At 42.7% G+C, this 72089-nt stretch overlaps 2 protein-coding genes across 4 annotated transcripts in view; one reads left to right on the top strand and one right to left on the bottom strand.

Annotated features, from left to right (window-relative positions):
- Positions 1–12306, top strand: part of stx1b (syntaxin 1B) — a 76170-nt gene extending 63864 nt beyond the window's left edge. The window contains exons 5-10 of the mRNA XM_070551552.1: positions 9102–9175; positions 9823–9931; positions 10176–10249; positions 10896–11033; positions 11126–11236; positions 12089–12306. Coding sequence (XP_070407653.1) covers positions 9102–9175; positions 9823–9931; positions 10176–10249; positions 10896–11033; positions 11126–11236; positions 12089–12169 — 587 coding nt within the window. The 3' untranslated portion in view covers positions 12170–12306. The remainder of the gene's footprint in view (positions 1–9101; positions 9176–9822; positions 9932–10175; positions 10250–10895; positions 11034–11125; positions 11237–12088) is intronic.
- An 18767-nt stretch (positions 12307–31073) lies between these two features.
- Positions 31074–39094, bottom strand: si:dkey-89b17.4 (zinc finger protein 646). 3 transcript variants are annotated; one of them, XM_015977169.3, is made up of 4 exons: positions 36346–39094; positions 32841–33953; positions 32665–32755; positions 31930–32068 (listed from the first exon to the last, which is right to left on the bottom strand). In XM_015977169.3, exons 1-3 carry the CDS (start codon positions 38892–38894, stop codon positions 32677–32679), a joined length of 3741 nt encoding a protein of 1246 aa, XP_015832655.3. In that variant the 5' UTR covers positions 38895–39094; the 3' UTR covers positions 31930–32068; positions 32665–32676. The 3 variants fall into 3 exon arrangements, with proteins under 3 accessions (XP_054590185.2, XP_015832655.3, XP_015832656.3); XM_015977170.3 differs by having other exon boundaries at positions 32903–33953; XM_054734210.2 differs by lacking the exon at positions 32665–32755 and having other exon boundaries at positions 31074–32066.
- Positions 39095–72089: the final 32995 nt, after the last annotated feature.

The following is a 72089-nucleotide window of genomic DNA, read 5'->3' as shown; positions in this document are numbered from 1 at the left end:
AAAGGTCCTACCCGAAGTGGAGGAGTTTAAGTATCTCGGGGTCTTGTTCACGAGTGAGGGTAGGAGGGATCGGGAGATTGACAGGCGGATTGGTTCAGCGTCTGCAGTAATGCGGACCAGCCGATCTGTCGTGGTGAAGAGGGAGCTGAGCCAGAAAGCCAGGCTCTCGATTTACCGGTCGATCTACGTCCCAATCCTCACCTATGGTCATGAGCTTTGGGTAATGACTGAAAGAACGAGATCGCGGATACAAGCGGACGAAATGAGTTTCCTCCGTAGGGTGGCCAGGCTCAGCCTTAGAGATAGGGTGAGGAGCTCAGACATTCGGGAGGGACTCGGAGTAGAACCGCTGCTCCTTCAGATCGAAAGGAGTCAGTTGAGGTGGTTTGGTCATCTGGTCAGGATGCCTCCTGGACGCCTCCCTGGGGAGGTGTTTCGGGCATATCCGGCCAGCAGGAGGCCCCCGGGTTGACCCAGGACACGTTGGAGAGGTTACATCTCCAATCTGGTCCGGGAACGCCTTGGGGTCCTGCCGGAGGAGCTGGTGGAGGTGGCTGGGGAGAGGACGGTCTGGAGCTCCCTAGCTGGAATGCTGCCCCCATGACCCGGACCCGGATAAGCGGAGAAAGACGACGACGACGACGTGAACAAGACCCCGAGATACTTAAACTCCTCCACTTGGGGCAGGACCTCATCTCTGGCCCGGAGAAGGCATTCTACCCTTTTCCGAATCAAGACCATGGTCTCAGATTTAGAGGAGCTGATTCTCATCCCAGCTGCTTCACACTCGGCTGCAAACCGCTCCAGCGAAAGCTGAAGATCACGTTCTGATGAAGCCAACAGGACCACATTATCTGCAAGAAGCAGAGACCTGATCCTCAGGCCACAAAAACGGATGCCCTCCACACCTTGGCTGCGCCTAGAAATCCTGTCCATAAAGGTTATGAACAGAATCGGTGTCAAAGGGCAGCCTTGGCGGAGTCCAACTCTCACTGGGAACGAGCCCGACTTCACTTCATAATCAATGATCTATTTTACACATACAGATTTTTCAGCAACATTTGGTTATCCTTTAAACCTTATTTTTACTGAAACGTTAGATTCTAGTTTTAGATGTATAGCTCATAAAAACTGACATGAAATGGTCGGATTAATGTCAACAGTTAGGCGAGGTCCTAAATGTGCACATCACCTTCCACACACAGTCTTGTGTGCCTTTTCAGTGAGAAACCAGAAAGTATGTCTTCACTTCAATTTCACTTATTTAGCATTTCTTGATTTTTCTGTTTTTACTGATTTGTTTTTATACTTCTTTTTTAACACTTTACTTTGTTATATTATTTGTTATTAGGAACTCTGAATATGTTAAGCAGAGATCATATAATGCTGGAACAGTTTTTTACATAAGAAAAAATTTAAACGTGTCTTCTTTTTTTTTTTTTTTGCTAAAGATGCTAAACATGTCCTCCAACAGACACATGAGGACACACAATCTGTTGCTTACTCACCCAGTTTTCATCTCACTGTCACACACATATACAAAACACACAGAAATACCGCACACTCCCACCATCAGTGCTGTGTGATACTGCTGATTCATCGTGGATCCAACGGCATGCGGCCAGGCCATGAGCTAGGAAGCGTGTACAAATGATTTAATTTGAAAAATCAAAGAGGACACGACTTTGACCTGCCCCTTGCTCTTTAATGTCTGCAAACCAAATCTTCCTGCAAATACCTAACAATTTGTGGACATCTACAGGAAAAGGTCCTCACAATGACAGAACACCCAATGTCCTCGAAATGTTAAACAAGAAAACACAACCAATGGAAAAATTCCTATATTTAAATTCTCACTTTGATTACATGCTGAAGACAATCGACATCAAGATCACATGACCATGACGGAGTTGCAGCAGTTTATTTCTCTCATTCAGGCACGCACACACGCACAAATACACACACACACACGCACGCACACACACACATTGTCTCAGCTGATGAAGTCATTATAATTAATTAAAATGAAGACGTGTCTGTCTGAACTCATGTGACCTCGCCTTTGCTGTCATGTTTTCAGCACCCCCTACCGATATCTAAACAGAATACCATAATATTATGGGGTGGCAGTGGCTCAAGAGGTAAAAAGGTAAAGAGGATTGTCCAGTAATCTGAGGGTTGCTGGTTTGATCCCAGCTCATTCCTAGTCATTCTGCTGTTGTGTCCTGGGGCAAGATACTATACCTACCTTGCTGCATCACCTCTGTCACTTTGGATAAAAGCATCTGCCAAATACATAATCATCTTCACTTCTTATTCAGGTTTGAGTGCATGTACACATGTACAGTAGGTTTACATGTGTTGGCGTAGGAGTGTTATTCCTTCACTGGATCTAACAAAAAAAAAGAAGTATTTAAGACTTTTAAATAGTTCCAGTCAGAGGACCTCTTCCTGTTGCATTTTTTGGCACTGGGAGTTTAGAAACAGCTATTTTAAAGCAGTCAATACACTTCTAACTTTACAAATGCCGGGTTTTTTTTTTGTGTGTGTGTCATCTTTCAAGATCATTTCCTGATTTGCAACCAATCATCAAGAGTTAACTACAAGTCCCATCCAGCGTTTCTACCGGTCCATTTCTGAGTACATACTCCAATGTAGGTACTTGGTTGGTCTGTGAATTGGCTCAGAAAATAGTTTTGTCAGGCCACCTTGTAAAATGGAGACATGTGCATTCTGTGCAGGTTTGGTAAAATGACCCAGATGTTCAGAAACCCGGAATGGGTCTAATGATAACAGACTTACTGTATGATAATAGAACTGACCAAACCAGTTCCACAGTATTGGTTGAGGAGCAAATTGAAGGATGAAGTCCTGTTTTTGGAATTTAACAGGAAGTGATCATGGTCCTGTGGGTTGACCCTACCTTAAATGGATACTAAGCCGTTTTGGCTTGCTTTTAGTATTCCCTGGTGTTTTGTTAGTGAAAGCAAAGTGTAACTTATCTCCTTGCTGTGCATTCGTCTTTTTAACACCTTAAAGAGACAATGTGTAGTTTTTACCTTTTTCTCTAGAAATATCCATCAAAATGTTGTTTAAAATAAATTAAATGATGCCCAGTTGTTGAAAAATATTGAAAAATAACCGTAAATATTGGGTCTAAAATACATGGGATAGGGTCCAAGTCTCTGGGCTACACCATATTAGACACCGTGTTTCCTTCTACGGGAGCCTGTGAGGACAAAACACATTTACTGATTTGTAACAAACAGTTACAAAGCTTTCACCATTCATAAACGTTGTTGTTTTACACATTTACCTCATCAGTCGTTGCCAGTGATGAAAGGGAGTCTGGTGTGCTGTCGTTTTGCTAGAGGTTGCGCTTCTAAGGATTTTTTTACCCTAAGGTCTTACTCCAACACAAAAATATAGCTTGCATACATTAATTTAGGTATGTTCTGCCTCCTATCGCCAGGGAAAATACACAGTTACTTTCATTTAACTGCTGAAATGTCTCACTAGCCTTCATTAGTTTCTACAGAAGCCGTTCATCACTAAATCAAACAACTCAACTGTATTCATGATTTAAAACAAGCAGCAAATGTGCTGGAAGCAGACTCCAGCACCAGGCATGTCAGCTCCACTTTACTAAGTACAACAGGGACTGGACTGGTGCTCTAAAGTTGCAAGTGCAATATTCTGGCCACAGAGGGCGGTGGGGTCTGAGGGACATTTCACAGCTCACACCAACTGGCCAGCTCATCATCAAATGCCAAACACACCAAGAACACAGACTACAAGTATGGAGTTGCTAGCTGTGGTCGCAAGGTGGTCGGTGCCAGTCGTGGTGGCAACCCCCGTACCCGCTAGTGGACACCAGAGGTTCGGGGAGCCGTTAGGCTGAAGAAGGAGGCCTACAGGGCGTGGCTGGTCTGTGCGTCTCTGGAGGCAGCAGACAGGTACCGGATAGCCAAGCGGGGTGCAGCAGTGGCAGTTGCCGAGGCAAAATCTCGGGCATGGGAGGAGTTTGGTGAGGCCATGGACAAAGACTATCGATCGGCTCCAAAGAGGTTCTGGCAAACTGTCCGGCGTCTCAGGAGAGGAAGGCAGCAACTCACTCACACTGTTTACAGTGGGGATGGGGAGATGCTGACGTCAACTGGGGCTATAGTCGGACGGTGGAAGGAATACTTTGAGGAGCTCCTCAATCCCACCTACGCACATTTCGAGGAGGAACCAGAGCCGGGAGACCAGGGGATGGACTGTCCAATCTCGGGGGCAGAAGTTGCTGAGGTAGTCAAACAACTACACAGGGGCGGAGCCGGGGACGGATGAGATTCGTCCTGAGTATCTCAAGACTATTGATGTTGTAGGGCTGTCGTGGTTGACACGTCTCTGCAACGTTGCGTGGTCATCGGGGGCAGTTCCTGTGGAGTGGCAGACCGGGGTGGTGGTCCCCGTCTTTAAGAAGGGTGACCTGAGGGTGTGTTCCAACTATAGGGGGATCACACTCCACAGCCTCCCTGGAAAGGTCTACTCCAAGGTACTGGAGAGGAGGCTCCGATCGATAGTTGAATCTCAGATTGAGGAGGAGCAATGTGGTTTTCGTCCTGGCTGTGGAACTGTGGACCAGCTCTATACCCTTGCAAGGGTGATGGAGAGGGCATGGGAGTTTGCCCAAGCAATCCACATGTGTTTTGTGGATTTGGAGAAGGCTTATGACCGTGTCCCCAGGGGCACCCTGTGGGGGACGCTCCAGGAGTATGGGGTGGGTGGCTTTCTGTTAAGGGCAATTCATTCCATTTACCAGAGGAGCATGAGTTTGGTCCGCATAGCCGGTAGTAAGTCGGACCTGTAAGTTGGACTCCGCCAGGGCTGCCCTTTGTCATCGGTTCTGTCCATTACCTTTATGGACAGACTTTCTAGGCGCAGCTGTGGTGTGGAGTGTGTCGAGTTTGGTGGCAGGAGAATCTTGTCTGCTTTTTGCGGATGATGTGGTCCTTCTAGCTTCATCCAGCTCTGACCTTCAGCTCTTGCTGGGTAGGTTCGCGGCTGAGTGTGAAGCGGCTGAGATGAGGATCAGCACCTCCAAATCTGAGACCATGGTTCTTGACCGGAAAAGGGTGGCTTGTCAACTCTGGGTCGGGGGAGAGGTCCTACCTCAAGTTGAGGAGTTTAAGTATCTCGGGGTCTCGTTCACGAGTGAGGGTAGGAGGGATCGGGAGATCGACAGGCGGATTGGTTTGGCGTCTGCAGTGATGCGGACGCTGAGCCGATCTGTCGTGGTGAAGAGAGAGCTGAGCCAGAAAGCCGTGCTCTTGATTTACCGGTCGATCTACGTCCCAATCCTCACCTATGGTCATGAGCTTTGGGTAATGACCGAAAGAACGAGATTGCGGATACAAGCGGCCGAAATGAGTTTCCTCCGTAGGGTGGCCGGGCTCAGCCTTAGAGATAGGGCGAGGAGCTTGGACATTTGGGAGGGACTCGGAGTAGAACCGCTGCTCCTCCGGATCGAAAGGAGTCAGTTGAGGTGGTTTGGGCATCTGGTCAGGATGCCTCCTGGACGCCTCCCTGGGGAGGTGTTTCGGGCATGTCCTGCCTGCAGGAGGCCCCCGGGTCGACCCAGGACACGTTGGAGAGGTTACATCTCCAATCTGGTCCGGGAACGCCTTGGGGTCCTGCCGGAGGAGCTGGTGGAGGTGGCCTGGGAGAGGACGGTCTGGAGCTCCATAGTTGGGATTCTGCCCCCGCGACCCGGACCTGGATAAGCGGAGGAAGACAACGATGATGACGACTGACCACTTATCTGTGTTCAGTCTGTATGATTGTAATTTTAAGAAAACTAATGATGCTACAGCAAAAGTTTATAAACGAATAATCACAGAGGAAAAAATCCTTGCCTTAAACACTAGTTTAGCACTCCAAGATGGGACTCCCACGTACAGAGCACCAAATGTGGACAGTGCTTATTGTAGTTTTTTAGAAATCTTCACTTCCTTACATAATAAACACTGCCCGATGAAAGAATATTTTATAAAGGAAAATCATAAGAATAGCCCCTGGATTTCAAAAGGAATAATTAATGCCTGTAAAAAGAAAAATAATCTTTACAAATTGTTTGTCAGGGTAAAAACAACAGAAGTCGAGCAAAAACATAAGAAGTACAAGAATAAATTTACTGATATCATAAGAACAAGTAAAAGGTTATATTATCAAAAAAACTGTGTGAAAATAAAAACAATATGAAGGAAACTTGGAACATTTTGAATAACCTACTTAAACACGGATCTTCTAAGTTGACATATCCTGATCACTTTATTGATGAACACGGTGACGAATATAATATGAGAAATGTTGTAAATAAGTTCAACAATTATTTAGCAAATGTTAGTTCTAAGTTGGCGGCTGATAATCCAGATAATGATGTTTAGAAATTGCAACACAATGTCTGAACAGAAAATAAGTATTAATGGTATCCAAATTGAAATAGTAAATGAAACTTAGTTTTTGGGAGTAAAAATTGATAGTAAATTGTCATGGAAACCCCATGTTAGACACATAAAGACAAAAATCTCCAAAAGCCTCTCAATTATAAACAAAGCAAAACTATACCTTGATGGAAACGCACTCCGTATTTTATACTGCACCTTGGTACTCCCATACCTTACGTATTGTGTTGAAGTGTGGGGTAATACTTACCAGAACACATTACATCCTTTGATCATATTACAGAAAAGCAGTGCGGATCATCCACAAGGCTGGTTTTTTGGAACATACCTATAATTTATTTACACAGTCAAAGCTGCTAAAATTTGCTGATCTCGTAAAATATAATACATTAATAGTTCTATATAAAGCATTCAATAAACTATTACCATCTAACCTACAATGACTTTCTATAACTCCAGAGCCAGTTTATACCTTGAGAGGATTTGGAGATTTTTCATTGCCAAGAGCCCAAACCACTCGGAAATGTTTGTGTGTGTGTGTGTGTGTGTGTGTGTGTGTGTGTGTGTGTGTGTGTGTGTGTGTGTGTGTGTGTGTGTGTGTGTGTGTGTGTGTGTGTGTGTGTGTGTGTGTGTGTGTGTTATGTAAACATCAGGTCTGGTCAAAATGTAGAGATGAGGGTCTTTAAATTAATCTGTCATTTTACTCTGTCTCAAAGCTTAAACATGTGCTTACGGTTCCTTACAATTGTTGCCATATTGTCTGTTAAAATTGTTGGTATTTGTCTTTTACCATTGTTGATATGAATTGTGGTCAACGGTAAAATTGTATAATGTAAAAATGTAAATTGTAAATTACCTGTTGCCTGTGGTAACGCTATCATGCTATAAAAATGTAAAAAGAAATAGTTAAACAAAGTAATAGCAAAACTCTTATTTGTTTTTTGACTGTATGGGGATTTGGGGGTGGGATTATATGTTTTCTTCTTCCCACTCCCTTTCGGGCAGAATAATATGGCCATGTATGTTTATTCCTTTGTATAATATGATTATATTTACCTTGTTTACTTAAATGTAACATTACCTGAAATAAAAAGAAAAATGAAATGAATGAATGAAAAAATTAACCCTTCAAAAGGTAATTTTAGCACATGCTGGCTCAAGAAAATAATTTTTTCAAAGTTGCATAGTATGCCTTTTATAGTCACCCACTCCAGCAGTTACTTTCTAAAGAAGGAAAGACCTTCAGAAACTCGTCCCTGGTCATAACTCCAAAGGAGGTGTTGTAGCATTGTGTAGGCCTCCTTCTACTGTTGGTTCTACTGGTGCTGATGGTCCTACGGGTGCCACTGCTTGTGCTCACATTGGTGGTCTAACAGGTGATCTTTCTAGTAATCATTCTTGTGGTGCTGCTGGTGTCTACTTCTGGCCCGACAGGATTCCTGCTGTTGATCTTACTAGTGAATCTTCTGGTTGTCCTAATGAGGGTTTGACATTGTCAGGTCCCACCCTTTTCATATCTGTACTCGTAACTCTGTTCACATAATTTTCTGTCCTGTATCATATGAGAACACCCTTCTTTTAGGGCAGCAGTAGCTCAGGAGGTATAGCAGGTCGTCCAGTCATTGGAAGATTGTAGGTGTGATCCAGGCTCCCAACAGAGAATGCTGTTGTTGTGTCCTTGGGCAAGACACCTAACCCGCCTTGCCTGTTGGTGATGGTCAGAGGGACCGGTGGTGCCAGTATTTGGCAATTTCGCTTCAGTCAGTGCACCCCAGGGCAGCTGTGGCTACACTGTAGCTCATCATCGCCATCATGTGAATATGTGTTATGTGAATGGTTGCATTGTGAAGTGCCTTGGGGGGTTACCCTAAGAAGGTGCTTTACAAATACAGGTCATTTATTATTATTTTACTCTATTGGTCTTAATAAAGGTGAGTCATATTCTCAGTCCTTTAATGATGACTTGTTCTTTCACTCCTACAACTGTAGATTTCCACTTTTGAGTTAGTCGTTACTTTGTGCCATGCAACATGTGGATCTGAAACTGAGATTCTTCTCTCTTTTGAAGTGGGCGGTCACGGCACAACCCCAACAGCCACTGGCTACTGACTGTTTGAATCAAATTCTTCAGTGTAGCTTATTTCAGTGAGTTTATTGGCACCAAGGTTAAAGTCAACAGATCAAACTGAACTTTCAAAATAAAAGCACATGAATTAGAATACAATAAAAGAAATTACAAAAGAATTAAATATGAAAGGAAAGTGGTAGAGCAGTGTCAGCTTAAATCCTAAGGAACTGAAAAACGCTTTAGAAACATTTAGTTCTGTGTTGCTTCATTTTTCTCTGAAAAATATTTCTTTGATGTAACTTAAAAAAAAGTATAAACATAATGGTTGTCTTCATGATAACAACCTGAACTTACTCTTTCTGCTGCAGCAAGTATTAGAAGCTAAGTCTCGAAATAAACTGTTGAAATTATTTAAAGTTTGATTAAAGAATAAAGGCAGTTTTTGTTATTGTCTGTAGGTTTGTTTTGAGTAAATCTCTCATTATGTAAAGGCATGTGTTGTATTTACTGCAACAGGAAACAGATCTTTCACAATAAGTGTACCAGCAGTTCTCAGTGCTGTTCCCGTGTTTGTGTTTTGGCAGCAATCGAACAGAGTATCGAGCAGGAGGAGGGTCTTAACAGATCATCAGCGGACCTTAGGATCCGTAAGACACAGGTGAGCCAAGTCCAGGTGAAGGACAAACTGAGCATCTTTACAAACCTTTCAAGTCAACTAATCAGACACTGAAGCTAATCGGATCGTTTGTGTTTAAATTTTCATTTGAGTTAAATTCAGAAACAGTTCTGGTGTGATGCCTGTTGACCCTTCCTGGATCAATAACAGGATTTTGCATCTGAACATTTTTACCTTTTCTTTCGGCTATTTACTGCTGTTTGTCTTGTCTAAGCATCAGCTAATTATCTGCAGTTGAAAGCATTCACACTGCAGTGTCCTGCTCTGTGATTGGCTGTAGCTTATTTCAGCTGTGCGCTTACTGCTGCCACTTGATGGACAGAAGAAGAGCTGCAGCAGCTTGCACAACCACAGAGATGTGTGCAGAAATAACACCTCTACACACACACACTAACACACACACACAGAGAGAGAGAGAGAGAGAGAGAGAGAGAGAGAGAGAGAGAGAGAGAGAGAGAGAGAGAGACTAAATAAGAAATTATTTGGTTAATACTAAATAATGAATATGAATTGCTATAGCCTCATTTCAACATGATAACTAGATATGATTCATGGTGGTGTGGTATTGGTTCCCAGTTAAACCAGTTTACACACACACAGTGAACACACACACATCTTTCTTCTTGCAGCACTCAACGCTGTCACGTAAGTTTGTGGAGGTGATGACTGAGTACAACACCACGCAGTCCAAGTACCGCGACCGCTGCAAGGACCGCATCCAGAGACAGCTGGAGATCAGTGAGTACATAAAAGAACAATAACAGCAGTACAAAAGCCACCACAACCTATTACACAAGACTTCTAAACTAGGAAACTGAAATGATGTTTGGTCTGTCTTTTTACTATCACATGTAAAAGAAATTAATTAACAGAGTAACAGACATGTAACCATCAGAAGAGAACATGTCCTGCTGTGGTCACTTGACCCGAAGGTGTTCCCATCTCTAAGTGAATTTTCTGTTTCTGTGTGTTCTGTCTGTAGCTGGAAGAACCACCACCAACGAGGAGCTGGAAGACATGTTGGAGAGTGGCAAACTGGCCATCTTCACTGATGATGTAAGCAGCTCACCTGAGCCCATCTGTTGCTATGGGTTACAGGCTCCATTCTGCATTCTGACCATAGTCTGGTGCAGCGTTCAGAATGGTGCTCAAGGTGTGCTGAAACATGTAGTGAATACGGCCTTTGTCACATTACAGGGAGAAGGGGGTGGGGTGCTTTTATTTTGAAGGAGTACCCTCAGATTGTTGCCTTCTCCTTCAAATTAAAAGCTTTTCCACATACAGAAAACAGTGGTATGTGACAAAACACTGAGCAGTAAATGAAAACTAAGCTCCTCTGATTCATCAGCCAATATGGGATGCCCCAGTGAGCAGACCAATGAGAGGGGCTCAGGTTACTTGCATGTACAGTAGTACCTGAGCAGGTAAGTCAGTCTAGTCTTTTTCTGGCCCAGTCTACAATGCAACAGAGAGGACAAACTATGATCAAATGTTTGATTTCTAATTTCTTTTTCTGAGTTTTTATTTTTGTGCATTTGAAAAAGAAAAATATAATTTTATTTTGAAAAATCTGACACGATGAACCTCTGTTGGGGTCTATAAATACTGTTAAAAAGATGAAACATATTGTACTTGAACTTTTGTTTCACTTCTCATGAGGTGGATTTTTTTAAAGAGTTTTTCTTCAAACGTCTCCCTTCAGATCAAAATGGATTCTCAGATGACCAAACAGGCTCTGAACGAGATCGAGACCCGGCACACCGAGATCATCAAGCTGGAAAACAGCATCCGTGAGCTCCATGACATGTTCGTGGACATGGCCATGCTGGTGGAGAGCCAGGTGGGTCACATGACCTCGTGGGAGTGGGGCGGGGTCACAAGAAATGTTGAGGTCTGTTTGTAGTGGAGGATTAATGCTGTTGTGTGCCTTAGGGTGAGATGATTGACAGAATTGAGTACAACGTAGAGCACTCTGTGGACTATGTGGAGCGAGCCGTCTCCGACACCAAGAAGGCCGTAAAATACCAGAGCCAGGCCCGCAAGGTGAGACCTGTTGTCAAGGACAGAGTTGATGATGTCACTCTAGTTTTCATCTGTCTAAAATCTTCAAATCTCTTATAAACCAACGTTTTTTTGTTTTACCAAGACAAAATTTTGAGTACAAATACGAATCATACATTAATCTTTTGGTATTTTAGTCTTCTCCCACCTGCTCTGTCTATCTCTGCTGTAGGACTCAAATCCCCTCTGAGCCCAGAGAGGGAACACCCAAACCTTCCTAGACTCCATTGATAACTGATCTCTCTCTATTCTCTGTCAAACAGGAAGGTGAAGGGTGTTTAATAATACTAAATAATACTAATACGTAATACTAAGTGCATTATTAAGCATTAATAAACTATTTAATAAAGTATTAACTGCTTAACCATATTGTGTCATGCATTACTAAGCAGATACACACACAACCCCATCCCTTTGTCCTAACTTAATGGACACTTAACAGTTAACAATACTGGAAAAATTAATTAGGGCACCCTTTGTTTATTAATGCTTAATAATGTACTAAATAATGTTAATAAAGGAACCGTTTTCACTCATCATATCTCCTCTGTAAAACCCAGTAGAAAATCAGGGAGTTAGACAGGTGGATGGTTTCCATGGTGACCACAATGAGCTGTTAGTGGTTGCCTTGGTGGTGTTACCACGGTGACTGTAATGAGCCACTATCATCAGCTTTAACATTTTAGTTGATAGTGGATACCGTTTACGCATCAGATCTAAACATTTTGTCTCAGCTCATTATTACAGAGTTAACGTTGGGACTCTTCAAAGATTCTTCTGTAACCTGTTATTTAGATGTTGTTTCAAACATTTCTCATTTCTGTTGCCCTGCAGAAGAAGATTATGATCATCATCTGCTGCATCATCCTCGGCGTGGTCCTGGCATCGACCATCGGTGGCACGCTGGGCTTCTAAAGACGTCCCCCTATCTGCTGCCATGACAACCGACGCCGACCAACCGACAGCCAGCAGAGAAAAGGAACAGCAATGACAAACACAAAAACTTGAAACACAAATGCAAGACAGAAAACCAATCAACTAGGAAGAAATAATTTAATCACAGATCAGAAGAATCACCACGGGTTTGGGTGGGGTACAGAAAACAAAGACATCACATTATAGCTGACCTATCTACACAACGTATAAAGGAGAGGGCACAAATATTTATTACCGATGTACATGTAAATGTATTAAACATATGAAGCAAAAGAAGGGTTGGCTACCTGTAAAAACAACAATCGATTGCATTTGCTTGTTTGTTTTTCTCTTAGTATTTTTTTTTTAACTTTTTTGTTTGTTTTATGTTTGTGGGTCTCTGAGGATAGTGCTAGCTGCTGGGTGGGAGCGCTCCGGGATGAATCAGTTGTTCAAGTCCTCACGTTCACTTCTGGAAACAAAAAAACCTTTACTGTAGAAAAAACCAAACCAAAACATTTTTAAGAGAGATAAAAGGTCAGCCCGCGGTTCTGTTCTGAAACATCACGCCTGACGTCTCAATAGTCAATCTCTCCTGTCTTTCACCGTGGTCAGCCTATTGATTCACCCAATCAGAGAGCAAGAGGAGGGCGGGCCAATGGTCATCTGACTAATCCGACTGGCCATCAGCAGAAAGGGTAGGGTTTGACTCACTTACGGGTTGATGGAGTGTTAAAAGTGTTAAAGGGGGGTGGGAGGAGCTAATCTATGCATTAAGATAAAAGGAAGGCGATTTGGACCACCTACCTGTAACAAGTTAACCAATGAGAATCAGGGATTAGCCTCATCACTGGTTGCTGTGGAAACAGAGGTCATCCTCAGGCTTCACAGCTGGAAGGTTCAACAGAAGCAGAGAGAACCCGTTAGAAGGTGGAAGCAGCGATCCGGTTTCTGACGGGAGCTTCTGATGCTTTGTGTTGCGCTGCTGCAGTGGTGATGTGTGACTCTGTATCAGCCCGATGTTGTGGTTGTGTCTCCGCAGACCTCTCTCTCTCTCTCTGTGTGTGTGTGTGTGTGTGTGTGTGTGTGTGTGTGTGTGTGTGTGTGTGTGTGTGTGTGTGTGTGTGTGTGTGTGTGTGTGTGTGTGTCACATAGATAAGGTGAAGGAGTGTTCAAGGCCTGTTTCAGGGATCTATATCTGCACTCAGCGTTAAAGTCTGCTCATTTATGAACCAGTGTAGTAGGCGCCTAAATCTGGTTTCCTGAAGAGTCCCACATCCTTTTTTTTTCCAGTTCTTTAAAAAGGAAGCTTTCAGCAAATTGTTGGTGGGACCATAGTCAAAGAAATTACATTTACCCCGAGTTTAGTGGTTAGCTTTAAATGATCGTGAGATCAGTAAGCGTGTGTCTAAGCGCTGGAGCAACACTAGCGTCACACTGTCTGATCTCCTCTGGAAGGTGAAGAACACACCTTCACATGATGAACGCTTGTTTGTGGACACACAACTGCCCCATCACACGACTTCATGCGTTAGCATTAGGCCTAGCTGCTTTGCATGCTGTAGCATTAGCTCGTGTTTTTGCAGCTTGAGTAGAAGCTTGTTGACAATATTATCACCTGTATTCTGATATTTTAACCTGAAAATCATCGTAAGTGAGTCTAGTCTGGTGTTTGGAAAAAGGTGTCTGAACGTTTAAGAAAAAGCTAGTGGTCTGTTGCTAGCTAGATAGCTAAAACACAATGAAAAGGAGAATTCTAGTTTTACAAATTTACAGACATTAAAATTAAGAATGTCCTTTAAAACTAATTTACAAGATTGTGTCAGCATTAGGTCATATTTGTGACTATGAGAATGGAACGCACTCGTCGGACACATAATGCTAAATTAAAAGCTAGCGTACTATTATCAGCAAGGCCATCTGGGACAGAAGACACATGTTACATTTCAGAATGTTCTAGGTTGTAGATGCATGTTTTGTTTTGATGTTGGTGACGTGATGTTTTAACAGAATGTGTGCGCTGCCCCAAACTGGACCCCAGGTGGTCATGTGACCGGATGGCGCTGTCTCGCAGCAGTGTGGAGGTTGTAATGCAGGAGCCTTTAAATAAAAACTAGAACAGCCAATAATTTCAGGTGAAACAACTGTAGGTTTAGTAAAACCCGTTTAAAGGAAGCTAAATCAAGTGGGAAGTAGTCCTGACTGAGCTACTGAATGAAAACTAACTGGTGAAGGTTACGAAACTTAAAACTTTATCTTTACTTAATGCTGGAAAGGTTTGAGTTCTACAATGAAAACCTGCTGCAGACACAAAACCAAGCAGCGCATTTCAAAGCTGTTCCACATAAATAAACGCCTGAGAAGGTCAATCCTCAGGTCTTTATCTTTTCTTTACTTGTCCCATAACCAGGTAACGGTTTTAAGGTGGAATACGCTAAGGCTCTATGATACAGAAGTGATGACCATCTGTTGAGGCCTATGCTGAAATAAATACCACCTTAAGCACACTCAGCACCTAGAGCAATAAGTTTAGTTTGTTAGAGATTAGGTGATAGTTGGGTGTATTTGGTAGGATGTATCTGCAACATAGAGGCTTTAGATATTCTCAGAGGTGATTTAGCTTCAGGTTTGGAGAGTCTTAGACTTGTTTTTATTTTTTGGCTTCCTAAAAGAAAAATGCTGTGTTCACCAACGTTTCCCACCCAGAGCCCGTCTCAGCAGCAAAACCCAAAACCATTTCTGACAGTTAGGCCATTTTTGTGTTGTTGGATTCTGTCATAGGTTAAATCCACTAGGTCATTTATCTGAGTTGCCCCAGATGCCTGATCTGATTTCCAAAGTTTGTCAGCGTGATGCTCCGGTTGGTCCGGTCAGAATCAGCTGTCCGGCTCAGCACCACGCTCTCAGCGATTGTCTAGGATGCGTCGTGGTATCGTGTTGGTGGTGGATGCAGATCAGCAGTGAGAGGATGTCGTTGTAGCACCAGCCATGTGTTTTCTCTGTTTCTCTTCCTTCATCATTAATGGAATGGCTCATCTGAGTGTTCAAACCCGTCCTCTGGTCCCGTCTTGTAGTGGTTAGGTTGTATAAAAGACTATGATGATGAAGGTCGAGGGTCAAACCTCGCCCATCCCGCTGTGTGTAAAAATTATGATATTATTAGAAAAGGCATGCAAATGCGTTGTGGAGTTTGCATGACGGTGTTTTTTGTACCCCACCCTCCTTACTGTGCACTTTACCATCGGACCTGTTTAATTAGCACATTAGCTCCTAGCTACAACTTTACCCCGCGCTTTTGTGTGAACACATGGGTACGTGTGTGTGTTTTTTTATGTGAACTGCTGCCCTTTGACCTCTTGTCGCATTTCCTCCATCAGAACTGCTTGTTTTTGTTTATGAACGATGAGTCCGGAGCTGTGGGATGATCTCCCACCACGCCTCCGCTGGCCTTGTGTATGTATGTGTGTGTGTGTGCGTGTCTGTGTGTGTGTGCGTGCATGTGTGTGTGTTGGCAGCACAAGTTTGTTCAGATGTGCAAAGCATTGGTTTGCAAGATTTCACAAACATCTGACAAGTTCTGATCAGACCTGTTAAGGTACGCCAAGATCCATTTGTTTGTTTTTATTCAGACCAAAGGGTTTCACCTCCCGTCACGTTCTCAAAACGTTTGCCACTAAAATCAAAGAGCACAACGCAAGTTGAGTTTACACTGAGACCTTCATCACAGAGCCCTGCCCCTTCCCCACCCACCATCAGCCTCACCGCATGTTGGTCTGTCGATCAGCTGATCCTCATCAGAACAAAGTCTGCCTCCGGCCCAGTTTTACCTGTAGTCGTTAGGTTGATCACCTCCCCTGTTCCGAGGTTCCTTCTGAGACGACGGTGGTGCTTTTCTTAGATTTATTAACCGCGGTTATTCTTGGTATTTTGGTGTTTGTTTTTCTTGTACAGCTTGTTAATTAGTCGTGTTTCAGGATCAATGCTCCTCTGCAGGTTTCTGTTTGTTTGTTTGTTTGTTTATAGTCTGAACCAGATAAAATTATTTGGGGTTATATTTTGACTTTTAGATTTTTTCTCCAGCTGATTTATTGCTTTAAAAGTCTTTTAAATCTATTCAAACAACAGGAAACCTGTTCAGTTGAAGACCAGCTTCCTGTTGTTTGCTGTCTGAAAGCTGCTGCCTGATGAAGGACAAGCCAGCAGAAGGCACATCTGGATCTTTTTTATGTGAGCTGAAACTCTGAAACATTCATGAGAAGCTGCAGATGTTTCCCAGATTTTTGTTTGTTTGTTTGTTTGTTTTGGGGGGTGCTTGTAAACATTATTGCTTCAGACTCTTTTCTGAAACATATTAGAGAATACAAATCACATACACATGGTAATTATTAAGGATCAAGCTTCTTCTTTGAGTTTTAACAGAAAGTTCACAAATTATAACCCATTTTCTTCAGTTTCAGGTCAGTTGTTAAATTCTTACAAATCTGCTGAGAATAAGATGTCAAATCCAGATGTTTTGCCAACAAAGAAACATCTGGACTTGATTGATCCACACAAGATTCTGTAACTTGTCTGTCACTGCGCAGCAGCTTCCATAAAGTTGTGACAGTCCAATAAAGTTTTACGTGAATCAACAATCAGCTGATTCACAATTCATTGAAGACAAATTCTGGTGTTTAGATCTTGCTTTGTCTGTTGGCTGATGCTCGAAAACCAGCGGAGCGCATTCTCCTGCGTGATGAATCAATATTTAATCCAGAATACATAGATATATAAATGTAAATCCTACACAACATACTGCTTTGTAAACCCGTCTGAACCGTCCTGTAGGTTCTGTACAGTTTCGGTCCGAGCGGGACACGAACAGCAGGAACAGAATCACGCAGAGTGGATGGGTGCCACTCAGAGACTCCAAAGATTGACTTTAGCTGTTAGCAGAAACGCAGTGTGTTGTTTTGAACACAACACGATGCGTTCAGGTTAGTCATATTTTCACTCATCGGCTGTTGGTTTGAGTCTTCCTGAGAGAATTTACAGAAACCAAAACCTGTTCCAGTCCCGCTCCGGACAACCACATTAAAACGTTTATTTGTGTTTGTTTGTTTGTTTGTTTGTTGCAGGAAAAGCTGCGACTCGTTCTGAATTGTTGATGCTCTATTTGAACGTTACTCTTTTCATCAAACAAGACAGTATTTGGTTTATATCAGTGTTTTATTTGCCTAGTGGGAGAAGTTAGGGGAGTGGTCACATAATAGACCACACCCACATAATCCCTACCATAATAAGTAAAGAATACACCTAGCATTATTATTATTACTATTATTATTATTATTGTTGTTGTTATTACTATTATAACCATAAATGAGGAATTAAATGCAGTCAAACATTGGCAAAAACCCAGAAGAACGAACAGCTTCACACAACGTGATGAACTGAAAACATCAAAGGGAGGTTGCAAAAATTCTATAATAGCAATGATTTAAAGACGTACAAAAGGAGTTTATGTTCTCATAAAAAAATAGTAGTAATATTGAATATTGAATGCTCGCAATTTTGTCAAACTGAAACTGGAACTTTGTGTTATGTAATTATTGTAAATAAGTTCAAAGAGAGAAAAATGACTTGCATGTCTATGTATAAATCTACTGAGATATCTATTCCTGTCAAAGTTGAAGAGCAGGTTGATCTCTGTCCTATTTTGCCACTTTAGTCCCCCTGACGTCACCTTGTCCTTAGCCCTGCCGTCTCTGGTCCTGGTATTCTGGCTGCGCGGCTGAAAGACAACAGCAGAGAGACAGAAACCCAAACCTTCCGGTGCCACCAGGCTCAGTTCTGATCACGTATTCATGCCCTGCAGCAGGAAGAATACAGAACGCGTTTTTAGTGGCAGAACTTTCACAGGTGTCAGCAGCATGATTACAACCACACCTCCATCCACAGCTCCAGCTCCAGAGGCCCCACCCACTGGCTCTTCTGATAAAAGTGCTTCCCTCCATATTAGGAAACCCTGCCTCCGGGGCTACAGAAGCAACACCCCTAACTACCTGGGAAGTCCCATTAGTTATCACGAACTCTCTTTGTCTCTCAGCCATTAACAAACAACTTCAACAGAACCCTTTTACTGCTCTTCCCCCAGTATTTAGTCTGCACCCAACCCTCTAAAACGGGTTTCTCTACCAGGTCACAGTCATATCCAAATCTAGAATATTTCAGTTAGCCACACCCCATGGTGCTGCTTCTACCACCCATTTTAGAGCCAAAGCACACATCCATTGATGCGACACATGTCTGGAACTTGTCCTAAAAATGGGCTTTGTGTTGACATCACCCAGACCTCCTCTTCAGGACTTTAGGTCCAGTTTTATATCCCAAGTTTCAGCAAGCAGTTGGTCCTCTTGATGTACCTCAGAACATCATCAGTCTTCCTCCTTCGTGGCGGGGCCATTGTTTTGTTCCTTGCAATTTTCCTGACAGAGATCTGAGCTCTAAAGCCTCAAAAGGCAGAAGAGAAAACTGGATCTGAAAATTCCTGTTTCAGAAACTCTGGAGAGCCCATTTATTCACTGGAGTTCATGGCTTTGATGAAGGTGGTTCTGTCTGAGTTGTCACCTTATTTAAGGCCCAATCTCTACCCTTGAGCTGGCCAATCAAAACACATGCAATATTCTGAGAAACAAGGGCTGATCTAAAGAGGTGACGGGCCAAGGGCAAGTGATCATTCCTTGAGGAACAGAACCAGGAATTCTGGAGAGTATGTTTTGAGGCAGACAGATGAGAGGAACTGGCAAATAGACATGTGGAAACCAGCAGACAGACGGGTGGAAACCAGCAGACGGATGGGACAATTGTCAAGCGGTGACGTCAGACAAACATTAAAAATGCAAAAACAGGACAGCAGCGTTGCTCTTCACATGCAACTTTGACTGGAAATGCAACTTGTGTCCCGTTTTTTTTGTGTGTGTGTATGTGTGCGTAGCGTAATGTAAAAGCGATCTGCCCCCCCTCCCCCTCCCAGTCTCACCCCTCCTCCCCCTCTCTCGTACTGCTGTTGGCTGTTCTGTTTAGTTCATGTGACGTGCCAGTACCCCCCCCCCCCCATTTATCTCCCTCACCCCTCCTCCTCCTCTTTCTCTCTCCCTTCTTCCTCAGCCTCCCCCTTTCTCTTCATGGATCTTTAAGATGACAACTCTATGCAGATGCTGTCTTTTATAAGTGTGTCAAATTTTAATTTAAAATAAAAAAAAACCCTGACAGACATATTGAAATGAAACAAAAAAATTAATAAAGAAAAGGATTGTTGAGTGTACCTTTTGAGTTCTTTAATGTCTCACACTGGTTTAATCTTCTCCGATCCCTAATAAAGACAAGAGTGAACCAACGTCATCATGTCCACTTTCATCAGAATCAACTACTGCTCTGTTGTTGTTCATTTATCCAACCAGGATCCTTCTAATAAACCTCCATGAAGACAGTCGAAATATCTAAAACTTTAATGGTTCCTTGGTGAATCCGATGTTTCATCACACAGCTCCTGGCTGTGGTCCATTAACCAGACCTAGCACTGGGACCAAACATGCTGGCTACTTCCAGTATGTGTTAGCCTCCTGGCACCTGAGCTTTTGTTTGAGATGCATTATTTGTCACTCAGTAATTTGGGTAAATGACTATATTAACATTCAATCAGTAAGCCGAAACAAAAACATTAGAAAAGTTAAAAATATATTCATCAAACGTTAGTGTGTGAAAAGATACATAAGATTTGAAATAAACAACGTAAGTGCAGGAAGCCAGTGTATCCTTGAGGATGCAGGGTCAGACCATCGACATATACATATATGGACAATGGGTTTCCATAGGCTCCAATAACACGTTTTTGAAGAAAAATGGGAGGTGGCCACCACCGCCATTTTGACCGTGTCACAGGTTCTGTCAAGCCCAGACAATTCCATAAAAGGGAAGAGAGGTGGAGCTGAGGGTGGGGCTGTAAGGCTGGGATCAATTGACGACACCCGGCCGAACTAGCTACAAGCTAACCTGAAGCTAACCCAAAGCTTACGCGGAGGTGGGAGCTAAGCTAACGGAGGTAGCAACCTAGCTACAACCGGAGTTAACTGTGCACAACACCAGAGCTTCTGAGTCAGAGGTACGCCGGGCTGACCGCTGGGTAAAACCGGGTGGAACTCAGAGGTCTCCCGAGAGCTCCACAAGCCAGCAGCCGCACAGCAGACAAGCACCGCTGCGATCTGAGATGCGCAGAGCTGCCGCTGGGGAGAAGCGGGTGGAAAACATCGGTCTCCCGAGAGCTCCACAAGCCGATAGTCGGAACCCATCTCCACCAACATGTTTTGTTTCAACCCATTTTCTAAAGTGCAGCATTATGTTAAATGCACTGGGTTTTACCCTATTACATTTAAATTTCATGGTTAAACAGTACATGTTAAAATCTAAGCTCAGCTCGGCAGTGACCTAAAATACATAAATATAATTTTACTTACCGAAAAAAATGAAGTGGAGACTCCTTGGACGCTCTATTAGTGCAATTAATGCCACAGCAAGTCATTTTGTCCAACAATTGCACAAATAATATCCAAAAAGAACGCACAAACGCTACAACTAATGGTCTAAGTTGAGAGACTGAAACTGACCGAACAGTTTTCAGGCGAGACCGAGGCTCTACTGAGGCCTTTCCACGGAGCTAGCTCTGTGGTCACGTGGGTCTGATGCTCATTAATTAAACAGAATTTTAGGCTTTTAATACACTTAAACAGAAGAGTGAGAAAAAATTCACCCCCCTCAGAGTTGTCATGAGTGTAAACTAGATCATTTAAACCAAAAACATGTTCTGGTACCAGGCTGTAAACATGTTTATTTCTGCTGTGAAATTGGTATTTTTAACATGGGAGTCAATGAGGATTTGCTCGCTTCTGACACCAGCCCCTAGTGGATGAGGGTGGAACTGCAATTTATTTCACTTCCGCGTTGGACTCAATTTCTGTCCCGCATTGTGGGGGCTTGGGCCAGACTGATGGTTAAGCCCCGCCCTCTCCCTTTAAACCAATGAGATGTTTCACTGGGTTAACATTTTCCTGATTAAATCCATCTCAGATCATTTCCAGGTGTTAACTCCTGTTCATCCAAGTAGGATGTTCTAATGTTCATGTATCTGACATGTTTAGCTGGAATCAGTCATTAGGTGATTACAAACACCTGAACGGTGCAGATGAAAAGGGGGGACTGCCAGTCACACATTGTAATCAAATTTTGGTTTGAAAACGTTAAAAGGGACATATCAGAACTTTTAAATCGGCAATGGCAAATCTGCAAACCAAGCTTAAATCAGTGTCAACTCGTCCACCAGTCTCACAGGAAGAACATAGGAATCACACAATATATTTAAAAAAACATGAAAATTAATCCAAACGATCTCTACGTCATACAGACTATCAGCATTTAAGTGTAGTTTAAAGATGTTATTTACACTTTTAACACTACCGAATCGTCCTGTGACGTGTTTCCTGTTACTTTTGGGTGCAGCAGTCGCTACCATAGACTTAAACGCTAACTGGCGAACACGCACTGGATGCCCTCTCCAATACAAAGAATAGGAGAGCCTTTGTGCGCAGGGGTACGGCGCCTGTGAAGACACGCGCAAGACCGGCAGGGCAGTGTCTCAGCTCAGGTCAGGGCAGAACCAGAAATTCTCCACAGTTCACCGTCCTTTGTTGTTGTTGTGGAGCAGCTGAGTACACCTCATGGAGTTTTGTTGTTATGAAGAACCAGAAAAGGATGGAATGTGGCATCAGAGACTTCTGAACACTCCTGCGTGTAAAAAGTGTAATTTTTCTTACTGTAACATGGATTGCTACAACAAAGGTATGACTGAGTTAATGCTTTTAACTTCAAGAAATTAGCTTTGTTTGTTTTTTATGCTGAATTTGCATATTACGCACGTTTTCAGAACAATTTTGCTCTTACTGGTCTGTTGGTGTGACATAAAAATGGTAACTTGGCATTCCCTGGTGGTGATATGTGGATAGCACATCTTAAATCAGCCCAGTTGTCACAACTGCAAATATCAGACTTAATTATTAGAATTAGGAGCGATGAGGCCATCTCTAATACATTCATAATGTAAACACTTTTCTAATTCGTGTTTCTGCTGAAAACCTTTTGTTTTTGACTAGAAATATGGTGAAATAATGACTAAATATCTATATTTTTGACACATTTTATTTAAACACATTAGAGACTAATGAGTAATTTTATTTAATTATTTCTGCCTTCTTTAATTTTTGCTGTTGATTTAAAAAACCAGGAATGTGACTCAAAATTACAAATTTTTAAAAGAAAAAAATATATATTTTTTTACAAATAAATCATCTTTCTTTTTAAACCACCAGTTTGTAAGGATGCAAATGGATGAAACATGTTAATAGTATACACAATTATTTTAAAAACTTTGTCATTCATATGCACCTTCCCATAACAGGTCATGCAAATCTTGGCCGGCATGCACTTTTCAGCATACTGGTTTAGTTGCACCACACCAAAAAATAAATTTCACCAGCCGCCACCGGTTTGAATAGTCACAGAACTCCCACCAGTTAACATACCTAGACCACGTCCCCCCAGATATGGGAACCATACTGCCACACAAAACTGGCAACCCAGACTAAATAAATATATTGTCTAAAATCTTTGCAAGGTAAGATTTTGGTCTAGTTCACTAGGCTAACCGTAAACAAGAAAACGCTAAGCCCCAGTTGCAGTTTTCTAGGTCTAAAGGTCTTTTGTCTTCCATGACTTCAAATGTTGATTTTCATTATGGAACCCTGGAAGTTTGTCCTAATTTTGAAGTGGTAGCAGCTGGCTGTTTCTCCATCTGTGATGAGCCACGAACCTCACACTAGTGTTCCGTTGCTAAATCGGCACACATGTAATGAGTAGGTCACGGGGGAACCGTGCGTTCTCGGTGTTGGCACCTGCACTTTGGAACCAGTTGCCTTTGGTGTTGCGTCAGACGCTTTTTTTTTTTTGTCAAAGCATTCTAGGATTAGCAATTTTTACCAGGTTTCTTTGCCCCGGCCTCTTAATCTTTTTCAGGATTTTATTTTTTGTTTTTACTCCCCTCTTCATTTGTTTTTTGGTTTTACGATTGCTATATTTTATTTTGATGGTTTTATGTTTTTATTGTGTTGTGTTCCACACCTTGGGCGTCTGCATTGGTCACAGAAGGAGTTTTATAAATAAATAAATGAAATGAAAAATGAAATGAGTAGACCCAGGTAGGTGCAGAAGTGCAGCGGTTCGGTGAGACAACCAAATGGTCCAATCGTTTGTTTCGAACTGAGCGTGTTACTGTCTGAGGTTTTTAGTCAAATACCAGAGAACTAGGGTTGTCACGATACTAAAATTTCAAACTCGATTCGATACTGGGGGGAAAAACTCGGTAATCGATTTCGATACTATTTTAAAACACCAATTTATTGAACAAGTTTATTCAAAAATAACATTCCTCAATTTATATTGCAAAAATTAAATGTTAAGAATTAAGTGTGTTAAGTGCTTAAACCTTTCAAGTATCAGCATAAAACGTGCAAACAAAAACTGGCGAAAATTAACACTTTAAATCATGAATTGTCTCACTATATATACACTATTTGCAGAGTGATGTTTTGCTGCTTAAACTCTGTTTAAGGTGCATTTTTGTCATAAGCTGTAATACCAAATGTTTTGTTCTGTACTTTTGAACAACTCTGTTGGTCAATAAAGGGAGAAAACGAATTTCTCCACAGTAGGACAAAGGTACATCTACCGGTAATCTTAATAAAAACAGACTGGCGCACGGCAGTGACGTCATTAAAAGCGCCGGTTAGATTAGCCGCGGCTAGTCTGTTCACGCCTACAAATCCCAGACCCGCTCCAAACGAACAGGGGAATCACGTTAATGATTCCTAACAAAACCTTTTGACATGAAGATGTTTTGGTGCAGATAATGTCTTATTTCGAGGCTGCACCATGGGTGCCCGTCCGCACCCGTTATATGGATATACACTGATGGCGATTCGCCGATGGATCTACGGTAAATACCCCGGGGAATCCAAGTAGCACCAAAGTTGTCAGCGTGAGTAAACAAACGTACTGCATGCTAGAAATTAAGTCCGGGTTGCAATAAATGGGAGTTTCCTTTAAGCACATAAGCGTGAATATACAACTACGTGTCGGACTTGGTATGCTAATTAAGTTGGGCTGTGAAGCGCCTCCCAAATTCGCTGTTTATGTTTTTGTTTATTTATTTGGCAGACAAAACCTGGATCGGAGACAACTCGCGTGGGAAATTGTAATGTAGCCATGCGGCGTCTTCTTCTTCTGTTTGTCTGGGAGGCGGAGGCTGCTTTACGGCATCTGGCTGTCGTGCGTGTCGGTGTACTTGAAGAAGGCTGTGTATAATAGTCCATAATATCGATACCACAGGGATGGAATATCTCATTTAGATACCACTTTTAGTATCGATTTATATCTAGGTATCGATTTTTTTGACAACACTACAGCGAACCACTTCATATTCATGTTTACAAAATATTTACAGCTATACTGGTGTTAGAACAAAAGACATGAACACGTTTTCAAGCTAGATTGTTATGCAGATTTGCCATTGTAGGTTTAAGTAATGATAGTTCTATGGTTGATACCGAACATGTTTATTAAGTTCTTTGTACTGAATACTTCCCACATAAAGCTATTTCTGCAGTTTCATTCTTGACAGTTTTAGTACCTTCCAGAATCCTCGCAGCCACACACACTCTCTCTCTCTGGAGGTGCATGTTCTAAGTATCACTCTTGTAGCTACAAATTTCCTTTTCTCTGGTCGTTTGTACCAGCGCTAACAGCACGTCTTCCCGAGCTGCCCGAGTAAATTTTGGGGGGGTAATTTTTTTTTAAATTCTCTTCAGTTGTTAAAAAACTTACTATAGCAACAAAACCTCACAATACAAACTGATGGGTACGCACAACATCCGGTATCTCACGGATGTTGCTTGCATCAGCGTTTCTCCATGAGGCTACTCAAAAATAAGGTGGATACAGGTAGCAGAGACCCACATAGCAGCAGTGAAGGATGCGTAAAGTGAGTTTAGCATATGTCCTCTTTAACGACGGGGTATCATTTGTAAACCACCAGATTAAAAAATCAATAGCTATTCATTTCCAAATTTTACTGAAAACATTTTAATATTTACACTAAAATAATGTAAAAGGTGACATTTAAATGTTAACTGGTTGTTAATGGCTAAAAATAGCTGTTTTTCAATGTAGTGCTTTACAAATGCCATCCCATAAAGGTCCTACCACCTACCTTCCTCATCTTTTATTTCCTTTTTCAGGTACTAAGGATAGAAGTTCATGTCAGTGCCAAAACTATCTGAGCAAATCTTAATCATTAGCAGAGCAGCCACATTTAGAAACCGTAGAATCTGACTTACACTTAAGAAAATAGAGCTGCCACCCACGCAAAATTAAATTACAGCTATCCCATTTTTGTTGTTTTAACAATATAATATTCATGTTTGTACAGTATTAGATTGCACTAACATAAATATGTATGTTGTAACATGATCTATTGTAAGAACATAAAAGCTATATCATAAGATTAATAGTCATCACATAACATTTCGCTCTAATTTTATTTTGTACGAGTGACAGCTCCGTGGTGCTCTAATATTCAGTTTCAGAAGAGTCATCAGAAATAATCGCCTCATCTTAACCGTCAACGAGTCTGATAGATCCCATCATAACCACATTGTTTAGGACTTTTCCCTTAACCAACACTGAATTCAACAATGAATCAGATTATTACATTAGGCTTTACGGTCCTGGATAGGTTCTGGGGACACAGGGATGGGTTCTGGACCAGTCCTCTAAAGGATGTCAGCAGGATGTTGTGGCTGTTAAACACCGCCGAGTGTTTGCAGTTAGAACAGGACCTCATCAACTGTTCCATCATCAGAACTCAGAGTTCTGGAGAAGGCAAAAGAACGCTTTAGTGAGAGAATCAGAATCAGGTTTTAGCAGAACCTGCTTCAGCCTGAGATGACATGAAAATGTTATCCATGTCAGACTTGATTGGAACCGTTTTTACTTCAAGTTCTTGTCTTTTGTAATCCAGGTCGCTGTCTAAACATCTTATTTAATCTAATCTAAAATGTTCTGGCTCTGTGCCTGCAGTGTCCATCAAACAGTCAGTTTGAGTTTTGTCAGCTATTTATTTCATTACTCAGCAGTCGGTTATAGTTTATGGACAAGTTCTGTTAAGAAATGAATTAAAAAACATCGTTTATAAAAGTGTCGAGTCAGCTTTACAGAAACACGCATGGAAACCAAACAGAGGTCCAAACCCGTTCCTCTCTAGACTACTTCAGATGCAGGCAGGAGTGTCCAAACAAACTGAGGAGCAGCGAGGGGGTGAAGGGAGGAGGAGGGGGAGGGCAGGAGGAGATGGTTAATATTGTGTTCTAGATCACATGGACTCCTACATCACGGACGTCACGTTAAACTAACTCCAGTTCTCCTGAATCCGACAGACACTTAAATAAGAAAACAGGAAATGAACACCAATAAATACACGGGTCACTGAGGAGGACAGAACCAGAACCAAGAGCTGGGGCATCCCACTCAGCACCAGGGACATGTGGAAGAGAGGGGTGATGGGAAGTTCAGCACAACGCCACATGGTACAGAAGGCAGGAGAGGACGTGTAGTCCAAGTCCCAGGTCCTCCAGAAGTCCGGATGGGTTCTCCAACCAGAAGGTTCTACATCGACACGTCCTACACACTACAGGAGCTTTATTAATATTCATCAGATAAATAAACCGGGTACTACAACAGTTCACTCAGCTCCCCTACGACCAGTCCAGGGGCTGGGTCGGAGACACAGGTCCATCAGAACATTAGCTCTGTTCACACACATGGTCTCATTAGTTACTGGTCTTCCCACACATAAAACATGAAGATTTTCACAATAAAGGTATGGAGAATGGAAACATTTGGACATAAAATCAGATTTTTATGTAACCAAAACTGATGAATTCGGAGTTAGAAATGAACTGTGTGGACCCCGACTGATTTGTTCAGACGTGGAAACGATTCCTCATTTAGAAAGTAGAAGTTTGATCCTACACAAAACAGAAAAATAAATTAGTTTTATTTTATAAATACTCGCACTTCCACCCTTGCACCCTTCAGCTGCGCGATCCCGACCAGGGGTGCGAGTGCGTAGGCTCTCCCGATTCTCAAGTGTGGAAGTTGATCACGCCCCTTTTGCAACATTGATCCGCAATTCATCCAAGTCCGCATCGAATTACCCACAATCCATTGCTGCGGGAGAACAGGCTCAAGGGCCGTTTCTGAAAATATGTATTTTCTAATGAAATTAGTTTGTTTTAGGATGATTAGTTGATGCTCTGAATGTTTTAGACAAAGCAGCAATAAATGTAAATGTATTTCTAATAACTGGTTGTTTGAAAGTTATTAATAAAGGTTCTTAAAAGTATCACAGTGACCAGCATCCTGGCATGCATTGCGATCGATGACACAATTAGAGCCCTGCACTGAAGCCCCAGGCCCTTGGGTCGGCCCGGCCCGGCCCGACGGCCCTCGGGCCGGGCTTCGGGCCAACCACTGTGTAATTACCTCAGACACGGGCCGGGCGCCTTTATTTTTAATCGAATTCATTTAAAAAAAATTAAACACTTAAACCAGGGGTCGGCAACCTGTTCCCATCAAAGAGCCATTATTACCCGTTTCCCACAGTAAAGAAAACACTGGGAGCCACAGCAGCCGCGGCGTTGTGGGCGGGGCTTACCCTCAGACAGCAGAGCGCTGCTCACAACAGGTGACAGCAGCCGGTACCGGTCGCTCGTGTACGTCAAAGTTATCTTTCATAAGACGATAATCAATAAAACGATTTATATAAAGTGGATCCAGAAGTTGTAGCCCGTCTCTGCCGACAACATTTAGATATTTTTCACCCTGTTGGTGGTTTTACTGAGCAGGTGCCACTTTTGTCATACGTTTCTTTTTAAAACATGTTTAGACTGTTCAGAATACAAATCCAAGCTCTGTCACGTTTGATTGTTGTAATTAAGCTTTGTAGGTGGGGAAGGTCAGAAAATGATCCGATCATTTTGTTTTTCCCTCATTTACAGCGACGGAGACAACGGCGCAGTGCGCCTGGCTCTGGTGTTAATCAAGTTAAATTTTATCTCTTTGCAACAATTTTCACAAGAAAACAGAACAGTGAAAAGCAGGACTTGTGTTGACCGGATAGTTCCCGTATTTGAGTTTATTTTGACGGAGAAAGAATAGAAAGAATTTCCCCAAGATTTCACTACCTCTGCTCCGCTCCGCCCCCGCCTTCCGCAGCCGCTCGCTTCCGAACTCAATTTTTACTGGTACCCGCTCTACAACGGCTCCACTCCGGTGCGGAGGTAGTGGAATTTTGGGGTTACCCCGACACATGCAGACGAACTGACACTTTATTCTACGCAAATCGCAGATGTAGCTAAATCACTCAAGAAAAGATTCCCATCTGAACATCTGAGCTGGACACCGCTCAGCGCATCTCGCTGTCAGCACGTACATAAGGTCCACAGCGAGCTGAAGATGTGGAGAGGGGCTTGGAGCGCGTCGCAGAACCAGAGCGCATGCGGGAAGATTCCTCAGACGGAATTCAGTCGGAGGAATCTTCCCGCTGATCTGAATCTGATGCGGCTCTCTGTGCTTGTAAAATAATGAATGGATATTTAAATAAAATGCTTCATATTTTTACTGCATTAATTTTATATCTGTAAGTCAATTATATGTAAAGATTGTCTGCGTAAACCTGAACAGGCCCAACCCGGTCTTACTGTGAGACCGGGTTGACGCGTCACGCTTGTGCGTAATCATAGGCGCTTCCTGAGCTGACGAGGATGTGAGATTCTGGGATTCTCCTCAGACGGCTCCTGGATGTGTCGCCACATTGGAGACAGGAACAAGCACTATTCAGCCAAAGTTTCATAATCAGGGAACATTTTCTAAGTGACAAGTCTCTCTGAGAGACCGGGTTTGGAAAACTCTCGCTTCAGTGGGAGGAACCTTCCCGCATGCGCTCTGGTTCTGCGACGCGCTCCAAGCCCCTCTCCACATCTTCAGCTCGCTGTGGACCTTATGTAGTACGCGCTGACAGTGAGCTGCGCTGAGCGGTGTCCAGCTCAGATGTTCAGATGGGAATCTTTTCTTGAGTGATTTAGCTACATCTGCGATGTGCGTAGAATAAAATGTCAGTTCGTCTGCATGCGTCGGGGTAATTCTTTCTATTCTTTCTCCGTCAAAATAAACGGTCAAATACAGGAACTGTCCGGTCAACACAAGCCCTGCTTTTAACTGTTCTGTTTTCTTGTGAAAATTGTTGCAAAGAGATAAAATTAAACTTGATTACCACCAGAGCCAGGCGCACTGCCCCGTTGTCTCCGTCGCTGTAAATGAGGGAAAAACAAATTGATCGGATCCTGCACGTCTTTTAAACACATTGGTCAGAATTGACGCATTTTGTTTTCATTTAGTTGGTTAAAAAAAGTTGGGCTCGGGTCGGGCTGGGGCTCCACCCCCTCGGGCCGGGCCGGACACGGGCTCAGATTTTAGGCCCGTGCAGGGCTCTAGAGACAATGCTCCCTGTCTCAATGCGACAATTATTTGCACACTTGTGTACTACGCACTCAAAGCACTTCCTCCAAGTGCACTTTGCTGAAGACCACAGGGCGAGTATTGGAATGGGGTCTCTGTGTTGCCCAGCGATGGACTGGCAACTGTACAGTATCTACCCCGCCTGGCTACCCTGAGACTGCTGGAGATAGGAATCAGCCCCCCCGTGACCCTCCGAGGATAAGCGGCTAGAGAAAATGGATGGAAGGATAGTTTAAATGATTTCTAGATGAACTCATTTATATTTGCTGAATTTAGTGTTTGTGGTCAAACCAATGCAGATGTTGTTTGTGTTGTGTCCCGTGTTCCCTCCGGGTTTACAGAAGTAGCCCCTTGTCCTGAAACCAACTCCTCCTGTGGGAGTAAACTGGTTGTGTATGTGAATCCACGTGAGGCAGAGAAATGATAAGTGTTGTCTTATCACTCAGTCCAATCCAAGAATCATCTTTACTTTATGCTAATTCTTTTCCACGTGTAAACCAACATCTGGCTGATTATTCCTTAGCCCATTCAAACTGGATCTACTGTAAATGCCGCTCTTTAAACCCAGAGCTCTGTTGGCTCGCACTTGAACCTAAACATGTTCACAACTGACCCAGAAAAGTCTCCCGACAAGCATCAATAAAATACGAAAAAGATATAAAATAAAACAACCATTACAAAAATTAGGAAATATTTCAGTGAAGCTGAACAAGCTTCTTCGGATTAAACATTTTAAACGACAGTAAAAGTTGCTGCTGATAAAAGCAAATGTGAGGACCGACATCAAACTGAAACAGTAAACGGTTTTAGATGGGTTAAACAAGATTAAATGGGTTCAAATCTTTAGTTTTGTGTGTGCTCAGAAGCACAGCACATCCATCAGATGAGTTCATGTGTGTGAACAACAAAAGCGGAAGTGTTCGCTGCTGCAACACACACAGACACACACACATGAAGTCCCAAAGTTCCCATGAGTCACTGCTGCCTGTGGAAAGAACATGGATCAAACTCCACTCACGCTACGAGTTTCAGAGCGAAGACGGTTTAAACGCTGTAGAAGGCGTCCAGTGGAAGCAGCACAGAACAGGTCAGTCTGTCTCAGATCGGGTCGGGCTGTCACTGTGGGGGAGGGCAGCATGCAGCAAGGAGGAGGCGGGGCAAAAGCCAGTTTGCGTGTGTGTGTGCGTGTGTGTGCGTGCGTGCGTGTGTGTGTGTGTGCCTGTCCACACATAGTGAGGAAGAGGAGGAGAGGTTAGGCTATGATTTGGCACGTCCTTAACATGTGTCCCACCTCAGCCACCTCACCTAAATGAAGGCGCCGCCGGGCATGCCCAAAAAGCTGGGCGGAGCCAAGGGTGTGGAGCTGCTCCAGTGCACCTTCATGTGGTGCCTCAAGTTAGACTTGGAGGAAAACTGCTTATCACACTGCTGGCAGGAGAACGGCTTTTCCTTGGTGTGGATCCGCCGATGGCAGATGAGCTGCGTGGACACCCGGAACGACTTTCCACAGTCTGGACACTGGTAGCGTTTGGGCTCAGTGTGGATGCGCCGGTGGTTCTTCAGGGACATGAGGTTGGGGAACTCCTTCTGGCAGGAGGAGCAGAAGAAGGTCCCGGTCTTGTGGCTGTTCTTGTGGTTGAGGAGGGAGCTGGCATGGCGGTACGACCGCCCACACTGGTCGCACACATGGGGCTTCGTAATGTCTCTGCCACCTTCTCGCCCACGAGCTTTGGCCAAGCGGCCTGGGTTGAGTCCTTGTTCTTGCATCAAGGTCAGGTCCAGGCCCGACCCCCAGCCCAGCTCCTGGGACCCCCCCAGTTGGGGCTGCGGGTGTCTGGGCTGGCGGGGCTGTGGCATCTGGCCATGGCTGATCTCCATGTGGAGCCTGAAGCTGGCCTGCGTAGGGAAGGCTCGCTGGCAAGACCGGCAGGTCAGCTCCCGCTGTTTCTGGTGGACACGCCGGTGGTTGTAGAGCTGCGAGGAGACTCGGAAGGCCTTCCCGCAGTCGTGGCATTGATGGCGGCGAGTCTCGGAGTGAATGCGGCGGTGGTTCTTGAGGGCAAGCAGATTGTTGTAGGTCTTGAGGCACACGGCGCAGTGATAGATGCCAACGGTGTGGGTGTTCTTGTGATTGAGGAGGGAGCTTGCGTGGCGGTACGAGCGGCCGCACTGATCACATCTGTGCAGAGACAAATGGGGAGGAGCACAAGTGAGATGAGAGAGATTAGTGACAGGATATGTGACGTCACTTGTGAAATTTCATACAGTGAACATACAGGTATATGATCTGAAATCCGGCTCAGAGCTTTTACAAAGTGGAAAAGCTAACGTCACTGGGTATGTGGGGGGGTGGCTGTTGGGTGGGGTGTGGGGGGGATTAAGAGGGGGGACATGGGCAAACACCAGGGTGGAACCTGGGAGGTATCTGCTGCTCCCTGCACTGCACAGCTTTGTTCTTTAGAAGTTTCTTAAGTGTTAATGGAACAAACCCAAAGAACAGAACAAGCAGCCCTTAAGGATCAGGTCAGAACAACGGACGCATAGACCTGTGCAGTGCAGCTAGCTCCAAATACTCCCTGATCTTCCAGGACCAACATCAAAATGCAACAACCTGTTCCTGTTCTGCTCACTGACCATTAGAACAAACACAAAGAAAAGAAGACACAACATCAACAGCATGAGTCAGCTGTCACACAAAAACATGGAAACACAACATGGCAGCCTAGAAACTACAGTGTGTGTTAAATGCTAACTGGAAGCAAACAGGGAGGACTTATCTGGTCTCTAATTCAATCTGTCCAAACTTCTGAAAAATCCGAATTCCGGCACGCGTATGGTCCCAAGGAAGCCGGATTGGAGATCATATACCTGTAATAGACACGTAGACACCTAAATTCATCTCCACTATGTTTTTTCAACTTCGAAAATTCACAAACAACTGACGAGAACTCACGTGTACCGACACTCTTCCTCCCCCGCAGATGCAGCGGCCTTCCTCCTGACCTCCATGCCTACCTGGTTGTCCCCGCAGCGATGACGGGCCAGACCGGACCTCCCCTGGAAACTCTTCCCACAGCTGGGGCAGCCGAACGGGGTGGCACCCTCCTCGTGCACCTTCTGATGGTTGCGCAGGAACCTGGCCAGCCGAAAGGCTTTCCCACACGTGTGGCAGATGTGCTTCTTGCGCTGTGTGTGGATACGCATGTGATTTCGCAGTGCCATATAGTTGGTGTAGGGTTTGTCACAAAAGTTGCAGCGGAAGTCGCCAGTCTTGTGGGTGTGCTTGTGGTTAAGCAGAGAGCTGGCATGTTTGTAGGTGCAGGTGCACAGGTCACAGGCATAGGGTCGCTCATCTGAGTCCAGGTCCACAGGGTTTCTCTCCATGCTGATGTTGGCAGAGCTGCTGCTGGTGGTGGATGACGATGAAGGCAAGTGCTGGGCCGGGCAATCATGAGCTGAAAGCGCATCAGCCGTGGCAAAACCTTCACAGCAGCCATCGCATTCAAAGTCCATCTGGGCCCCGGGGCCCTGTGGTCCTTTGCAGAGGCCAGCTGTAGTGTGGGTGGCGAGCTGCCTCTGGGTGCGGAAGCCTTTGCCACACTCTTGACAGTTGTGCTTCTTCTGGGCAAAGTGGAGGCGGAGGTGGTTCTTCATGGCCAGCCGATTGGGGTAGGTGGAATTGCAGACATTGCAGTGGTACTCCCCAATTTTGTGAAGGTTCTTGTGATTGGCCAGGCTGCCAGCATGGCGATACGTCTTTCCACACTCCTCACAAGCAAAAGGTCGCCGCCCAGTTTCAGCAGGGTCAAACTTCTGGGGCCTGGAGGTGCCAGCAGATGAATAGGGCTTCTTAAAGCCCTGGTGGCTGTACTTGACCCCCATCATAGTGCCCTTCGACGAGTCTCCTCTTATGGCCTGCATTTGAGATGGGCCAGGCTGCTGGAAGCGAGAAACGTTGGGACCAGTTCGGACAAGACCTTTGGCTCGGTGCTCCTCATGAAGACGGAGGTGGTTGATGAGCTGTTTTTGGATCTTGAAGGCTTTGCCACATTCTTCACACTTGTGCCTGCAGCAGGATGAACATATTTGAAGGAGAGACGAAAAATATGTTTTCTCTGTTTCTCTGAAACGTATATCATTTCTATTAACAAAGCTAAATCAGAACGAATCTCATAATTATGTAACATTCATCAGGGATCTGTCCACTGGACCCTGCTGTTGTCTACCTGCAGAGTTGACAGAAATTTGCTAATCTCAACAAACTCTCTCAAATACACACAATTTTAAAGAATTAGATAAAAGATTTAAACAATATAACATAAAAAAAGATTTAAATACATGTATGATAAGTGCCACAGAGAATGATAAAACTCAAAAGTAAACTGGGAATGATGTGACACCTAATTGTTTAATAATAACCGTTTAAAGGTTCGTTTGTCCTTTTACTTCTCCCCAGACTAGGCTGCAGAAGAATTGTGACTTTTATTAAAGGTGTCGAGACGTACCTACAGAACCATCTATACATCCTCTACCCCCAAAAAGTCTTTATCCATCCAAGCATTTACTGCACTTCTAATATGAGAACCCTTTACAGCAAATAATCAGCAGCATGTCATATGCATTTAAGATATATACACCAGTGTCCAGCCATTCATACAATTCCTTCTGCTTATCCAAGGTCACCACAACAGATAAATGCCTCTATTAATGCAGATGAATCCCCAATCCATCAGGCCATCTCTGCTTCATCCTACCATCACCACACCAAGATACCAGAACTACTCTTTTGAAGGCAGCTACTCCCTCCCAAAATGTATGAAATGGTAGACCTGTTCCTGTTATTTGATGATTTATATATGGAGTAAACAATTTAGCAAATTTTTGGAGTTTTTCCAAATAAAATATTCTTTCATAAATTTTGCTACCAAATATCTGTGAGGCAATAAACCACAATAACCACATAAACTGTCAAGGTTTGTTCACAAATAACATTTTTCATTAAGAACTAAAAACTAAACCAAACTTGACTTCATGGAGGAACCTCATCGCTTTACAAACATTGACCAGTTCAACACAACGTCGGAGTTTGATGCTACAGTTTTATCTGAACAGCTTCTGAATTGACGTCCCAAAGTAGAGATGTATATCCACAGTGCACTGCAGTTCAGCTGAAGAAAAACAGCATTCAGCACAAGAACAGAAAGCTGATGGTTTAGGGTGATTCGGTAGTCAAATGAGCCATCCTTTCTATAGTCCAATTTGAGATGATCTATCTAACAGCTGAAACTTTGCCCAAACTATGTCATGAAAGGGAACCATGATCCACACAAGGCAGCAGATATACAACAGAATCAAGGTGCTGCAATGGTCGTTAGACCATACCTTTACTGAAATGCTGTGGTATGTTATCTTCAGGGAGCTAAACAAAATCTAATGTCTGCAAGCCTCAAGAAAACTGGACTAGAACTCCTCCAGAAGCATAAGAGAGACTAATCTGATCAGATAGTTACTGCTGCTGATGGAGGTTCCAGAAGACCAGTAGGTGGACTCCGTTTTTTCACTAGTTCTGGTTTATGGTTAGCCGAATGGTTTGGATAGTCCTTGATTGCTTTGCCAAACTCTTCCTATGCCTGAGACTTTTTCTTAGCAATTGCTGCTGTTGCACACAACTTGGCTTTTTGCTACTTGTCTGCTGGTGATGGACACCCAAAGACCAGCTATTACGTTTTACACCATTTTATTACACTAAAAACATGATTAAAGCTGAAAATAAAACAAACAAAAAAATGACTGTGGGTACCTGCTGTCAGCTTCGAGTTTCATTCAGTGCATTTATAGCGCATCTAATTCAATCTAGGACATTCTACAGCAATAAACGGAGCCATTATCCTAGTTTACATGCATGTTAGAAAACCAAACTCTCAACTGAAGTGCATTCCACTCCGTTATGGTAGATGGCAACATGCACCCTTTCATGTCAGTATTCTTCCAGTCAGTCTATAGCAACACAAATAGTAAACAAATGCTGGCAGGATTGAAGCAGACAGAGTAAAACAGGATATGCACAATGACCAAAGGAATGGACAACAATGCTGCAGCACAGCTTACTTGGTACATACTGTACGGTTTGATGGCGTACATAACATTGGGGTGATATTATCAGAAGACGGCTTTCATGGTCTCATCACTTCCAAAAGTCGAGTGCCCAACCAGTCATAGCTCGGCTCAGCCATTTACATGCAGAGGAATTCGGGTTGCTACCGTATTATCTGGGTACTTCAGCTTGATTAGAACCAGTTGGCCTTCAGCCAGACTAGCGCATTTACATGTATTTAAAAAAAACGTCAGTATTTAAGGCAATAGTTTGCTTTATTAATGCGCATGTAAACGCACTGACTGTGTGCAGACTAACGCTTTAATAACAAGTAGAATGAAATTAGATACAGACAGGAGCATACCTCTTCAAGTCGAAGTGGGTCCTTTGGTGATTCTTCAGAGCCAGTAGGTTGTAGTAGCGTTTCTGGCAAACTAGGCAGCGAAAAACTCCCGTTTTGTGGGACTTCTTGTGATTGAGGAGTGAACAGGGGTGTCTGTATCCTCGTCCACATTGGTCACACTTGTGAGGTTTGTCACTCTGGTCAACCATTTGCCTGCGACCATCACAACCATCACTGCTTCCTCCAGCAGCCCCATCCCCTCCTGACATACTTTTGCCTCCATGGTGGCTCGACTTGCTCAACGAGCTAGCTCGGTTCTTTCCGGGGCACAAGTGAGTCACTAGGTGGTGGTGGTCTGCAAAGAACATGCCACAGTCAACACAGATGTGGCTCCGTCCATTGGCTGAGCCAACAATAGCCTGGTGCTGACTGTCCGACCTCTGGGGGCCGTGGATTAACTGGTGATTCAAAAGGTCCTGTTTCCTGGAAAAGGTCTGGCCACAAGTGGAGCAAATCATCCGCCAGTCCTGCTCCATGTTTGATGGTCCAGGTCCTGTTGGGTTATTGGCATGGCTGCGCAAGTGGCTCCTCAGAGCTCGAAGACTGGCGTAATGGTTGCCACATATAGAACACTGATAAACTTCTCCATTATCATCATCCTCTTTGTCGTTGCTGCCAATTCTTTTTCCTCCACTCTGGGAGTAGGGTCTCTGGCTGCTGCCTTCCTTCATACTGCCAGAGTTCCCTGAGGACAATGAGGTCCCACCAGAGCTGTGGTAGTTCATGTTCCCCATAAAACCATTGGACAGGTTGCCCTGCTGCTGCTGTGACTGTGGTTGCTGCTGGGTGCGGCGGGGGCACATGTGAGACTTGATTCCTGAAACATCTCCGTACATCTCACCGCAATCTGCGCACACGTGTCTGTCTGCCTGGCGATGAGCAGAGCTGCTCTGGGACAATGAGCTGCCATCAAAGCGATCATGGAACTCCAGAGAGTCCAATCCACTGCTGTGGCCTCCATCAGAAACAAAATGGGCGGCTTCCCCGAGGTTTCCTGAAAGAGAGATTGGAGTGGTGGCACCACTTCCTTCCTGGACATAACTCTGCTGAGAGTCCAACGTTAGCGGCTCAGAAGATAGCCAGTCACTGCTGTCATTGCCAATTGGTTGGTTGGATGGGCGGCCCTTGTGACTACGCAGGTGGCTGTGTAACGCTGCAAGGTGAGGGTACTGTTTGCAACAGATGGTGCACTGGTAGTGGCCTGTCTGATGGCAGCGTTTGTGATTAACCAGGCTCCCTGCATGCCGGTAACTCTTGCCACACTCTCCACACTTGAAACGACGCTCGCCATCATCTGGAGAATTGGCCTGAGGTACACGGCCACCAGAGGGTGATGCAACCGAGCCCTGTGATCCAGATCTGAGAGTGTCAGAGTTGAGGATAGAGCTGTCCTGGCTGTGAGAGGGTGGGTGAGGATCGTGGGTCAGATAGTGGACCTTTAAAGTCTCTAGGTCAGGGTGTCCTGCCCCACAATATGCACAAGTGTATATAGGGTTGTTGACTGGGGGCCCCATTATGGGGTCATATGGGCCTCTTTTTTCAGTGGGCAGGGGTGGAAGGGGCAGAGGATCTCCCAGGGCTGGAGTGTACGCTGGAGACCGTACTGCACTCAGGTTGTGAGGCATGATGCCAGGGAAGCCGCGTGGCAATCCAAGCGAGGATGGGGCTGTATTGTGCAGCAAGATGTGCTCCTGGAATTCGGCCTTCGTTGGCAATGATATCTGGCAAAGGTGGCAGAAACAGGAGGTGGAGCTGCCGCTCTGAGAGGACTGTGCGCTGGTGTTGCGTTCAGAATTGTGGTGGCTGCTGCCACCACTTCCGCCACTTACCATCGATGCCCCTGGCGTCTTGAACTTTGAGTGAGTTCTCTCGTGGCCGTTTAGGGCAGCCAGGTTGCTGAACTGTTTGAAACACACAGAACACTTAAAAGTTCCCTGCTGGTGACACTTCTTGTGGTTCACCAGACTTCCGTGGTGTCTGTAGGTACGGTCACACTGGTCACACTTAAAGGGCCTGTCCCAGGCGTTGTCAGATTCAGAGGAAACTTTTTTACCGTGTTCGTCTGTCTCGTGGCCAGGCAGGACACTATGTCCCATGCCACTATTGTTCAAATGGGAGCGACCAAACCCGTCTGAGAGGTCCTGAGCCAAGCTATAGTTTCTCTCGTCGTGGCCTGCCTCCTCGGGCGTTTCCTCGTTATCCTCCTCGGCGTGTGCACTGCTGGGAGACAGAGTATGGATCCGAAGGTGGTTTTTTAAAGCTACTGCGTTGGGCAGCGTACGCGTACAAACTGGACACTGGAAAGAGCCAACTTCGTGAGACTTTTTATGATTGGCTAGACTTGCGGCGTGCTTGTAAATGCGACCACACTGCTCACACTCAAATCTTCCACTTTCTTCCTGCTGATAATGTGCTTTCATATGCTCTAAAAGACTTGGAGTACTCGGGCAGACCATATCACATTCTTTACAGGGGAAACCCTTGGCTCGACTCATATCATGCATTGCCATAGTACTCTACAGCACAGCCGGGGGTGGGGGGGTGGGGGGTGGGGGGGGGGGGGGTGTCACGGTTCACAAAGAGCAATGAACAGTGATGAAGGGGTGGGATGGAGGAGGATATAGTGCTGCTTTGTTCTTTAGTAGAGGGTAGTGGCCATGTTCACCTCCAGTACAGGGCAAGTCAATCAGGGCCCGCCTTGGAGGGTGGCGGGCCTAGAGGGGGGGTCACACCGGCCAATGGGGTTCCACTGCGGGGAAGAAAGAACAGAGGAACACATTAATAACTCAAATACGTATTACTGTAACATTTAGACTCTGACATAAAAGTTAACACATTTTTTGCACTAAAGTAAAAATGCCAACAAATATTTCATTGTACATTGAATCAATTTTAGGAAATTGTTTTCCTTGCAGGTTCTAACCATCATTTAAAAATTCAAGAACATTCATGCTGCATGCACACACTAAACATTAAGCTCATACATGAGACAGGATGCTATAAATTTGTGAGTGCAAGAACAAGTTGTGATAAGGACTTGAAGGTTTACTTGGAAATGGGGTTGCAGGGATTAACCGGTTGAACTATTATCCACGGTAAAGACGTCTCCAGAAATGCCTATAAAAAACTGAAAGACAATAGTGCAACCCGCACAGACAAAGACAAATGTGAAACTGAACGCGCGCACGCAGCAGAAGCAGAATCAGTGACAACAACCATCAAGACTACTCCATTTCCACCTAGAAAGCGGTTGAAGTCTCCTGTGTGGGAATATTTTAAATATATTGGATATATTCCCACACATATTCTTCAATTGCTTCCTAGGTGGAAATGGAGCAGTACCGGTGGGTTTTGTCACTTTTTCTGCTTCTGTTGCATGCGCATGTTCAGTTTCACTTTTGTCTTTGTCCGTGTCGGTTTGTTTTTTATAGGCAGCGTTGGAAACATCTTCATGGTGGGTTAACTCGGGTAATAGTCAAATTGGTTAATCCCTGCAACCCTAGTTGGAAACAAATGGAATTTTCTTGATATCCTTGGTGATATTTCGTCTCTCATCCAATAAGCTTCTTCAGTCATTAAACTTGGGTTGGAAGTAGGGGGCTTATATGGTGTTGTGTGAAACAAACTTGCTGATAAAGCATTAGGAGTAGCTGGTGAGGCCACTGTATCAAGCAGATATGTCAGGCCTCTGGCAAAGCATAATCATGAATATGTACTCAGTACTTGGTTTGGGCCCAATTAACTGAAATAAATTAACTATTAAAAAATATTCTAACAAAATTTACAAAGCAGGTTAATAAAAAGAAATGTCATTTGACAATAATGTTTCAAAGCATTTATTAAGCAGATGTTTTTCATGGATGTAATTTTATTTTTAAAATAAAACTATTACAACTTTAAAATATAAAGAAAAACTACTGAAAAATATGCATCCATAATAATTTAATAATCAATAATGTTGAAAACACAATAGCAAACTGCTAAGAAACATTAACAACATCTAAACAACGTTCAGTCTATTTTGCTTCATAATAGCAAATCATAACATATTCATGTAAACTATAAATGGAACATTTTAGCATGCTTAGCAGCAGACTCTGTGAGCCTGGAGATGAGGAACTCTCAGGTGAATCCACTATTTTTTTTTTTTATATATAGTTTTCTTTATCCTTTTCAACTCCCAAGCTCACCAGCCACCTGCTGGTTTTACATCTTTACTTGGTGTTGGCTTCATGAAATGCTGGATGTGACTTTTGTTGAGTCAACAGACAGAAACTAAACAGGAAAAAAAAGTTGTTAGTATTTTATAGTGCATTTATCTACAAATCAATATAATCATAAGTATAATAAACACTAAACATCTGAACAAACACACATTATCTGTTGTAAATAAAAGTGCACCCAAACTATCCATATCACTGACTGTTGATGTTAGATGTAATGTGAAAATGAACAGTTTGTAAAGTTGACTACAAGATAGTTAATATTAAACCAATAAAACAAAAGGCTGGTTACAGAAGGTTCTCACGACTCGTTTTTTTCTTCCACTCCTTGAAGCAACAGTTCATATTTTACTCTTGAAACAAACTAAAAATATGGCTATAGGGTATTGAAATATCAGAAAAGGTGCCTTACCTTTTACTCCAATGAAAATACTCCCAAAATTTGGCTGCAACACTGGGCTATCCACGGATGGGTCTGACTTTAATTCGGCTCTAAGGTGCTAATCATTTGTTGCAGATAGATTTAAAAATGCTAAATATTGACCCCATTTATTGGTTGACCTCTAGTTTGAACACATTAAATAACACCAACTATTTAAACTTAATCCTCTACCTAATCAGTCACATGAAGAAACGACAGATAACTGCTAGATCTGCTAGAGGAGCCTAGGATACACAATTGTAAGGGATTGTCTATTACAGTTTCTTGTGTTTCAATCTGAAATCAAAAATATAAACTGTTAACTTCACCGCCGTAAAACAGTTTAACTTCTCATTAGAAGCCGATTGATATGGTTTTTTTTTTCTAAAGGCAGATGCCGATAATGATTTTTAAAGAATTTTGTTGCTGATGGCCAATATCTTAAGTAGATTATTAAGGTCGATTTATATGAGTTTTAGCAGCACACTGATTGTGGAAGACAACTGAACACTCACTGAATGTAATTAAATAAGTCAATAAATCTCTTAATATTTAATACAAATATTTTAAGCTAGGGCTGCACAATATATCGAAAAATTATCGTCATCGCGATAACAGGACGTGCGATAGGCCCATCGCAAAGCACGTCAAAAACAGCGATAAATGTTTGGTTCAAACATTTCCATCCGTGTCATACATCAACTTATTGTAAACCAGCTCTGTTTTTTACGTGGAAGTATTATCTGACCAATCAAATGTAGCCCTTCTGATACGCGACCAATCAGATGGGTCCGTTCACGTAATACGCCCGCCCCCTACGTAGAGCCTTAGGATGGGTGGAAAGCAACACCCGAACTGAGTTAGTGGCGCCGTTCCCTTGTTCGTCATGCTGGCTCAGAGCAACGAACACACTTTGTGCTGAGGTTTCTGGAATCAGCGCTGCTTTCAAACGTGAACGTGAGTCCGCTCGGTGTCGTTAAGCAGCTGATAATAACTGGGCTGACTCCGACACGTGCCGGTGAACCAACCCACCTTCATGTCGCTAGTGTTCCACCGGGTGGTGATGTTAGCCCCAGGCTCCGGTTAGCTTCCAGCTAAAAGGCTACAGCACTCTCCTCCCAGTCCCACCCTGCTAAAGAGGGCCTGGAAAAGTTCCCCCACACATCAAAGTGATTTTTCATTTATGAGCGTTTATAACCTTGTTAATCAGGATAGTTGATTTGCTGCTGCACATAAACTGTCAGTCAGAAGCTCTGCTAGCCGGTTATCTTAGAGGAGCTAGTTCAATTTGTTAGCTTGTTATCAGAATCATAGTTGCAGTTTCATCATCTGAGCTGCTTTTTAAGATCTAGGTAAACTTGTTCAATTTGGGGTTAAAAACAAACGTTTTCACATATTTTCCATGTAGTTTTTTGCCAGTTCCTCTTCTGAAAGGTAGACAATTGTTTTTCTCTTTCCCTCAGAAAATCTTAATGTTCTCCTAGTTTGGCCCAGCACAGTTCACTTCCCAATTACAGCAACAGCGTTATATCATAACCACATAAGTGGAGAAAATGCTCAGTAGCAATGAGAGAATTTGCTGTTGCATGTAAGTGATGTTAACTTTTATTTAACATTTAAACTTATTTTCTGATATTTTTATTTATTCTAAAAACCCTGGTAAGGGATGTTTTTCTGTAATTGGAGCATCAGAAAAAGTTTTATGGTGGAGGTGATGTTTTAAAGACACTGAGAAACTGCATGCATGCAGTTTGTTGTTTTGCTGCTAATACAGTAACAGGTGCACCTGCTAATACAGTAACAGGTGCACCTGCTAATACGGTAGCGGGTGCAGCCGCTAATACGGTAGCGGGTGCAGCCGCTAATACGGTAGCGGGTGCAGCCGCTAATACGGCAGCGGGTGCAGCCGCTAATACGGCAGCGGGTGCAGCCGCTAATACGGCAGCGGGTGCAGCCGCTAATACGGCAGCGGGTGCAGCCGCTAATACAGTAGCAGGTGCAGCCGCTAATACAGTAGCAGGTGCAGCCGCTAATACAGTAGCTGGAGCAGCCGCTAATACAGTAGCTGGTGCAGCCGCTAATACAGTAGCTGGTGCAGCCGCTAATACAGTAGCAGGTGCAGCTGCATATTTTTGCAATAAAAATGTTATGTTGTAATGGAATTCATGCATTAGTTTTTGTTTGCTTTGAACCCAGAGCAGACGTCACACGCCAGACGACATCAACACTGCATACTTTAGTATTTGTTCATTTATCGTGAGTAATATCGATATCGCAATATTAAGCACTGTTATCGAATATCGCAGGTTTTCCTAATATCGTGCAGCCCTATTTTAAGCTACTTTTTCAAATATTACCTAAAATTTGTGTTGCTTAATGGTTACATAAAAAAAATTTAAATCAGCTTTTTTGTGCTTTTTCCCATCTGATATTGTCATTGTTCGGGATCGGATGAAGACCTACCACAGCCCAACACAGCAACTTCATCACTCCTTGACCTTCTGTGGTGAATTTATAGCAACCTATAATGTTTGGGTGAGTTGACAAAGTTTAAGGGCCTGGCTCCGCCCCTTCAACATTAACCAAAACTCACAATTTTAACAACTTAAGATCTCCCAGATCCAACCCCAGTCAAAATCTCTAGGAGTTCACTCAAATGTGAACCCTACAAATGACCAAAACTGGCATTTTTGATCAAATATGGCTGACTTCCTGTTTGTTTTACGACATGAGTGCAGGTGACTTTTATGTGTGGCTTGGTAAGTACTAAAGTGTAGGAAATTTCATAACTCTACTATAAAAAAGGTCAGAGCAGATACAATAAGCCTTCGCTGCTTAGACCTTATAAAATGCTGCTTGGAAATGACCAAGATCTTTAGACGTAGACAGACACAAAACATTTAGCAGAAAATAACAATAAAAAAAAAATGTATTTGCTTCCGCTTGCTAAATAAATCCCTGTCCACACCAGGAGTAAAACTGTCGTCATCACATGGCAAAATCAGATGAAAGGTAGACACTAACCACTGGACCACCACAGCCAAATCAACAGTTAACTTACCTAAAATAAGCTATTGTAGGCTCATTTTGTGGTTCTGTTAGGTTGAACTGTAGCTACAGAGCCACCTTCTACATCTACAGCATTACCATTATTGTCTTATTTTATTACATTTCATTTTGAAACTCTTTTTAAACGGAGAAGGAAGTGACGCCACCATCAGCGTCAGCCTGAGGAAGTTTGCAGCCACAAACGAAACATAAGAGGGAAAACAGGTAAACAAAACTGCTCTGTGTTGTAAAAAATAACTACAGCATGGAATCATTTTGAAACTAGTCAACAAAAAAAAAAAGAAATTAAATGATTGACTTTAATCTTGAAGAAGATGCAATTTGTCTGGTGGACTTCCTGTCTGTTTAGTGAACATTAAAGCCAACTTGTCACATTCAGCTGCAGTTACTCACAGAAGCATCATAAAGCAGCTGAGTTTGTTCCTGATCCAATGTTGACCCACTGCTGTTTGTTCAGATGGCATCTGAACATCAGAGCCTGACCTGCTCAGCTCAGACCTCCTCCAGGCATAACAAAGCAACAATAAAACCAGAACCTAGCCTGGCCTCATTATTCATCAAGGGTGGACCCATCCAAATGTCATGTTTCAACTAAAAAGACACTTTCTTATCTTCAAAACCTGGCCCACCACAGCAGGAAGGTTCTCACAAAAACATGGAGTTAAATTCTGTCCATCAACAGAACCCCAACAGCATTTCTAATTACCGTGATTTCACTTTTCAGAATCAGCAAGGTCTAAAAAAAATTCTTCATGGATTGTTTTGATTATTTAATGACTAAATGGAAATCATGGATACCCTCATATGATTCAGACATCCCACTTCAGCTAGAAAAATCTCCTGACATGACCTATGGGTCAAAGGTAAGTGTGGGATCTATGAAGCATGCTCACAACACCTCAGTCAGACCAGGTGCTGATGAACGCAAATACTGGAAATAAGGGACTATCACAAAGAGAATTAAGAATCTGTTTCAAATCATCACGATGAAAGGGAAAGTGTTCAAATTTGTTTCATTTATAATTTAATTCTGAGTATTATCTAAGAGACTTTATCAAATATTTAATCTGGTGTCATAAAAACAGCTATGCTCAGTAAAACAAGCAACCCATTCCAAGTGTCTGAGCCAAAGCTCAAATATAGAACTGTTCAGGAAAAAGCCCAGGCTTTTATTTCTTTCATTGGCTTTTATTTCTTTCATTGGCTTTTATTTCTTTCATTGGCTTTTATTTCTTTCATTGACTTTTATTTCTTTCATTGGCTTTTATTTCTTTCATTGAACTGTATTGTGATAGGAGCTGAATCAGCTGGTCATACAGGTTCTTACTTTTCATGCATTGAGGTCCTGGCTCATGGTTCTGTTAGGTTGAACTGTGGCTACAGAACCACCTGCTATATCTGCACCATTAACATTATTGTCCTATTGTATTACATTTCGTTTTGAAACTAGTAATTTAAAAAATAATAATTTTTATACATACACACACACCTATACCTACACCTACACACACTGGGGTGGGACTCTATTAAAAAAATCTAATTAATTAGAGGCTTTGTAATTAATCTTAATTAGTCGCATTTTAATCATTCGAGAAAATGTGCCCACAATAGGGCTGCAACAACGAATCGATAAATTCGATGAAAATCGATTACTAAAAGCGTTGGCAACGAATTGCGTCATCGATTCGTTGTGTCGCACAACTCTTCCAAAAGCGCCCCCCCTTCCCGCCCGCCGTTGCGCGCAGACCAGAGCAAGTCAGATCAGCGCGAGGGAGAGCCGCAGATCAGCGCGAGGGAGAGCCGGCAGATCAGCGCGAGGGAGAGCCGGCAGATCAGCGTGAGGGAGAGCCGGTAGCGGCAGATCAGCGCGAGGGAGAGTCGGCAGACTTGCGCTGCTGCGAACCGGTTCCGCATTGTTGCACAGCGATCCAGGCAGCTGCTTCCAGCGCACGGTCCATTCTCAAAGTGGCGCAACCAAAAAACTAATTAGCACACGATCGTTCATGTCCGCACATGTTCTCTATTTTCTGTCTTATTTGTGCCTGAAGCTCGCTACTGCGGAGCTCATCACCTGTGCTGTGGTGATGTCACCTCACGCAGCATCGAAAACGCGCTCTGCGCTTTGCGGTCAGGAGATCCCTTTGACCTGCTCAAAAGTAACTGATGAGGTGAAAAGGTAAGAATCCAGGCAACAGATTTTCTGGAGAATTAAGAGGAGATGCAGGAAGATGAGAGACAGACAGGACAGGAAAATAGTTCAATAAAAACAAGAAAACAAAACAAAGTGTTGAAAAGTAAAATGTAGGTAGAGTTATCACCACTACACGTTTTTACCAGTAAAAAACAATAAGTTATACACATGTAATATTTATACATCTGATACAATTCAGATCACCTTCAAAACTCAGTCACACACCCAGGGCCGTTTCAAGACATTTTGGGGGCCAAGGCAAAATCCCGCCCCCCCCCCCCCCCCAAATAACTGGGCTCCCCAGAAGCCTCTGTGTAATTCATGCCCTCTCCAGTAGTGTTAGTTATACAGTGTTTATAATAGCTCCTCAGACATTACTGACATGTTCTAACATTATCAGATGAAAAACTAAATTATCAGACATGCTGTCTCATCTGCTTCTTTTATAAACTTGCAAAAAGTAACAAAACCATTTGAAAGCCACTATTTGTGGATTCTCTGAAAGTTTCCATGGAGTTTGTGACAACTTATTTTTTCACTGATCCTATTGTCTAATCTCACAGCTGAAACAAGCATCCTTAATAATCTGTGCACAGGAAGCTTACCGATGCTGTAGTAAAACAAAAGGTATAATAATTTATTATTAATAAAACCTTGTTGCAGCACTAAAGCAGAAAAATTAGATTTTGCATTAAATATGCAAAATATTTACATATGAATTGTTTTAGAGCCCTTTAATTGGCAGAATCTGATATTAATTTAGTTCTTACAAAAAATGGGTCCCAACATGGTTTGTGTGGCGTTGCCATAGTGTGACGTCATAGGCACAGATCCCCTGTCCTCTTGTTTGGAAATGGAAATATGATCACCCTACATTAAACAAACTGTCCACCCGGGCTTTTGCACTGCACAGAGACGCTTCGCTGCCTATGACTGAACGTCAGTTGAGAGTCAGTCTCATGCAGACTGACCAATGAAGAGAGGGCCTCAAGTTAAGACCCTCTCCTCATTGGTCAGTCCACACGAGGTGGGTCAAAGGTTACTCTGGGCGGGTTATGTGTTGTCAGGCATTCAAGTATTGAGTATATTTACTGCATATTACAGTAAAATATTCTGTATGTGACCACATTATGGTGATCCTTGGGTCGTGATGAGGGAGCCCTTGAATATTGTTGCCCAGGGTACAACAAAGTGTTAATCTGGCCCTGGTTCCGCCGTCACATTCCCGCAGAAACTGGTTGATCACACCGGGGCCAGACTACTAGCATGTGGTTTTACAACCACAATGTCCTCAGAAGCAAAAACGCTTTTAAAAGGGAGGGAGGAGTCCTAACTGTTGCTGCAGGCGTGTTGTGTGAGAGTGCAGTTATATACTGGTTAATATATTTTTGGGTTCAGTTGCTTTCATGTGGCCTAATGTGAGTCTATTTGGGATCATTGGAATGATCAGCAGCATTTCTTGATGTGACTTTATGGCAGTTGCCCAGGGCATCATCGCAAGGAGGATGGCATTCATTTACTTTTGTTTTATTTGGTATTTTTTCAGTCATTTTTGGAAATAGTGATCAATTTTGATTAATTCACAGCCTATGTTTAATTACATTTAAAATAAATGTCAACAGATGAGATCAAACAAAACAGATGAGAATTGCCCTTAAGCTGTTTAACTTGGACCAAGCATTTTAGGTCACAGATAGATGTAGCTTAGGGTCTCTGTCTATACACCTTATAAGACAATTTAGGTGATGGCATGTTGTTTTTCTGCTATTGAACTGTTTTCTAATAATGTTGTGTTAAATAAAGTGAAGGAAGGAGAGAAATAACGTTTCCCTAGCAGTTTTTAAAAATTTCCCCATGTAATCCGATTAATCGATTAATCGTGTCGAGACCCCATCCGATTAATCGATTATCCAAATAATCGTTTGTTGCAGCCCTAGCCCACAAAGTAATTTTTTTAATGATAAATTATGAGGCAGAGAATCAAACATTAGACACGCTTATTATTACTGTAAACTAAAGCTTTTCAATTTAAAAAAAGCATTATTTAATCAAATGTCACTGTGTGATATGAAACAAGACCCATATCAACTAAAATGCAGCCTTTATATTGCCTCTCAGTCTAGTTGAATTACTAAAATAAATGGACTTTGCACCAGATTCTAATTTTCTAGTTTCACTTGTTTGTATAATTGGATGTTTTTATTAGCATTTCTACTCATAATGCAGTAAAAACCTATTTATGAATAAAAATCCTTAAAAATGACAGAACAGGCACAAACATGATCTAGGACTTAAATTTACCAACTTTCAATACCAGAGCAGGTGTGACATATTCTGAGAATGATCAAGAACACTAACGTTCCAGTTGGATGACTGGAGGATGATGATCATGAATGATCACGACGAGGAATTAATGATCTGACGCCTGAGTGGTGAACAGGTGAGCGGACCTTCCTTACATGGGAAGTCACACGTCAAGAAGGGGATGGCTGCAGACCCGCAGATTCACGCCTGCAGCAGAGAATTTGGCGTGATCTCCATCATAAATGAAAACTTTCCCTTTCCTTGCTGCCCCTGATGTTCTTAAGCATCCGCCCCTTTAGCTCCCGATCAGCTGGTGACAGCCTCAACACACCTCGCTGCTAATGCATGAAATGTTTAGACAGTCACTCTCAACTCAGAAACATATAATAAACTGACAGAATTGTTTAGACAATTGTCATTAAGATTTTAGGTTGTTTCTACTTTAAGACGTGTTGTTTGTGACTGTTTACAGAGACGTGAGAACACGGTGCATTTTCCCAGCTGCAGCCAGGTGCCTCTCGCTTGTCTGACTACTTTTATAAACTACTGTTAAGGGCAAAAAATTATTCCACCTGGTGCTTTCAGCGCTGCACAAATTTTACATAAATGTTCTAAATATAGCTTACCTCAACTTTTGTAAAGTTTCCGGTGCCACCAGGCAGCAGCAGCAGAGACGATCTCTGAAAAATGTCCGCTACACAAACTCCGTAGTTTTCAGGAAGGATTTTTTTTCCTCCCAAGTTAAGAGAAGAGGCTGACGTGTTTCCTAAATCCTGCATCAGTCCAAGCAAGGCTATTTCTGTTTTTATTCTGTTTTAGTAGCCATTAACAGAGTACTGTGTTGTGTGCGTCAGTGATATTCGGTCTGCGAGGAAATCATCCAATGAGAAAGGTTCTGCCTTGCTTGAATTGCAAGCTGTGATTAAATGCATGAATTTTTTTACTAGTCTTTTTTTCTTATTGATTAATTGTAATTAATGCGTTAAAGTCCCCCCTCTAATCATTTCATCAAGTAAGACCTGTGGTTAGCTGGCTCATTTAAAACATGCAATGTTTTTGGATCCTGCCACCGGAATTGGGAATAGATAGGAACCAGAATCGAAATGAGGAATTGGAAATGGAATCGATCAAATTGAAATGATGCCCAACCCTATTAACCGGGAAAAACAATTTTACCCTGTTACTGACAATTAACCGGTTAACTATGTACATGTTTAATTTCACCAATATGTGTGTATTGGTGAAATTATGGTGATACGATACGTATCACGATACAGGGGAGACGATAAGATATATTACAATATATTGCATTCAGACATTATTAGTGATTTTTTAGACTGAATTTATTGTAGGAAAATTCAATAAACAGTCCAAACTGATATGCAACATGTTTAACATTAGGGCTGGGGGTAAACGATTATTTTTAAAACGATTATTCTGACGATTATTTTATCGAATAGTCGACTATTCTAATGACTATTTATACAATTAATCTAATGATTATTTTTCTATTGCACAGTTAATAAAAACCAAAAAATCTCTAATAAATTCCTCCAAAAAATTGATTAATTGTTACTGTAAGAGAATAAACACTACAGGCCTCCCATTTTGTATAACACTGCTTTTATTGTGTTGGTTGGTTATGTTCTGGTGACGTGTAGAACTTGGGAGTGCAGGCTGCTGCCTGAGAGGTGGTTGGAGACGGAGTGTCTCCATGCTGCTTCGTCTTGGTCACTTATGTGCGTGAGGCGAGTGGTGTTACGACTCTTCCTGGGGAGTTTGGCTCGTGTGCAAAAAGGAAGGGACAATAATGTGGGATTTAAAAGTTAAAATGATGATCAGGTTTATTTACAACTACAAAAAACCAAATCTTTCCATCCACAGGTTGGGAGTAATAAAACTAATTCTGCCTGTGGGGAATTAAAACAAAAGTACAGATAACTAGGGATGTCCCACTGTGCAAAGATTACAGGGTTTTGGACCAAAATAAGAATCTCCAAAGTTCCAAACTCTAAACTGGGCGGTTAAACCAACCTCAAGGTGATATTTTAAACTAAACCGAAAACCCAAAACACTCTAAATGTAACAAAAGGGAGATTTTATTACATTTAGACATTTATTAATTTGTACCACAAATTATTATTTTTTATATGTGTTCAACATGTTTAAATATCGCTTGTTTAATTAACCAACATTTCTAGTGTACAGCGCCTTGTTTGGTTGTAATGCCTTGTGAATGCGCTTTATAAATAAAATTGGATTGGATTGGATTGAAAAAAGATGAACTCTAAACCAAAACGTAACAGCTTATCCAAACGCAAGAAGCTGTTAGCGAAAATGCTAACAGTAGCTTTACCAACGTTAAGTTGCCAAGTTTAAATAAACCAAAAACACCCAGCAGCAAACAGACCAGCTCGGAGGAGAGACTGCTACCACCAAAACAGCTCTCCTAATGTCTGAAAGAAGCTCCTTTATGAAGGGAGAAACGCTCCCGGTGATGTTCTACATCTGCAATAGAGACGGAGCAGCGCATTTGACCCCGGAAGTTGTTGTCCGTTGCCGGGAAACGAAGGCGGGCAAAACAGGAAAGGAACCTAGTAGCGGATGGACTTTGTTCCGGGTCTTCGGTATTTGGCTGAGATGTTAGTGAAGGCGGAGAAGAGGGCGAACTAGAGGAAAAACAGGAAGATTCCACCTCTATTTACAAACTCCTGGGGATGCAACAAGTGGGTGCGGTGCGTCGACTTCCGGATCTGACGTCGACGAATTTTTAGAATCGAGCCGTCGACGTCATCGAAGCTTCGCTACAGCCCTATTTAACATGAAGTATCAGAACCATAATCAAGGGATTTACATGTCAATGGTGGAAACAAAACCCACTGTACACTGCTGCCAACTAGCGGTCGGTGTTTAAATAGCACTAAAAGAATAGAAAATACACAAATGTTTGCATGTAAATTCTTCCCAAAATTAGATACACGGCTTTTGAATATCGATATATTATCGCTGGAAAAAATATCACAATTGCCATGTTGATATTTTCTTACATCCCTACCCAGGGTTTCCCCCAGCACTTTATAAGCTTGGCCACCCACCAGGCTAAGCGTCATGCCCCGCCCCCTCCCCGACCCTACCGTGTCCGCTAACACGAACGGCGCAACGAAACTAGAGCCCTCCATTAGCTGATACTGGTGAGAAACAGCAGCGGAATGTGTGCACACCCCCCCCCCCCCTCACGGAGGAGCGCTGCGGGATGGAGTGCGCGACCCCCCCCCCCCCCCCCAAGTTTGAGGTTAACAAAGGTTATGTTGACAAATGCTCACCTTGACCTCTCTCAGTAGTAACAACAGGCCTGTATCACTCAGTTCTGAGCCAGCTCCATGTTATCCAGTTACAGACTGCAGTGCCCTCTACTGGTCTGTGTGAAAACTCAAAAAGACCACTCCACAATAAAGCCTCGGGAGCATCATGGTTAAGATTCTTTTTCTGTCTCATACATATCCGAGTGATTTAAGACAAGGTATCTACTGACAGTCTCAGTTCAACATTTTGATTATTATTTTTTATTTATTTTCTTATATCATCAGAACCATTCTGTAGAGGATCAGTTTAGGGAAAACCTTTGACCTGTTCACAGGGTTCAATCATGCAAACAGACATCTAAAATATGTTTTAAATAACTGCGACTGCACTCTATTGATCTCTGATCTGAACATTTCTGCAACTTGGGCTGTAAACAGGACCAGGACCCATAAACACTAGCAGGTTAAAAACTGTGTTTGTGAAACAAAACACTGCTCTGTACAATGCTCTGACCAGCTTTCTATATGAGATGTTCTGCTGGCTGAAATTCTGACAGGTGAGTTTCTAATTCATCCATTCATCCATCCATCTTCTGAACCTGCTTAGTCCACGTAGGGTCGCAGGGGGGCTGGTGTCTATCTCCAGCAGTCAACGGGCAAGTAGGTGGGGTACACCCTGGACAGAGAGCCAGTCCATCGCAGGGCAACACAGAGACACACAGGACAAACAACCATGCACACACACACACACACACACACCTAAGGACAATTTAGACATCAGTGCAGAACAAAACTCAACTCAAAGCACATAACAGGAAAAATGTCTCATATTACGTGAAATCTCATCAAAAGTCCACTCCAGCATTAAACAAATTCAGTAATTATAAAATACCTGTCAGTAAAAGGTGTCCCGTCTAAGGGCACCCAACAGACAGATTTAAAAATAATCCTCTATCTCATCAGGATCGGGAAACCTCCAGCAGAACTAGAACCAAGACTGGCATCCGGCTGCCTCAACAGGCAGAGGTTGGGTTCTTACAACATTCCAGAACCAAGAGCAGAAAAATATGGTGTAGTGTTTCACTCATGCACAGAGGCCGTCAGCGCGGGAGTGGAGAATATCTAACGGAGCAGCGTGAAATCTGAAAACAGAAACAGTTTCACAAGGAGAGAGCGATTTATGGTTCCATCCAAAACTATTGATTTCCAACATAGAGACATTAACACTACGTTTTTCATCAACAATGGAGCCATTTTTATTATCACATTTTTTGTGTTGAAATAAAAGTTACTTGAGACAATATTAAGCAAAAAACTAAAAACCAGCCACATTAGGTTTTGGATGAGGAGCCGGAAGTTCTCCTACTAACCTGGCTAGCAGATCCCAATCCCAATCCCAGCTAAACAGTCAGAAACATGAATATCTGAACATCCGGCAGCACAGAGAGAACTATGTGGATCAACATGAGTCAGCACCTGAAAATTTGATCTCAGGTGGTTTTAGTCCATTACTCAACTGAGATACTAAAGCATCCAAATGATCCACTGGGATCGTTAATGTATTTTTTAAATAGAATGTCCAGTTGGTTTACAAGGATGGTTGATCTTAAGACTTGTATACGAACCAGCCACTAGGGGGTGCTTGTTATGTTTCAGCTTTAACCTCCAGACCTTGCTCCTAGGGATGTACAATGTTGTAACCGGTTAATTGCCGTTAATGTTGTAACCGGGTAAAATAGTTTTGCCTGGTTAAAGTCATGGCATGGGTGGAGATAGGGGTGGGCGATAAGGAAAATAAATAAATAAAACGATTTTGTTTTTGAAAAATCACAATCACGATTTTATCTATTCAGACTAGAGGTGCTGAAAAAAAATCGATTCAAGTCTGAATCGGGATTCTTATTTATAAAGCAGGAGTGGGGAATCCTGGTCCTCGAGGGCCGGTATCCTGCATGTCTTTGCTCCAATCCTTCTGATTCAGTGGTTGATTCACATGTTCTCCAGCTTTTCGGGCTCTGCAGAAGCTTGTTAATCACCTGCTGATTGAAATCAGGTGGGATGATGCAGGGTTGAAACTAAAATACGCTGGACAGCGGCCCTCGATGGACCGGGGGGAACCACCCGTTATAAAGATTCAGAATCGATTCCAAGAACTCAAATATTTGGCATGTGACAGGTTTGAGATGCACTTTTTTATCTTTGTTAGGAGAGTCAATACTTGGTTTACCTTTGTGGTCGCATGAATTGAGATGATTTATGTTTGAAACTGCTGATAAGAGGGCACTTGAATGTAATTTTTTCCATACTCAGAAATTTGAGATATTCTCATATTTATTTTCTAAGTTGATAAATGAGTACTCAGGATTACTCATGTAACTTGTTTCTACACATACTTGAAAAGTATTTGACCGTATTACTTTCAAAGCTACTGTTAGGTAGGGCTGCAACAACGAATTGATAAATTAGATGAAAATCGATTACTAAAAGCGTTGGCAACGAATTGCGTCATCGATTCGTTGTGTTGCACAACTCTTCCAAAAGCCCCCTCCCCTCCTGCCCACCGTTGCGCGCAGACCGGAGAGCCGTTTGGAAGAGGAACATGGCAGAAGCAGCGAGACCCAAAAAAAAGTAAAAACTTCTAAAGTTTGGGAGCATTTTCAGTTAAATCAGGCGAAGACATTCGTTACCTGCAACGTTTGTAGGTCAGACTTAGCGTGGCACGGGAGTACTACGGTGATGATGCAGCATCTTAAACGCAAGCTTGTCAGAATCATCAGCGAGGAAGGAGAGAGCTCGGTGTCCGGGTAAGTTAAAAACTTTTCAAAAGTGATTCACCCAAGCCCCGGATTATTACACAGGCTGGACATGCCCTAAGCTCGTAAAAAAAGTCTATAAAATCGTAAGCGCGACGCTATTAGATAGGCGGGGGGGGATGGGACTCGCGCCGCTGCGAACCGGTTCCGCCGTCACATTTCCACAGAAACTGGTTAATCACACTGGGGCCAGACTACTAGCATGTGGTTTTACAACCACAATGTCCTCGGAAGCAAAAACGCTTTTAAAAGGGAGGGAGGAGTCCTAACTGTTGCTGCAGGCGTGTTGTGTGAGAGTGCAGTTATATACTGGTTAATATATTTTTGGGTTCAGTTGCTTTCATGTGGCCTAATGTGAGTCTATTTGGGATCATTGGAATGATCAGCAGCATTTCTTGATGTGACTTTATGGCAGTTGCCCAGGGCATCATCGCAAGGAGGGCGGCATTCATTTACTTTTGTTTTATTTGGTATTTTTTCAGTCATTTTTGGAAATAGTGATTAATTTTGATTAATTCACAGCCTATGTTTAATTACATTTAAAAATTAGTTGTTTGACATCCTCAGTTATAATAAATGTCTACAGATGAGATCAAACAAAACAGATGAGAATTGCCCTTAAAGAGCAAGTCACCACCAAATAAACTTTTTTTTGCTGATAAACTAAATAAACGAGTGTCTAATGGTGCTGCAGACACGTGTCGTCAATAATTTGGCACTTCAGTGCATCTTAGTTAAAATTTAAATATTCTGCCTAAAACTGGCAGTGTTGTGCCGTTGTCAGGTAAAAACTCTGCACTGTATTTTAATGTAAATCTGCCACCGCTATTGGCTAAGAGGTATGCTATGATGTAAACTGGTACATTATGATGTCACAATGCTGTCGTGAGCCTGAGTGTGTGTGTATTTGTTAGCGGCTCCGCCCTCTCTGTCTGCCAGGGCCGGCAACAGCATTTGTTGCATTTTTCAAACATGAAGTGGGAGTGGAGTTAGACTCTGGTAGGGGTTGACTTGCTCTTTAAGCTGTTTAACTTGGACCAAGCATTTTAGGTCACAGATAGGTGTAGCTTAGGGTCTCTGTTTATACACCTTATAAGACAATTTAGGTGATGGCATGTTGTTTTTCTGCTATTGAACTGTTTTCTAATAATGTTGTGTTTAATAAAGTGAAGGAAGGAAAGAAATAATGTTTCCCTAGCAGTTTTTAAAAATGTCCCTATATAATCCGATTAATCGATTAATCGTGTCGAGACCCCATCCGATTCATCGATTATCCAAATAATTGTTTGTTGCAGCCCTACTGTTAGGTAACTACAGATTTGTTATATTTTACAAGGTAAGCTAAAATAAATGTTGCCTTTTGGTCAAAAGATTGTTTCTGTTTACAGTTTTAGAATCACTTTATTTTACATTGAAAATTTGCTTTTTTGGAGCACGACCAGTTTAAAGTCAAATAAAAATGTCCCATAGCTTTAACTAACTTGTACAACAAAGTAGTTCATCCTGGAACTGACACTCTTTGTTAATACTGATTGTGAATCGATTTAAATTGAGAATCAAGAATCGATTCTGAATCGAATCGGCACCCCAAGAATCGGAATCGAATCAAATCGTGAGTTGCTCTTAGATTCACATCCTTAATTCAGACGTTTCGTAAGTTATTTACCAGTAAACTACATATAATTAAAATCATAACCCCTTCACAGAAAAAAGGATGAAATTTCAGAATCCTAAAAAAATCTTTAAATTCCTTTATCTATCTCTCTAGCTCTCTCTCTCTCTCATATATATATATATATATATATATATATATATATATATATATATATATATATTCCAATTCAGTTCAAAAATACTTTATTAATCCCAGAGGGAAATTGATTGCTGTAGTAGCTCAGAATAATAATAATAATCAAGTCATCAAAGAGTTGTTGTATATTACAATGGCTGTTGGCAGGAAGGATCTCCAGTAGCGGTCAGTGTTGCAGCCAAACTGAAGAAGCCTCTGACTGAAGACACTCTTCCGTTGTCGGACAGTCTTGTGAAGAGAATGCTCAGGGTTGTCCATCATTTTCTTGATTCTCTGGAGAATCCTTCTTCGCATTATCTCCTCCAGCGGTTCCACAGTCGTCCCCAGAACAGAACCAGCCTTTTTTATTAGGCTGTTGAGCCTTTTCAGGTCCCTGCTTCTGATGCTGCTACCCCAACAGACGATGGCTGAAGAGATTACACTCTCAACAACAGACTTGTAGAAGATCTGCAGCATCTTGCTACAGAAATTGAAGGACCTAAGCGTCCTCAAGAAGTGCAGTCTTCTGTGTCCCTTCTTGTAAACGGCTTTGCTGTTCTTTCTCCAGTCCAGTCTGTTGTCCAGGTGAACTCCAAGGTGTTTGTATTCCTCAACCACCTCCACTTCTTCTCCCATGATGGAAACAGTGTTTGACTCCACCCTAGGGCTGCTCAATTAATCGAATTTTAATCACGATTACGATCTGAGTTTTGAACGATTATAAAAATCAAAACAAGCCGATTATTTGCTCCTCCCGCTTGCGCTGCCCCGAGTTGCAAATGAAGCGCTCCTCCACAGTGTTGCCAACTTAGCGACTTTGACGCTATTTCTAGCAGCTTTTCAGACCCCCTTCTTGACTTTTTAATCCTAAAAGTACCTAGCGAACACCTGAGAAACATCTCTGGTAACCCTTAGCTACTTTCTGGATAACTGTCGTCGACATTTCCTGCAGGTTAGCTAAACACTCCACCTGCGCTCCGGACCGTTCTTCAGGACATTAGGAAAGGGAATTATGTAGTGATGTGTCAGTCGCTAAAGAAACAGCTCTCGGAGTCGGCTCCTTGTTGGATTAACCAGAGTGAGTGACACACACACCGTACCTGCGGACTCCTGAGCCTCTAAAAACGGCTAAATGTGCGCGTGCGGCGCGCTAAACACACGTGCGGTTTGCCCCGATTGCTGTGAGACCGGGTTGGGGGGTGGGGGTGCAGCTGTGGTTGGGACAATTATTACATTAACTGATGGACTTGTAAATAAATAGTTTATAAATAAGGTAGAAATAAGTTCCTCACGCTGATAAATAATAACTAATCTCTCTGAGGACACGGTGCTAGTGCACTCTACTACAGCACCTTGACACGACTCAATAAATGTTATGCAACATTTTGTGAACATCAATTTATTTGCATTTATTTGTTATAAATGCCACAGTATAATTCTTGCTGTCAGTATTTGCAAAATATTGGTATTTGGGTCTGTACTGGTTAGACTTACATGAGTTAAACCAAGGTCTGTAGCCCTTGGGTCATAGACTATGAGCTATAAGTATATTGGTCTTTTTATCCTGGGAATCAGGAGTTATTTTAGTGATCATCTTGTTTCTTATTTTTGTCCTGATTGTGCCCTGAGCAATTTTATGACTGAATAAAAACAAATAAAATCAACATAAATTGAAAAATCGTCCTAAATAATCGTGATCTCAATTTCAGTCACCATAATCGTGATTATTATTTTTGCCATAATCGAGCAGCCCTACTCCACCCTGTTTCTTCTGAAGTCTAAAATCATCTCCTTTGTTTTATTCACGTTCAAGGTCAGATGATTGTTTCCACACCATGCCACAAAGCGCTCCACCAGCTCTCTGTACTCAGCTTCCTGTCCATCTCTGATACACCCGACAACTGCAGAGTCATCTGAGTATTTCTGTGATGGCAGGTCTCTGATTTGTACTGGAAGTCTGAGGTGTACAGGGTGAAAAGGAATGGTGAGAGTACAGTCCCCTGTGGTGCTCCAATGTTACTGATCACCTGGTTTGATGTGCAGTTCTTCAGCCTCACAAACTGTGGTCTGTTTGTCAGGTAGTCTTTAATCCAGGCGATAGTTGAGGCCCCCACCTGTGTCTTCTGGAGTTTCTGGCAAAGTACATCAGGCTGGGTTGTGTTAAATGTAGGGATGCACCGATGGATCGGCATTTGATTGTAATCGGCCGATAGGGCCCCTATCGTTTTTGATCGGAGTTTTCAAAATAGATCAAAGCAGACCGATCAGGTAGGGTTGTCACGGTAACCGGTGTAGCGGTAAACCCCGGTAAAAAAAAAAAAGTTGACAATAATAATAACCGTCTTGTTTAAAAAAAACTATATTATCTTGGTGGGATTACCGTGGCTGCGGTGTAGGCGCGGTGACCCTTACCAGCCACCGTATCATCTGCTGAAGTTGCCGGCGGCACGTGCGCGCTTTGCTGTTTACAACAAAACTTTCTTGAAGCTAAAGCTGAAATAATGGCCAAAGGAGGAGACGGCAGTGCTCAGGACATTTATTATCCCTCAAAGAAGACAAAGTGGGAAGTACGGGCATCTTTTGGATATCTGAAGAATGCCGAGGGACAGTTGATAGAAGACGGCTATCCTGTTTGCAGCACGTGCAGAAAAAGTGTCTGTGAAAGGCAGCAATGCTTCAAATCTCATGACACATCTGCGTGACCGTCACCCACAACTCTACAGTCAACGCAAGGCACGCCAACGTTAGCGCTTTAGCTAAAATGTGTGATCCGAGGATTTGGGTTGAGGGAGAATGCAACGAGTCGCTATATAAAGCAGCCGCAGCGCCGCTACCTGCATATAAACCGTGTCGCGGACACCGCCATGTTGAAATGACGCTATGCATTACGGGGCTCCCAGGGGCAGATAAGAGTTGGTCTCTCTCCGAGAATAATTATGAATTTAACAATGATTACTGCCTGACGACATTTTCCCACATCTGCAAAGCTCACTGGAAGGATACAAACCGAGGCCAATATTTTCCTGATATAGGGTTTATTACTCAAGTAAGGGTAAAAAAGTATCTGATTAGAAGGATACTTGAGTACTGAGTATCATCTGATCTAATATTTTTAAATGATGACATCAAACAGACATAAAATAAGAAGTTATGGGCAAATATTGGTATTTTAAAGACTAAAGGGGAAAAATGTAAACAAATAAACATCATAATTACAAAATAACACATTTTAGGCTAAATTTAGACACAAACTGAGGACAATATTTCCTGACATACAGGGTTTATTTAATTGTGTGAAAATGTAGCACATTTTAAAAAAAAATACCGCGATAATACCGGTAACCGTGGTAATTTTGGTCACAATAACCGTGAGGTTAAATTTTCACACTGTGACAACCCTAATACAGACCATTTTAGATTAGGTTACATTTCCTTTATTCCCAGATTATGTAGTTTGTAGTAGGGCTGCAACAACGAATCGATAAATTCGATGAAAATCGATTACTAAAAGCGTTGGCAACGAATTGCGTCATCGATTCGTTGTGTCGCACAACTCTCCCAAAAGCGCCCCCCCTTCCCGCCCGCCGTTGCGCGCAGAGCAAGTCAGATCAGCGCGAGGGAGAGCCGGCAGATCAAGGTTCGCGCTGCTGCGAACCGGTTCTGCCCAAGGCCGGATTAACTGGGCAATTGCCCAGGGCCCACGAACTCTAAAGGGCCCAGGGCACGAGCACAATACTGTATCTATAATTTCCCGCTTTATGAGGACTATGGTGACCGTACGTTCCGTTTTCCCCGGACATGTCCACTTTTCACTCTCTGTCCGGGCGTCCGGACTGCGGGTTCTTGTATTGATTAAAATGTCCGGCTTTTCATCCAGGAGCAGGGATCGAATTATGGGGGAGCTGTATATCCTACACATCCAGGTGAACCGGAAAAAAGTTTTCTATATTATATCATTTTTGGACTCTTGAGCAGAGAGCGGCACAGCGCGTTGTTGCGCAGCGATCCAGGCAGCTGCTTCCAGCGCACGGTCCATTCTCAAAGTGGCGCAACCAAAAAACTATAATTAGCACACGATCGTTCATGTCTGCACATGTTCTCTACTTTCTGTCTTATTTGTGCCTGAAGCGCGCTACTGCGGAGCTAGTCACCTGTGCTGTGGTGATGTCACCTCACGCAGCATCGAAAACGCGCTCTGCGCTTTTCGGTCAGGAGATCCCTTTGATCTGCTCAGAAGTTAACTGATGAGGTGAAAAGGTAAGAATCCAGGCAGCAGATTTTCTGGAGAGTTTAGAGGAGATGCAGGAAGATGAGAGACAGACAGGACAGGAAATAGTTCAATAAAAACAAGAAAACAAAACAAAGTGTTGAAAAGTAAAATGTAGGTAGATTTATCTCCACTACACGTTTTTACCAGTAAAAAAACAATAAGTTATACACATGTCATATTTATACATCTGATATAATTCAGATCACCTTCAAAACTCAGTCACACACCCAGGGCCGTTTCAAGACATTTTGGGGTCCAGGGCAAAATGCCCCCCCCCCAATAACTGGGCTCCCCAGAAGCCTCTGTGTAATCCATACCCTCTCCAGTAGTGTTAGTTATACAGTGTTTATAATAGCTCCTCAGACATTACTGACATGTTCTAACATTATCAGATGAAAAACTAAATTATCAGACATGCTGTCTCATCTGCTTCTTTTCTAAACTTGCAAAAAGTAACAAAACTATTTGAAAGCCACTATTTGTGGATTCTCTGAAAGTTTCCATGGAGTGTGGGACAACTTATTTTATCATTGATCCTATCGTCTAATCTCACAGCTGAAACAAGCATCCTTAATAATCTGTGCACAGGAAGCGTACTGATGCTGTAGTAAAACAAAAGGTATAACAATTTATTTTTAATAAAACCTTGTTGCAGCACTAAAGCAGAAAAATGAGATTTTGCAATAAATATGCTAAATATTTACATATGAATTGTTTTAGAGCCCTTTAATTGGCAGAATCTGATATTAATTTAGTTCTTACAAAAAATGGGTCCCAGCGTGGTTTGTGTGGTGTTGCCATAGTGTGACGTCATAGGCACAGATCCCTGTCCTCTTGTTTGGAAATGGAAATATGGTCACCCTATTAAACAAACTGTCCACCCGGGCTTTTGCGCTGCACAGAGACGCTTCGCTGCCTATGACTGAACGTCAGTTGAGAGTCAGTCTAATGCAGACTGACCAATGAAGAGAGGGCCTCAAGTTAAGACCCTCTCCTCATTGGTCAGTCCACACGAGGTGGGTCAAAGGTTACTCTGGGCAGGTTACGTGTTGTCAGGCATTCAAGTATTGAGTACATTTACTGCATATTACAGTAAAATATTCTGTATGTGACCACATTATGGTGATCCTCGGGTCGTGATGATGGAGCCCTTGAATATTGTTGCCCAGGGTACAACAAAGTGTTAATCTGGCCCTGGTTCTGCCGTCACATTCCCGCAGAAACTGGTTGATCACACCGGGGCCAGACTACTAGCATGTGGCTTTACAACCACAATGTCCTCGGAAGCAAAAACGCTTTTAAAAGGGAGGGAGGAGTCCTAACTGTTGCTGCAGGCGTGTTGTGTGAGAGTGCAGTTATATACTGGTTAATATATTTTTGGGTTCAGTTGCTTTCATGTGGCCTAATGTGAGTCTATTTGGGATCATTGGAATGATCAGCAGCATTTCTTGATGTGACTTTATGGCAGTTGCCCAGGGCATCATCACAAGGAGGATGGCATTCATTTACTTTTGTTTTATTTGGTATTTTTTAGTCATTTTTGGAAATAGTGATTAATTTTGATTAATTCACAGCCAATGTTTAATTACATTTAAAAATTAGTTGTTTGACATCCCCAGTTATAATAAATGTCAACAGATGAGATCAAACAAAACAGATGAGAATTGCCCTTAAGCTGTTTAACTTGGACCAAGCATTTTAGGTCACAGATAGATGTAGCTTAGGGTCTCCGTCTATACACCTTATAAGACAATTTAGGTGATGGCATGTTGTTTTTCTGCTATTGAACTGTTTTCTAATAATGCTGTGTTAAATAAAGTGAAGGAAGGAGAGAAATAACGTTTCCCTAGCAGTTTTTAAAATTTCCCCATGTAATCCGATTAATCGATTAATCGTGTCGAGACCCCATCCGATTCATCGATTATCCAAATAATCGTTTGTTGCAGCCCTAGTTTGTAGCACTCATTATAATGTTGTAGAAAATTTCTGGCCAATCCACGTGATCGGTATCGGTGATCGGTATCGGTGATCGACAGCAAAAAACCTGATCAGTGCATCCCTAGTTAAATGCACTGGAGAAATCAAAGAACATGACCCTGACAGTGCTGCCTGCTTTGTCCAGATGACAGTGGGTTGGTTGAAGCAGCTGGATGACGGCATCTTCAACTCCAACTCCATGGCGATAAGTAAACTGCAGCGGGTCCTGATATGTTCTAGTTTGCTTATTCAGGTGGACCAACAGGAGTCTCTCCAGGACCTTCATGATGTGGGATGTCAGGGCAACCGGTCTGAAGTTGTCATTGACTGATGGGCGAGTTTTCTTTGGAACTGGAACAAGGCAGGATGTCTTCCACAGGACTGGAACCTTCTCCTGGGTCCGGCTGAGGTTGAAGAGCTGCTGCAGAATCCCACAGAGCTGCTCTGCACAGGCCTTCAGTACTCTGGGGCTGACACCATCTGGACCTGCAGCCTTGTTCCTGTTCAGTCTCTCCAGCTGCCTCTTCACATGACTTCTAGAGACAGACAGGTGGGAGGGGGAGGTAACTGGGGCAGCAGCATCTCCTGACTTGGTTGAAGACAGATTTATAGAACCAGAAGAGTCCATGACTGCGTTAGAGGACAAAAGAGCTGGCGTGTGACAGGAAAATGTTGCATCAGAGGAGGATGGGATGTCTGATTGGCTGGGGACAGGAGAGGAGGATGCTGGGTTTGTTCCTGAACCGAACCTATTGATTGATATACATACATACACACATACAGCTGAGAGCTTGAGATGCATGTCTCAAATGTCCTACAGGCACTTTCATTTAATTATGTTTTAATTAATGTAAAATAATTTAAATTCTATATAGGAGGTGGCTCATATCCAATCATCCACAATATTACCAGAAATTATCACTTGTCCAGAGGAAACAATCTATCATGTTAAGCTAAATTCATGATGCATCCTCATCTCATGCTATCTCTAGCCAGGGTATCTCTCCCTATTACACTCACTATTTGTCCCTCGCTGCTCTCCGTAACTGTGTCCTGATTGAGGGGGGTTGGCATAAACAAAGCTACGGTCAGCAGCCACAGAGAAAAGGCTCACTAAAACACACACAAAAGTCTCCAAATAATAAAAGTCACAAAGCTAAATGCAAAGTTTAGAGCAGAACATTGACCCAAAGGTTCCTTGATCGAGCAGACACGTGAAAATACACTTAATGACCATTTAGAGACGGAGCACGCTAGTAGCAATGCTAGCAAATAGCTGCTATAATTGAGTATGGTTTGCTTCTTCAGAGATTCATAATAGTTTATGTCCGCATCTTAATGCATCGATTGATAGATAATTTCCCTCAGCTCCACTGAGCGCCCCAGCTAAACAAACCAACACACGGCCCGAAGCTTGCTCTCAGTGTGTCTGTTGTGCCGACAGAAGCAGACTAGCAAGTAGAGTAGCAAGTAGAGTGAGTCAACTGAGGAAAAGCATGCCGGTAGATGTGTCCAGAAATAATGGCACAGGTGATAGATCGTAAATAGACGGTTCTACGATCTCCGAGCTTTGGTAGATCGTCATCCCTTTATAATCCTTCACAATCTTATATCAGAGTTTTCTCAGATGGAAAAACGAGTCGTTAACAAGCACGTGCACACGAGCACACACAAACAGCAAACTCACAGCTCAGGCGGAGAGCAGACACAGAAACTGATGTTTGTTTAATGGCTTCCATAACCGGTTAAACACATTTTGGAAAATGTGCATCCCTACTTGCTCCTCGGTTTAATAAACACAACTTTAGGGTGAATACCTACTCAGGTTTTCTATCTAAATGTTGGTGTTTTTAACATGGGCACTCTGTCATAACATGTGTATATTTGAATTTTATTAAATTTCTGCCCACCTGGTGCACAACGGCATCTATTTTTAAAAGTCTGTAGCTGTGTAGAAGGGATGTGAATATTTACATGTGAGCAGGAAAAGTTTTTGACTATGACAAGAAAAGAAAAAAGTATTTTACTTTGCACCTCTCAAGATAAAATCACAAGAACTAAAAATTCTAGATGAAAAAGTATTTTTTAATGATTAAAAATATGGTTAAAATGAGGGGGAAAAGTAATAAAAATTAACATATTTGATTTTAAACAATGTAAGGAAAGGGAAAGAGAAAATGAATAGGAAAGAAGAAAATCAGTGGATCCCGGGAATGGTGGAGTTGGTAGAAAGACCAGAACAAGGAGAGGGTGGGGATGAAGGTCATGTAAGAGCCAGCCTGAACAGCTGTTTTATACTGATCTCAGGCTCTGGGGGAGAGTTACAGAGGTGGGTTTGATGTGGGTGTATTTTGACAATTTAGTCAGAAGCTTTCTGAATTACCTGTAGCAGTTCAGGGGGGTTGCTCAGACAAGTGAAATGCAAGTTGCAGTAGGGCCTTACATGGACATGCAACATCATACATTGGTGATCTTCTCAGTCCCTACACCCCCAGCAGGTCCCTGAGGTCCAGTGATCAAAGCCTACTGGTTGTGCAGCACCAGACTGGAACTCTCTCCCCCTGAGCCTGAGATCAGTGGTCTCCTTTAAAAAGCAGCTGAAGACTCACTTGTTCAGGCTGGCTTTTGTAGGACCTTCATCACCACCCTCTCCTTATTCTGCTCTTTCTACCAACTCCACCTTTCCCCACGATCCACTGATTTCCCTCTTTCCTACTCATTTTCTCTCTCCCTTTCCTAACAATTATTTTTTATCACAATTTTTCTTATTTTTTCACTCATTAAACATATTTTTAATTATTGTTTGAAATCTTTTTATACAATAATTTTTTTTTGTGAAGCGCTTCGAGATTTTTTTATCTTGAGAGTTTGTTTTCTTTCTAACCTAAGCGTGAGGAGATGAAGGTGTGGATAAAAATATCAAGTTCAGAGCAGGACAGAATGGGACTCAGCTTAGCAATGTTCCTGAGATGGAAGAAGGAAGAGCCAACAAGAGAACTGACACGAGATTTCAGGGTGAGAGCTGGGACGAAGGTCACACCAGGATTCCTAACAGAGGGTTTGGTGATCCTGCTCTAAAATGCTGCCAGAGACATGCCCATATGCATTTGGAGCTACAGAGTTTTGTATTAATAACACTCATCTTAGTCAAAATAACACATAAATATATCCAGTAAAATATAATGCATTTCATTAACATGCATTTGTGTTGGAAATGGTAATAACATTTAATTTCTGCTGCTAACAATGTAATGGTTGGGGGGGGGTTCCGTTTTACCTTGGCACCCAAAATGCCTTGAAACGGCCCTGGAGGTGTGACTGAGTTTTTAAGGTGATCTGAATTGTATCAGATCTATAAATATGACGTGTATACCGTAAATCCTCTAATACAGGCCGGTATTCAATTAAAGGTCGGGTCTCCAATTTTGGCCGGTGTCGGAGTCAGCGGAGGTAAATAATGGCCGGTCTCTTATTGTGGCCGGATGGAATGTGGTAACAAGCAAGTACGAGCGTTCCAGCGGGAGGGTTATAGTCACCAAATCAACCAGCAGGAGGCAGTAGGAGTTCACGCAGACCCTTAATAGGCTTTTTCTTCAACGCTTTGTAACTACAGACACCCATCCTCTATCACGCTCCTACCACACAGAGTCACGGTGTCAGTTAACCATGCTAATTCAACCCGCTCCACAGAACACACATCACCTTCCCTGTGGCTTACATAACACTCACACAACACGCAAATCAGCACATAGGAACTAGCAGAACGATAGGAAACACATATAACATAATACCCAGAATGCACCTGGCTTACAACCCCAGCCAGGTCATTACACTATCAAGTTCAAAGAGAACGTGCCGATTATGCTGCAGAACACTCTGGAGAGCAGCAGTAGGGGGTGTATGAACTACAGTAATCCCTCGTTTATCGCGGTAGATGCGTTCCAGACCTGGCCGCGATAGGTGAAAATCCGCGAAGTAGGGACTCCCAGCATGCCCCTCGCGGGGATTCCCTCCACGTCGCACCTACGTCACAAACCGCAGCTATAAACGGAAGTCGCCTTTCCAGCTCACCACTCAGTCATCGTTTCTTCATATTCATGATCAGAGTTTCCAACCTAACGATCAATCCAATGAACTATCAGCTCATAGTAAGTTATCTTACTTACTTCTGGAAAGCCCGGCATTTCCGTGTCACTTCGTTGACGCTCGAACGCTCGGGGGTTTCCTAGAGCAGCCGGCGTTTCACCGACGCTATCACTTCCACGTCTGTGAAACCACGCTCCCTATTGAATTATCGTATGATCACATTCTCTGTGATCAGCAACGCGCTGTGCCAGACCGTAGGTACTGACACGCGATCGTTCATGTCGGTTCATTTCCTTTAATGTTTTCTGTCTTTTATTTGCGCCTGATGTGTATCGCTGCTGTGGAGCGGGGCGCATCAACTTGTCCTCTGACGCACCGATCACTGATGCGACCGGCAAGCAGGGAGCGCTCCGCTGTTTTCGCGGTCGGTAGATCTGCCTCCTGAGCACGGCCACAGTAACAATCAGGTGTCGCCACCTCAAAAACTAATTTAACACGCGATCGTTCATGTCAGTTCATTTCCTTTAATGCTTTCTGTCTTTTATTTGCGCCTGATGCGTTTCGCTGCATGCTGTGGAGCGGGGCGCTGCGGGCATCACCTTGTCCTCCGACGCACTGATCACTGATACGGCCGCCAAACAGCAAGCGCACTCCGCTGTTTTTGCGGTCGGTAGATCTTTTAGAACTGCAGTTCAAAGGTAACTCATAAGGTGAATATATATGAACCCAGGCAGGAGTTTCTCTTTAGGACTGAGAGGAGATGCAGGAAGATAATACACAGACAGGACAGAAAAATAGTCAAATAAAAACAAGTTAGTTTTTGTACCTGCTGTTGCAACAAACAGACACCATTGAAGGTAATCAGAAGTGAGGAACAGAAAATGAAATAATTATTTTAATGTTTAGAGCAGCAGGAACTCCGAGAGGCTGCAGGCGCATCAGTGAGTTTGCAGCCGCTGCACAGGGGGAGGGGGGGAGAGGGCTGAAGCAGAAACTACCGTTGTTAAAAGAAATGTGTTAACTTAGAAAATGTGGGCGCAATTTTAATTGTCAAAAACTCCAGCGAACCATTAGTTCATTTTGCTCAAATAGAAATAGAGGCCTGCCTCTAATACTGGCCCTCCTTCCAATAAAGGCCTGGAGCTTGATGAGCTTGAGTCAAATACAGGCCCGGGCCTGTATTAGAGGATTTACGGTAACTTATTGTTTTAAACAGGTAAAAACGTGTAGTGGAGATAAATCTACCTACATTTTACTTTTCAACATTTTGTTTTGTTTTGTTGTTTTTATTTACCGTAAATCCTCTAATACAGGTCTGTATTCAGTTAACGGCCGGGTATCATATGTTGGCCGGTGTCGGAGTCAGTGGAGGTGAATAATGGCCGGTCTCTTATTGTGGCTGGGTGGAATGTGGTAACAAGCAAGTACGGGGGGCGGTTGTGTCATCGTCTCACTTTTGATTTGCCAGTGATAGACCGCAAGGGTAACTTTAACCGTGCGGAGACGAAGAGGAGGCGAAAATTTGATATCAAGTTCAAAGAGAACGTGCGCTGCAGAACACTGGGGAGCAATAGGGGTTGTATGAACTAGTCGACTTCACTATAGGGACTTTTTATGCCTGTCATCGACTAGTCGCTGTCACGTGATAATGATTGGCAAGATGCAGCCCTCGGAAAAGACAGAAGCCTGCTGTCAGCAGGTGACAAGCTCCTGCGCTCGGGGGGGTGGGTGGCAACTCACTGTGCCAGAGCGTCGGTACTGACACGCGATCGTTCATGTCGGTTCATTTCCTTTAATGTTTTCTGTCTTTTATTTGTGCCTGATGTGTTTCGCTGCTGTGGAGCGGGGCGCATCACCTTGTCCTCCGGTGACGCACCGATCACTGATGCGGCTGCCAAGCAGGGAGCGCTCCGCTGTTTTTGCGGTCGGTAGATCTGTGTCCTGAGCACGGCCACAGTAACATTATCAAATCAGGTGTCGCCACCTCAAAAACTAATTTAACACGCGATCGTTCATGTCGGCTCATTTCCTTTAATGTTTTCTGTCTTTTATTTGCGCCTGATGCGTTTCGCTGCTGTGGAGCGGGGCACATCACCTTGTCATTCGGTGACGCACCGATCTAGAGCTGAAACAACTAATCGATTTAATCGATTATACTTGATTATCAAAATAGTTAACAACTTTTTTAGTCATCGATCAGTTGTTTAATAATCACATTTTACCGCATAAAGTCTATTATTACCACAATCTGACATCGGTTACAATCTGTTAAATTTGCCGCCAGTGTGTGGCAGTAATGAGCCAATGATCTACCAGTGGAGCCGTAGAAGAAAAAACAAGCCAATAAGTGCCCTCGGTTTTCGTGACATAACACGTTACTGATGCTCATCTTGCTGTGAGAGATGACGGAACAAGAAGAAATACGGAAGAAAAATAGAAGCCACAAAACTGAAGAGAAACCCCAGACAAAAACCTCACGAGTATGGGAGCACTTCACTCTAGATGCCATGAAAAGACGGGTGACCTGCAAAATATGCAAAAACCATCTAGCATGGCACGGAAGCACGACGTCCCTAAGTGAACATTTGAGACGAAAACATGTGGGGGCTGATGCAGCAGAGGAAGAGCCAGCCCGGTAAGTAACAGAAAATAAACAAGCTAAATATAGTGGTCCATCACTACACGCAGATCAAATTTGGGACTTAGTGTTTTAGCTGAGTTCGTTATAGTGGATGTTAAACATGATTTTTTTTTGCCGCGTCAGTCTACGGTGTTCTACTTCTGATTGACTAGATGCAATCGTGAATCTCCTCCGTGTTGTGTATCATGCGCTTGCCAAATTTAGCACGTCTGTTTATAAGAATGTTCTCGTTAAGAGAAAAACGGCACAAACCCATAACTATGTTCCTCGTTCAAAAAAGAACAACTCTGCGGAGAAAAATATACAGACGAGCTGTGTGCAGGTGAATATAACGCGGCATAGTTGTACGCTTTCAATTTTTAAATACAGGAGAAATTCAGAAAAAGTCATTTTTTTACTATTAAAAGGCTGTTTTACTGTCTAACGCTGTAAAACGCCTCACAACACATTTTTGTCAAAATAAATGATCACTGTATATTAATTAATTCAAATAATGTAATATTGATTTAGTGTTGTAGTGTGTGTGCTGCTTTATTTTATATGTGTACTTATTTCAGTTTATTTGTGTTTCTTATGCAGAAAAAAACAAGCAACGATGGACAACTACATGGGGAACAAGACACTCACCCCCCAGCAATGCATACCACTTACAAACTCTATTCTAGATTCTACATTATTTTTTATGGAATTTACCTCATATTTTGATGCCAAAAAATTATTCTGGACTGATATTTTGCACTGTTTAGCTCATTTTACACCACTGACTGTGTTCATGTGCAATAAAATAGATTCAGAGTATATACAGCAATCCTTAAGTAAAATTTACTACTTTTTAATACTTTTTTTACTACCTTCAGAATTTTTTTAAAACCATCACAACACTAAATTGCAAGTGTTAATCAGCGACCTATTTACACATATTTTAACATATATAACATACAAAAAGAATAGACTTAGAGACTCACTGATGTTGACAACGTATTTCACATATTTATTTTACTTAGAAAATAAGCCAGGTACTTCTGTTCAGCGGTTCAGACAGTTGACCACGAGGCCTGAAATGATGTGGAACGACCACTGAATATGATAGGGCTGGGGGTAAACGATTATTTTTAAAACGATTATTCTGACGATTATTTTATCGAATAGTCGACTATTCTAATGACTATTTAGAAAATTAATCTAATGATTATTTTTCTATTGCACAATTAACAAAAACCAGAAAATCTCAAATAAATTCCTCAAAAAAATTGATAAATTCTTACTGTAAGAGAATAAACACTACAGGCCTTCCATTTTGTATAACACTGCGTTTATTGTGTTGGTTGGTTATGTTCTGGTGACGTGTAGAACTTGGGAGTGCAGGCTGCTGCCTGAGAGGTGGTAGAAGATGGAGTGTCTCCATGCTGCTATGTTTTGGTCACTTATGTGCGTGAGGCGAGTGGTCTTACGGGTTAAACCAAACTCAGGTGATATTTTACACTAAACCGAAAACCCACAACACTCTAAATGTAATAAAAGGGAGATCTGCACCACAAAAAAGATGAACTCTAAACCAAAACGTAACAGCTTATCCCAACGCAAGAAGCTGTTAGCGAAGATGCTAACAGTAGCTTTACCAACGTTAAGTTTAAGTTACCAAGTTTAAATAAACCAAAAACACCCAGCAGCAAACAGACCAGCACAGAGGAGAGACTGCTACCACCAAAACAGCTCTCCTAATGTCTGAAAGAAGCTCCTTAATGAAGGGAGAAACGCTCCCGGTGATTTTCTACATCTGCGGTAGACACGAAGCAGCGCATCTGACCCCGGAAGTTGTTGTCCGTTGCTGGGAGACGAAGGCGGGCAAAACAGGAAAATAATCTAGTAGTGGACGGACGTTGTTCCGGGTCTTCGGTATTTGGCGGAGATGTTAGTGAAGGCGGAGAAGAGGGCGAACTAGAGGAAAAACAGGCAGATTCCTCCTCTATTTACAAACTCCTGGGGATGCAACAAGTGGGCGCGGTGCGTCGACTTCCGGATCTGACGTCGACAAATTTTTAGAATCGAGCCGTCGACTTCGTCGAGGCTTCGCTACAGCCCTAGAATATGATGTCATCATTATGTGACCGGATATGCTAAAGTAGGGCTGCTCGATTATGGCAAAAACAATAATCACGATTATTATGACTGAAATTGAGATCGATTATTTAAGACGATTTTTTCAATTTATGTAGATTTGTTTATTTAGTCACAAAATTGCTCAGGGCACAATCAGGACAAAAATAAATAGGAAACAAGATGACCACTAAAATAACTCCTGGTTCCAAGTATAAAAAGACCAATATACTTATAGCTCATAGTCTATGACCCAAGGGCTATAGACCTTGGTTTAACTCATTTAAGTCTAACCAGTACAGACCCAAATACCAATATCTTGCAAATACTGACAGCAAGAATTATACAGTGGCATTTATAACAAATACATGCAAATAAATTGATGTTCACAAAATGTTGCATAGCATTTATTGAGTCGTGTCAAGGTGCTGTAGGAGAGTGCACTAGCACCGTGTCCTCAGAGAGATTAGTTATCAGCGTGAGGAACTTATTTCTACCTTATTTATAAACTATTTATTTACA

The sequence above is a fragment of the Nothobranchius furzeri genome, chromosome 5 (assembly GCF_043380555.1).
Source record: "Nothobranchius furzeri strain GRZ-AD chromosome 5, NfurGRZ-RIMD1, whole genome shotgun sequence".
Lineage (NCBI taxonomy): Eukaryota > Metazoa > Chordata > Actinopteri > Cyprinodontiformes > Nothobranchiidae > Nothobranchius > Nothobranchius furzeri.
Note: the sequence above shows the minus strand (reverse complement) of the source record. Positions and strands in the feature narration are given on the sequence as shown.

What these genes read in the sequence shown, in the direction of transcription:
- si:dkey-89b17.4 (XM_054734210.2), bottom strand. Translation starts at nt 38,894, where the DNA reads ATGGCAATGCATGATATGAGTCGAGCCAAGGGTTTCCCCTGTAAAGAA. An exon ending in ACCCACTTCGACTTGAAGAG is followed by an intron (nt 33,954 to 36,345) that starts GTATGCTCCTGT and finishes ATCCTGCTGCAG; the next exon opens with GCACAAGTGTGAAGAATGTG. An exon ending in GAGGAAGAGTGTCGGTACAC is followed by an intron (nt 32,067 to 32,840) that starts GTGAGTTCTCGT and finishes GTCTCTGCACAG; the next exon opens with ATGTGATCAGTGCGGCCGCT.